Raw genomic sequence first — 72,089 nt, 5'->3', positions numbered from 1 at the left:
CGACGCACACATTCGGACGCGCGCGAACACGCAATCTCCTTCTTTTGTTGTGCGCCTGAGACGGAAGATTCGAAACGTTAAATGAACACTAATTAAACGGCCCCAAACGCAGGGAAGATTCAATTTCTACCCGGGACTAATGGGCCTAAGTGCGTTCGAATGGTTTGTGGGACGTCTGTGATTAACTGCACACAAAAGGGGACAAAAACAACTTTGCAGGTGTGACTAAAGAGCCTTGCATGGATTTTTTTGAAGAGAATTTCAAAAAGCTCTCGTGTATTGTCTTAAAATTGATATTTTTGCAGGGAAAACAAAAGAAAGAAAAAAAATCACATTTTTCCTCAATTGTTTTGTAAAAAAACGACCAATTTTAGAGGGATTTTGAAACGACAGTGTGTATTATTAGACCACTTGATATCGCTGTAGGGATTATTGCACGGGTGCCAAACAGGTGGCCAGGGAGGTGGATCAGGGCCGTCAAGGGTTTTGATCCGGCCCACAAGACAACACTGAGGGAAGGGCAAGAGAAAGATGAGCTGCAGTTTTGAATATGTCCACTTGATGCCGCCCAAGCCGGGCACCACTCGCAAAGCAACTGCAGACATATTTCAGGTAGTATTAGAGAAACAGGAAGGAGAGAAAAGAGAGAGAGAGAGAGAGGGAGGGAGAGACAGAGAGACAGAAAAGAAAACAGAGAGAAAGACAGACAAATAAACAGGCAGAAAGGAAAACAGGGAGAAAGATAGACAAACAAAGAGACAGAAAGTGAGAGAGAGGTATAGAGAGACAAAGAAAGATAAAAAGAGAGAGGGGGAGATATACATAGATGAAGATACAGAGTGAGAGCGATAGAGGCAAAGAAAGACAAAGACAGAGAGAGAAAAAGTGAGGCAGAACGAGAGAGAGACAGAGAGAAAAAGAGAGAGAGCAAAAAAGAAAGAGAAAGACAGAAGAAAGGGAGATAGGGATAGAGAGAAAGAGCATGAGAGATAGCGTGAGAGAGAGCGCGAGAGAGAGAAAAAGAGAGAGAGATAGCGAAAAAAAGACTGAGAAAACAAAGAAAGAATGACGGCAGAGACAAGGTGGGAAAGAAAGAGAAATAGAGAAACACGGGGTGGGGGGAGGAATCTAAGAAGAGAGAGAGAAAAAAGAGAGAGTGAGAAATACAGTTACAGGCGCTTTGGGAGTGGCGCCTGACTTTTGGCGACATCAAGTGAACATATTTCAACCTGCAGCTCATTTTTCTCACGTGCTTCTCTCTGCATTGTCTCGCGGGCTGGATTCAATCCCTTGGTGGGCCTGACCCGGCCCACGGGCCGTATTTTTGACACCTGGACTCTAGACAAAAGGCCCTGCGTGGCTTATTTTCAATAGAATTTCCAAAAGGTTGTCTGTTGAATATTCATACACAGACTGTAAGGAAGTACCATTTCGGGATGGTTTTTTGTGCGACCAGCTCGTGTCCCTCCCCCCCTGTGCCGGGTGGGAAAAATTGGGGTGCGTTTAAGTGTGTGTTGGGGGTTCTTTTATACTGCCGGACACACGGAGATAAAGGCCATTCCTCCACAGCTGGCCCACACAATCAAAGCCGGGGTGAAGATTCCAGCTTTAACCAGGCCTTTGTGGCCGTTAATTACATCTGAATGCAAAACTCAGGGACCCCCAAGACCCCCCCTCCTCATTTGGGCCCCACAAAAGTGCAGAATAACCCAAACAAGTCTTCAGAGATGAAGCCGAATGGACACACACACAGACGCATGCTCTTAAAAGTGCAGCCGCTTCCACACAAACACACATCAGCGGGGGTTTCATCAAAGACACGCTCACACACACAAACTCTCTCTCGTGTGGCACTCGGCATTAGATCACATCTCAGTGAGGCGCACTCGCAAGAGATGAGGAGGTCTTAGAGGACTTAAGGTTGAATGGAAAACAAACCTGAGAGCCTTTCGGACAAAAACGAAAACCCCTTCCCTATCTCCCTCTCCTGTCATCCCAATTTACACTTACTCGATGCTAGCATTTGGCTACAACTATCGGGCTGCCGCAATATCCCATGTTAAGTTTGTCTGCTGAGGTCATGAGAGCTTTCAGCCGCTCTGCCCCCCAGCTCTGGAACTCATTGCCGCCTGACCTCCGGAACTCTGCCACCCTGTCCACCTTCAAATCTGGAATCAAAACCCACCTCTTCGGTCTTGTCATTCCATTGTTACCCACCTCACACAGCGCCCCCTTTTAACTCTACTGTGTTTTTATTTACTATTTATTACTTGCTTGTTTTATACTTGCTTTATTGTTTTTTGTTACTCTGTGTACAATGACCTTGGGTGTCCTGAAAGCCGCTTTGAAGCACAATGTATTTGTACTATTTTTATTAGTATTATTACTATAACTCATATGATGTTTGTGTTTGATGGTAACATAAGGGTTCCTTTACCTTTTTAATGACAAAATTCAAGCACTTTTCCAGCACTTTTAAGGCCAATTTTTCAATGATCAGAAATCCAGCGCCGATCAAAAGAAGTGTTTTAGTATGTTGACTTTGATGACCAGAATAAAGTCGCTATCTTGCTGTTAACACATACTTTGTTCTATTTTGAGCTGTTTCTATCTATGATCTATGATCTTTTTGTGTCAATGGGCTGCTATAAACTGACATGAATTCTGCCATTCTGCTTCAACAATGTAACCACAGCTTGGCTACGTCACATTTGATTACAAACATTGAAAGGGATCAATCGATGCTGGGTAATAACTGAGTTAAATACTGAAGACAGGAAAAAAAAGAAGAAAGTAAGTAGTGCATGTATAAAAATCTGAAAAAGTGCATTCAGTCTTTTAATCTTAGAGACTGCTGATCTTTTGCATTCTGTTTGACTTATTTTAATGTCAAGAACCGGAACAGGAGGAGAACCCAAATGCGTGATGTTTCTCACACAAGCTTTTATTTGACAGGAAATGGGGCAGTTATGCACGTTAACCCAAACGCCAGTGATTCGGCGATTGTTGGCCGGAAGACGTAAGGCAGCAGTCTGGCGTGGAATGACAGGAAGCCAGAGGCCGACAAGATCAATACCAATTTCACGAGCAGATATCGGACAGAAGGGGTCGATACCAGACAGGACAGGACAGAAAGGATTGATATCAGAACTGGATTTTGACTTTAAACTGGACAAACTAGACGGGAACGATACTGGACCGGAAATACCAACAGGAAACCGGACCGAGTCAAATCCCCCGCGTCTTGCAGGCAGAGGTTCGTTGATGGACTGACAAAGGGAGAGTGAGAGCACTGAGCTTAAATAGAAGGGAAGCCAATCCGTCCTTGAGCCGCAGCTGGTGCCACACGGGCAGGACCAATTGGACGCCATGGCAACCGTGACATTTAATTTATATTTTTTGCATGTTTTTCAGACAATCCGTCTCTAAATTGGTTGAAAAACAATTGAATCGTTGTTGCACTTTATCATTTATTTATATTACTGAAGAGTTAATGTTTTTATTTCTTATTTTATTGCTTTGCATTTTCAGGATTTTTGTGTTTTTGTTCGACTCTAAATCCGTTCAGTGTGGCAAAAGACGAATTTGTTTAGAGTTTTAGAAAGAGCCGGTTTTCTAAATAGAGCTGTCCTCTTGGATGCGACCAGTAGGGGGCAGTGACGCGTCACATGACAACATCATAATGACAAGCAACCTGAGCAGGCGATGTCAGCGTCATTTTCATACACTTTAAAAAAAATGTTTTTCATTTATTGCATGGTCTCTATAGAGTCAGACTGCCAAGAAACACGGCAATGGCTAACTTTTCAAGCATTTTCAAGCAATTCAGCCAGAATTCAAGCATTTTCCTGACTTTGAAAACACCATTAAAATTCAAGCATTTTCAGGGATTTCAAGCGCCCGTACGAACCCTGTCATGTGAGTTCCAGCCCTTTCTAGAGATGTGACTCGACTTACTTAAAAGAACTGGCTTCAGATTTTTGTGTCAAACTCAAGGCCTTCGGGCCAAATGAAGCCCGCCACATCATTTTATGTGGATCACTGAAAGAAGCACAGGAGAAAAACAAGCTTTACCCTATCCAGCAATGACTTGCAGTTGTAAATGTGTCCACTGGATGTCACCAAGGCCAGGAACCACTCGCGAAGCATCCACTCTAGCTATATATACTGATTACCATTAATCAACCAGAAAACATTGATGAAACCCATTGCAATATTATTTGACTTTAATAAAAGCCGCAGACAATATGAAAAATAAAAAATAAAAAAAACACACACCAAATACGCCCAATAAGCATGGCGGACTCTGTTATCAGTGGGTGAGTGTGTGTGAATGGGTAACGTGTAAAGTACATTGTAAAGCATTTGGGAGGTTTTCTTCAGTGACTGGTTAAACCACCATATACATGCAGTCTATTTACTATACAATACTATACTATCCCCTTTATTCATTCATTCATTCATTATCTGCACTGCTTATCCTCAGTAAGGTCACAGGACTATACCCTTTATAATATTACTGTCATGATTACTGATCTGACTCAGCTGTGCCCGCTCTTTTGGCGCCAACTGCCGCGGGTTCTGATTAGCTCCCGATCAGTATTTGAACCCAATCCTGTCTGTCCCCTTTTGTCAGTCCGTCTGTGAACCTCTGTGAACACTAGGCAAGCCTTTTTCGACCATGACTCCCACCTGTCCCGTTTTTTTGCTCCCGTCTGTCCCCGGCTTTTGATCCTGACCACGTCTGCTCTCCTGTCCTGGCTTCGGACCCCTTTCTGTCCCCGACTACGTCTTCTCTCCTTTCCTTACATCTCACTTTCGACCCCGACCAAGTTTTTGCTCTCCTGTTCCGGCTACCGACCCACTTTTTCCGTCCCTGATACCGCCATCGCCCGCCACGGAAGATCCACTTCCGCGTTCGGAGAACAATCTGAGTACCAGAGCGACTTGCTTCCCGCGTCCAACGAACACCGGATCGTGGGCGCAGCCCTTTCTCTTCTTTCCAATAAAAACTTGTGAGAAACGCAACGCAAGTGGGTCCTGTCTCTTGACAATATGTTCTTTTTTATAACTTAAAAGGAGGGGTGTGGGATTTTAAACTTTGTTACTCTCTGCCGCCATCTCCTGGCTAAATCATGATTGCCTGTTCATGATGTGCGTGCAAGTACATGCATTTTAGAGATATGCCCGAATAAACTCTTCTTTTTTAATCTATTTAGGGTTTGTGTTGGCAGTTAGACTTTCCTAGAGGCAGGCCTTTTCTTACTTTCACCATTTTCATGATCCACCGACAATAGAGAGAAAAAACTACAGGGAGAGCATAACGTCTCCACTCCCCCCCAGTCTTAAGAGATAAGAAATTTAACTTACTACGTTTTAAATAATACCTCATAGGAAGGACCCCACCTTTAAGGCTAATAAAAATGCAAACTACTACAGAAAGAAACTATTTTGTGCGGCACAGTTCTAAGGTCTTGGGAACCTCCTGTGTGGGTTCAAATCCAGCTACCGGACTTCCTGTGCGGAGTTTGTATGTTCTACCCGTGCTTGCGTGGGTTTCCTCCGGGCACTCCGGTTTCCTCCCACATTCCAAAGACATGCATTTCAGGTGGATTGGCCGGTCCAAATTGTCCCTAGGTGTGACTGAGCGAGTGAGTTGTCCGTCCCCGTGTGCCCTGCGATTGGCTGGCAACCAGTTCAGGGTGTCCCCTGCCCACTGCCCGATGATTGCTGGGATGGGCTCCAGCACCCCCGCGACCCTACTGAGGATAAGCGGTGCAGCTAATGAGATGAGATGAACGTCTGAAGCGTCGTTACCAAAAAGAAGACTGATTTTGAGGGGCGGGGACTGACCCCCGATCGATTTATTAATTGATTAAGACCGACGTCCCGGTCCCTTGTGTCACAATAGGGAACCCATTCGGCACAGGGGCGTATCGACTGCCAGCGTGTCCATTGGCGAAGATGCCTGCGGATTTATCTGCCGCCGAAGCCGCGTTCCAGACTTGTGTATGGACATGTATGGAGATTTACTCGTGTTTTAACCCCGGGGTTAGCCATCAGTATTGATCGCAACAGACTTAGCCTGATTTTAATCCCCGCTCAGCCTAGGACTATCGATCCGGGGGCGCTGCGCTTTCAAGTAGGTTTAACGACTTACCTGCGCACCCGCCCCACTCGCTGACATCTTCTGACGGAGAATTTTTCAAAGCTTTAAAACCGAACCCTCCTGTGTCGAGACCAGTGTTGGGACTAACGCGTTAATAAGGATCACAATTACTTTTCTCGAGGACGTTGGCACCTCTTTGTACGAGCACCTCTAAACACAAACTCCTACTGGGCCAAAAAATAGTATTTGTTCAAAGTTATCTTTAAATTGAAGTGCTTATGAATCATCAACATTATCTTAATCTCATGTCTGTCAACCTCTGCCAACTGCTCCCATTGTTAATGATCGCAAATCCTCCTTATGAAGCAATTGTAACCTTACAAACACAACGGGGCACCTATTTACTCACAGCAAGATGTCGAATACCGCAACAATATCACGTTGTCATCTGCTACTGGTGATTGAAACAATCCGGATTTGAGCTGAAATGACCAAAATGAGATCGTTGATAGGGTCTGGCATACCTTCCACTCCCAGAGGGCCCCAACTGGGGTTTTGAACTGGGCACAGTTGTGTGTAATATTCATCCTGAACCTTTTAAAAGGACATTTTTTGAGTTTTTCTGTCATCCTCTGTGTCACCTCATTCCATAACCATGCCAGGTTTGTTTGTTTGTTACGTTGCTAATTGCAGGTTGAACGTTGTCAAGTTTGGCTTTTCTTTCGAGTTTGTTTTTTGTTTGGGCATTTTGTTTTAAACTTTGTTACTCTCTGCCGCCATCTCCTGGCTTCGTCGTGATTGCCTGTTCATGATGTGCGTGCAAGTTGACTTTAAATTTGTTGAGCGTAAACAAGATCAAATTTGTTTTGTATTTTATATTTATATTGATATTTTTTGTAGATTTATACATTTTTTGTCTCCTGTATTTTTAACTGTCGATATGAAAATTTAAAGTTTCTTCTTTTTTCTTCTTTTATCACTCTTTTCCCTGTTGTTATTGTATTTTTTTTCTTTTGTTTCCATTTTTTCTATTCCATTTATTAAACTTATTTATGTTGTTATATTGTTTACAGTTGTTTGCAGTTTATACTAAATTCGTCCAGTATTTAAAGAAAAATGATAACGATAATCGTCACACAGAGTCAGACTGTCATGATTACTGAATCACCTGTGCCCGCTCCTTTGGCGCCAACTGCCTCGGACTCTGATTGGCTCCCTGTCCCTATTTAAACCCACTCCCGTCTTTTGTCAGTCCGTCTGCGAACCTCAGTTAACACTAGGCAAGCCTTTTTCGACCCTGACTTCCACCCGTTTTTTGCTCCTGACCTTGTCTACTCTCCCGTCCCTGCTTTCGACCTTGTTTGTCCCCGACCACGTCTACTCTCCTTTCCTGGCTCACGACTCGCTTCTGACCCCAACCACGTTTTTTGCTCTCCTTTCCCAGCTACTGACCTGTTTCAACTCCCGACACCGCCATCGCTTTTCACGGAAGATCCACTTCCGCGTTCAGAGCGACGTGCTTCCCGCGTTCAGCTATCACCGGACCTTGGGCGCCACCCTTTCTCTTTCTTCCAATAGAACTTGTGAGAAACGCAACACAAGTGGGTCCTGTCTCCGTTATGGTCCTGACACAGACATTTGTTTCAGTTTCAGTTCGAATGGATCTATAGCCACTGGTGGCATTTTTAAGAGAGGTAACATTTTTGATCTACAAATTTACTCAATGTTTAGACGGTTGCAACATGTAGGATACGTACATAAATGTTTTAAATTATATATTATATCATGGGGCAGCACGGCAGCGCAGTGTTTAGCACGTGTGGGGCACAGTTCTGAGGTAATGAGAGCAAACCTTCCTGTGTGGAGTTTGCATGTTCTCCCCGTGCTTGCGTCGGTTTCCTCCGGGCACTCAAGTTTCCTCCCACATTTCAGAAACATGCATGTCAGGTTAATTGGCCGGTCCAAATTGTCCCTAGGTGTGAATGAGCGAGTGAGTTGTCTGTCTCTGTGTGCTCTGCAACCAGTTGAGGGTGTCCCCTGCCCATGTTGTGGAAAATAGACTTGCATTTGTAGAATAGAGTTGCATACATTTAGAAAGAAATGTAGAAAGACTTGCTTACAGTGTGACAGAATGTTGACATCATTTCGGGAAGGTCCTTCAAGGACTCTCTGAGCAAACTGAGGCGAACAACATGTCCTAATAAGGGTACGACAGCATCTTCCTTGTTGTTACTGAGGACTAGGGCCGCCTTTTGGGTTGTACTCAAACTGAAGCTATAAAAGCGTTGTTATGTCTGGAGTTCTCTGAGTTTCTTTGGGATGACGAAATAAAGAGCTCCCCCTCATGGCAGGCTTTGGTGTACTTTATTAAATCACGTAAGAAGACTTAAAAGATTATCGAACCTGCATTTTCTCCTACACCCACTGTCCGAAGATAGCTGGGATGGGCTCCAGCACCCCCGCGACCCTACTGAGGATAAGCGGTGCAGATAATGGATGGACGGACCGATATTATATCATGGCTGCTTCAGCGTCAGTTAGAATGGATTGCTGACCATCCGTGGCATAATCATCTTTAACAGAAAATGACTAGTGCTTTATTAAATTGTTGTCAGTGGAAATTTAATATATTTACGATAAACAGAATACTTATTTTGTTCAATTATACAATGTATTCTGCACTTCTTTAATGGTAAGCATTTCATTGATGCAAGCCATTAAAAATAACAACTTTCAGATAGGAGAAACCCTGGAAGAGGAAATACCTCATGTGCAATCCCTTTTCGGGTTTTTCCTTGCCTTCGTGAAGGTTTTAGATTAGGTGATGGTGTGAAAGGTCTGTACAGCCCTTTGTGGCTTCTTGTGATTGAGCACTATACACATAAACATAACTTGACTTGAGTATTTGTTGCACTTCAATTGTAAGATAAATCTGTTGTTGGTGAGGTGCAATAAATATGCCATCACTGCGGGCGACGAAGCGGCCTACAGGAGAGAAGTGGCGGACAAGACAAAGGAGATGATAGTGGACATAAAGAAGAGGAGGAGACCTCATCAGCCACTATTTATCCGGGAGCCTGAAGTAGTACAGGTTAGCTACTTTAGGTACTTCAGCGTGCACATCACTGAGGACCTCACATGGACCCTCAACACCACACAGCTGGTCAGGAAAGCTCATCAGCAACTGTACTTCCTGATGAGGCAAGGGAAGTTTGGAATGTCAAGCAAGATCCTCAGCAACTTCTACAGCTGCATCCTGGAGAGCATCCTGAACAGCTGCGTCACTGTTTGGTACGGCAGTATCACCGCCATGGACCACAAAGGATTCCAAAGAGTGGTTAAGTATCATGGTTGCCATGGCGCCCAATTGGCCACGCCCGTGTGGCGCCAGCTGCGGCTCGTTGACGGATTGGCTTCCCTTCTATTTAAGCTCAGTGCTCTCACTCTCCCTTTATCAGTCCATCAACCTGACAAAGAACCTCTGCACCTGCAAGACGTGGGTCTAGACTCTGTCCGGTTTTCCTGCTTGTGTTTCCTGTCCGTTATTTTTCCCGTCTGTTTTGTCCTGTTTAATATCGATCTCCAGTTTCATTCCCGTCTAGTTTGTACTGTAAAATTTCGATATCCAGTTTTGATATCAATCCTGTCTGACCCGTCCTGTCCGGTATCGATCCCATCTGTCGGATATCTACTCGTGCAATTGGTATTGATCTCGTGGGCCTCTGGATTCCTGTCATTCCACGTCAAACTGCTGCCTTACGTCTTCCGCCCAACGATCGCCAAATCACTGACGTTTGGGGTAATGTGCATGACTGCCCCATTTCCAGTCAATTTAAAGCTTGTGTGAGAAACGTCACACATTTGGGTTCTCCTCCTGTTCCGGTTCTTGACATTAAGAATGCTCAGAGGATCACCAGGACTCTACTGCTCTCTCTGCAGAATATATACCACTGCAGAGTCCACAGGAGGGCTGCTTCTATCATAAAGGACCCCAACCACCCACCCTACCCTCAGGACGGAGGTACAGGAGTGTGAAATGCAGGACAACCCGTCTAAAGAACTCTTCTTACCCCTCTGCTAGCAAAGTAACTATAATTACTTCAAAGTAAAGTATCCAACACTGGTAATCTATGGGTTAACCGAATTACTGAGTTTCTAGTAACTGTAACTAATTCCTTTTTCTCTATAACACGATCAACACTGGTCCAGACTTCTAAAATATGACTGACAGGTCCACTGTCTTTGTTTTCCTCGCCTGCGTTTGACATCATAAAGTGGAGGACGACACGTTGCGCTAGTGTCTGGAAACACTCGCCTGTGAATTATGAGCTCGTGTTCGAGAGCTGGTAAGATGTGACGCAACAGGGGACGTCTGACGGCAGGGCCCCTGGGGACCTCGGGACGGGATTTATAGACCCGCCAGAACGCAGGCCTTTCTTGATTGGTGCGATGGAGGACGCTTGTGGTTTTATGTGTGGACGCTTTGATGTTTCTCCTCCATTCGTCCTACCGGAGGTGGACCCAGGCGAAGGGGAAAATAAATCGGCCCAAGAGTAAATCAATGCTAAAGAGAAGCAAACTAACCTCAAGGTCCCCTCTCCATCCAAACTCCATTTTCATCAGTTGGGCAGGGGTTGGCAAACCAAAATAGTGACACGTGAAAAAGAAAAAAACAAATGTAGAAAATTATATTTTTATATATGTACCGTATATTTTGGACTCATCAGTTTTTTTCATAGTTTGGCTGGGATGTAATTTATACTTTAGTGAGATTCATATGTAAAATTATTAGCATATTATTACCGGGGATATCATTTCACATGTTATTTTCATACTAAACCGCAAGAGGGCGCTCTAGGCCAGTGTTGATGATTTCAACCTTGCCGTGTTGTGCCGACAAATATTCCCCGCGATCGCTACGTCTGCCTCACGCATTTCTGACGGATTGGCAAAAGCAGATGTCATTGGGTCAGTTTTTCAAGAAACATGAGGCAAAGGGGTAAATGGATATTTTATTAATTCCTTTATTCTTCTTTTTGAAAATGATGTGCCGGGAAAGGTTGTCATCCGTGATGAGCGCCAGGATGCCCGTATTATGGTGGAGGTAAAGATAATGAGCAAGACAAACTTCTTTCCAATCGTTTAAACAAAAGACCGAATTGACTTTTTCCCACTCTAATGGAAGAGTGACACAGGCACACAAAATAGATTTGACCAAAACAGGTCCGTGTATCAATTACCGATATAGCCAATCAATGCCGTTGCACCGGGAGAGGAAACAATTGTTTTCTTTGAAATCTCAAAGGATGTTTGAGTAACCTTACCACATACTTACCTTATAAATAAATCACGTAATATCTAAATATATAACATAAAGAAATTGCATTTGTTTATTAATGCATTTTGTCATTTACTGTATTTTTCTGGTTTTTGGGGTATTCATCTCGTCATTTACTTTGTTCTATATTCTGTCGTGTTGTTTGTCACAATTAAATGTTATTCAAATGAGTAGTCAGCCCAATTTCTTGATTTTTACACTTATTAGTTGAACAGTTATGGACAAAGAGGCTACTACTGTACACCGATCAACCAATAGGTGAAAAGCTGAACCAGTTTGACCCGCCCCCTGATTGAAAAACCATTTTTGAGTTTTTTTTCCATTCGACTTAAAGTCTCACTGAACCCGGATGTTGAATTGAGCATGTAAACAACATCGTTTGGTACATTTCCACTAACTTCAGAGACTATCCTTCCAAACCACGGCCTGTCTTATAAACCCTCCTCACCATTTTTCCGATGTTTTTTGTCAAGACCAGAACAGGAGGAGGACCCAGATGCGTAACGTTACTCACAAGTTTATTGAAATTTAGAGGAAAGTCAGCGCCAGCGATCCGGTGCTGGACGCGGGAAAGCAAGCCGGGATCAGAGCGTGTTCTGAATCTTACGGGGAGGGAGATCGTAGCGTATTTAGACGGAAAAACAGTTCGTTAGCCGGGACGGGAGATCAAAAGGTGATCGGGATCAAAAAACGGGTCGTTAGCCGGGACGGGAGATCAAAACGTGGCCGGGGTCAATAAACGGGGAAATCAGGAACGGACAAGTGGAAAACGGGTGACAAAACGGGACCGACGGGAATCAGAGTCAAAAATGCTTGCCTTGTGAAAACAGAGGTTTGCTGACCGACCGACAAAGGGCGAGTGGAAGCACTGAGCCTGAATAGGAGGTGGAATCAATCAGGTAACCAGCATCATTTGGTGCCAAACGAGCGGGCACAGGTGAGTGTAATGAGTTATCATGACAGTTTTTTGGTGAAAGGACACTGTCTTGTTCACAACCCGGGAATATATTTTTGGTCTTATATTGTTTTAGACGCGCTCTAAATGCAAAAACACTGTGGTGACGTCTGAAAACATGAATGACTTCAATCTATGTTTTTAACAACATAATTCACGTAATACATAACAGGAGCAAAATGTAGGGTTTGACGGTCGATATTGACTAAGTACTAACGGTGTTTCAACTTTTTCACCAGCATATCAAGTTCTCAATTTATACATCTAAATTGAACAGCAGAGGAAGGTATACAATCAAAAACGCTTCTGTTCTCTTTCCTCATATTTTGTCATGTCTCTGGAGTTTTCTTTAATCCTCCAGGAACGATGACAAGCGAGTGCAATTTGCACAGTCACTGTGGAAACCACCAACGACCACAGCACAAAAACTACATCTGTGCTGCAATCTGGCCCTATTCTAAACAGTATGTTTGCACCAGCGCTGTCGTCTAGAAATATAGGGCCCGCATTTACGTTTCATATTTATCTATATTGCACTTTCTCACAAATTGGTTCAAAGGACTGCACAGGCCACAATTAAGTCAAGTCAAGTCAAGTCAAGTCATTTTTATTTGTATAGCCCTAAATCACGAAGAGTCTCAAAGGGCTTCACAGATTATTACACTATATTACACAGACTATTTTTCAGCCGACGAGAAGAGTAGGTTATTCATATGCTATGGAGTAGAAGTGAGTTTTAGGTTTAGATTTAAACATTTCCACTGAGGTTGCAGATCGGATCTCAGGGGGAAGAGCATTCCACAGCACCGGTGCCCGGATGGAGAACGCTCTTGAACCAGCAGGACACTTCTTTGCTCTTGGGATCACCAGAAGACCGGCACTCTCAGATCGTAGGCTTCGGACCGGGACATAGGGGCAAATCAGATCTGAAAGATAAGAGGGAGCAAGTCCATGTATGATTTTGTACAATACTAAGAGAACCTTGAAGTCACATCTTAGGCTAACAGGGAGCCAATGCAGGTTAGCCAAAATTGGGGTGATGTGATCGGACTTTTTTGTCCTAGTTAAAAGCCTCGCTGCGGCATTTTGTACCAGCTGAAGTGACTTGATTCTAGACTTCGGGAGACCAGAGAGTAGTGCATTACAGTAATCCAGACGGGAGGTGAATTACACCATCCCTTGATCTGAAACCGACATGTGGGCGAGGAAAAACTCACATGAACCCTTGAGAAGGGTCCACACAAGAAGTAATGCCCCCTCCAGGGTGACCAGCCTGCAGCTTAAAAACCAGAGTGGCTTGTACTAAGACAATATAGAGTTTTTTCTTAAATTTGAGGCTGTGGCTTGTAATGAAGTACGTTCCATATTCCGGAATATACGGTATTATGTCCTCAACAGAACCGCTCTGCCCAGCTTTTGTTCCATTCCCCAGAAAGTCTCGCTGAACCCAGATGTTGAACTGAGCATGTGGAGGGAGACAAATATCCCCCCTCTTTCACTTTTTATACTATTAAAGCACAAAATGCATCCAAACAGCTTGCATCCCTTTCTCATAGTATCGCAAACACATTCCAGCAATTTGGAAAACATCATTTTGAACGGTGGGGGTTGGGCGACTCTCACTCGCCCGCTTTCCTGGACGAACCCAGCCAATTAATTTGCAGCTTGGATCACAAAGTCTCACTGGAGAGGTGCTCGGCTACATGTACCGCCGGGCTAATTTGTACGGCAGGTCGGCATTAAATATATGCGCCGGGCTAATTCGGTGAGCGGTGTAGCTTCGCACGATGCGGCCCCCATTAGCACAAGCCTCGGGAGTTTTTTTTTCCTGCTCTTTCTTGCATAAAGCAAACAAAATTAAATTTGCTTCGCTAAATCAGACTGGAAAGCCCAATGTGTGACTCCCCTCCCTCACCCACTTTTGCTAGCCGTCTCCGCACATCTCGTTGGGATAAATTACTCCAGCATCATAAAAGAGCAGAAAATTACAGAAAAATTGAAGGACAGGGTGGGGGTGTATAAAGGAGGGGAGGGATTTGACTCAAGTGGGATTCCCTTTCCTTAACAATCCCAGCATGCTTTGGCCTGTGTGTCTACAGTGCTTTGATTTTGTGCCTGTGCCTGCTTGTTTCTCCAGAAAAAAATGACTGAAAAAGAAAAAAACCCATGTTTGGCGCTGCAGGACGCGTGTTCTATTTTCTCGTTTTCATCATTTCCATTCAGCTTGTTTGCAGATAAATCAAGTGTTCTGATGTGCCTGAGCAACTAAAAAGCGTGCATGCGCATACTTCTCAATCTCCAGGGCTCCATGCCCTTACAAAATGTTGTATTTTCCCTTACAAAATACAAAACATCTTACACCATTTTTTTTTTCAAACGTGTTTATTCATGTAGTTTAACATGTTATATTGTACATGTGTTTCGTTATATCATGTATATTGTTAATTAACATTTTGTTGTGAGATACTGAGTTGCTCGACACGAATGAGATTTATTATAAAAAAAAGTTCAAAAATGAAGTCGCTTGGACGTTCATTGTAGAAGGAAAAAAAAACATGCAAATATAATTAAGAAGAATCATGTCAAGAACCAGGACGGACTCTCGGATCCAATAGCGCTTGTTTCAAAGGAGTTTTTATTGGAAAGAGTTGTTGGAGCTGGCTTGTGACGCCATCAACCTCCTTGGCCGGAATGGCAGCTCCGTGACAGGTAAGCGGAAGGTACAGTTTATCAGGTAAGTCGATGGTCAGGGCAGGAGAGCAGGTCAAAAAACATGGGACGGAAACAGGTCAAAACGGAAGGCAGGCATGAATCAGGCAAGAGGAGTCGTAAGTACTCTGTAGTCTGGAGAAACACACAGGGATACAAAAAGTACAATCCGACGTCCCTCTCTGGACGCAGACCGCTTAAGAGGAGAACGTCAGCCAATCAGGAAGTGTGCTCCAGCGCGCCCAACGATTGCCCCAGGTGATTTCACTTAGGCAATCACGACAAATATTAGATTTTCTTATTCCAATTATTAATTCATTTTCTGCATAAAATTATTGTTGGTAATATACTGATTAAAGGGATAACCACAAACCTGTCTTTTTTAATTTTCTCCTTTTATACTTCTTTTTTTTTCTTAACTTCTTTATACAACAATAATGATTGGTTGTCGTGGCGCCCAGCTGGCCCCGCCCCTTGACACCGGCTGAGACGCATTGGACTGATTGCTCTTGGAGTACCTAAGCGCGCCCCTTTTTATACTGTGCGTTGTTGCTGGAACGTTTGTTAAACCTGGTTAAACTCTGTGAGACTTCTGTTAAAACCTGTTAAATGCCTAGTTCTGTGAATCTGCCCGTATTTGATCCTGTTTTGTTTTTGGTCTGATCCGTTTGTTTGTTTTTGACAACTTGTCTTTTGTTTGGATTTCTAATCCACTCCGCGACCATCGATCCCCGGATCGAGTGTGCGCACCCTCCTCATCCTTCCCCCAATAAATTGTGAGTGTGTCTACGCGAATGGGTCCTTTTTTCCTGTTTCCCGCTCCACTTCGTGACATTCGTAATATAATGCATCAAAGCAAGTGAGCCGTTTGAGAGCCGGCTCTTTTTAATGAGTTGAGCCGACAAATCCGGTTCTCTAAAAATTGACGGACTTCATTTTATTACATAACTATCACATGAAATCCGAGGCGGCAGACGCATGCCCACAGTAGCATCAAACCGCTCGCTTCGTTTGCAACGGAAATAGTGATACCGAGATAGAGGCTACCCCAGCTAACTCGTTTGACTTGATTGATTTGCCGTTTCGTGATAGTCGGTGTATACCGGATGGTACCCATAATTGACAAATTTGCGTTTTTTCGTACAGATTTTCTTGTACGTCGTACTGTCACGAGACCGGACCAGATCGGAGGCAGGAGGCACAAAGGGTGAACTCATTCGCGTTAACGATCAGTTACTTTTATTAAGGAAATAAAAGTCGTCCAACACTCAGGGACAAAAACAAAAACAGGCCTACAGGCAAACAGGAACTCAGACTAGGAATTCTCACAAAACAGGCTTTTACTCAGAAGTACAGGTTTCCTCAAGTCAAACAGAACAGAATAATGCAAAGTATTGCAATGAACCCGCCACCGGCAATCCCCAAAACCCGCCCTTAAGAAGCACACACGCAAATTAGAAAATCTGCTACAGCGGGTGCCAAGGGGGCGGGGCCAGCCGGTCGCCACGGCGACCATGCTGGACATGACACATACACGTCTTAAAATGCATAGTAAACGTACTTCGTACGGCAAAAACGTACAGGTTGACAGGTATGTTAACAATCCCAGCATGCTTTGGCCTGTGTGTCTCCAGTGCTTTGATTTTGTGCCTGTGCCAGCATGTTTCTCCAGAAAAAAATGACTAAAAAAAAAAAAACAGTTTGGCGCTGCAGGACGCGTGTTCTATTTTCTTGTTTTCATCATTTCCATTCAGCTTGTTTGCAGCTAAATCAAGTGTTCTGATGTGCCTGAGCAACTAAAAAGCGGGCAAAGCAGAAAGTGATTTGTCAATTCCCCAATTGTCTTTATTGTGTGTGGGGGTTGAAAGGGGGAGAGTAGCATCGGGAGGAGGGGGTAAAAAGGCTGTTTCTATTGAACTTGACCCATGGGGCGGATCAATGTGTGTGTGTTAATGTGTGTTAGAAGACAGCGGTGGCGTACAACAGTGTGTCCGTGTGTATTTGTGAGCGTGTAGGTATGCACAAGCCGACTGGTGAGCGTGTGCTGCCGGATCAATGTGTCTTTGCACGCCGTGGAATGAGGGAGCACACTGATTACCCGGGAGGGGGGGTCGGTAGGGGTTGGAAGGAGGGATGAGGATGATACCGGAGGAAGGATGGAGAGAGGGAGGAGGTGATGAGATTGAGGAGAGGATGGAGCATGCAGGGGATCAGCGGGGAGAGAGAAAGTGAGAACGGGGTAAGGGGGGGGGGGCGTCGGGGATCTCAGAGGGAGTGGGGGCACTGGGCTCATTTCATTTTCATTTCCCCTTTCTGCGGCGTGTCGACACATTCCGCCAACATTCATATTCACGGACAGATGGCTGGGATCACCCAGGAAACAATGTGAGAAAAATGGCAGGGGGTGGGGGGGTCTTAGGAGGTACGGGCGGGGGTTCCATACCTGTCCTTCGTTTTTCTACATCTCCTACACTCATTTTCCCCAAGCAAAGGTGATTTGCCGCCAGAAATTATAAGATCATCTGAAAAGAAAATTCCTCACATGAGGTTGCTGATTGATTGACTTCAAATCAACATGTTACGCAGTGAAAAGCCTTTTTCAATTATGATCCCTCGTTTTTCGACCCCTGGTAGGTGAAATTGCGCTGTTTTAAAAGAATTAGTTGTCAGGATCAGAACGGAGACAGGACCCACTTGCGTTACGTTTTTTTTTAGTTTTATTAGAAGAAGGGAAAGGTTTGCACCCACGACCCGGTGATCACTGGGCACGGGAAGCAGGCTGCTCTGAACGCAGAAGTGGGACTTTTGTGGCGAGCGATGGCGGTGTCGGGAACAGAAAAAACGGGTCAGTAGCCGGGACAGGAGAGCAAAAAACGTGGTCAGGATCAAAAAACGGGTCGAAGCCAGGGAACAGACAGGAACAAAAAATGGGACGGGTGGGAGTAAGGGTCAAAAAGTGCTTGCCAAGAGTAAACTGAGGTTTGCAGACGGACTGATAACAGGTGACAGATAGACGTGGGTTTAAATAGCGACAGGGAGCCAATCAAAGTCCGAGGCCGTTGGCGCCAAAGGAGCGGGCACAGGTGCATCACATCGGTAATCATGACATTAGTATACAATAAAACGGTCTGCAATACATTAAAACCAAAGAACAAAACCTTTTTACAGGCATTCATGTATGTACATGTGTATATACCCATCAGATGTTCCTGTATACCATCCCAGTTACTCGGTTGTGTCTTTGCATGTTTGCTGATCCAGCTAGCATCTTACACCCTGCGATGATGTGAGCTATTTCAGGGTCTGGATTTAAAATTTGATCTACTCTAATAGAACCTGACAGGCCTCTATGGCTCTTGTACTGATGGCCTGCACCATGACCTCTGTGCTGTCTGTCCAGCCTGCGATTTCCAGCCACCAGTAGGATTTCACGATGTCAACACCTCTTCTATCTGATGATGGTACATTCCATGTAGTGGCTTTTCCTTTCAGATGTCTGCTCCTCTTCCTCTAAACTCTCATCAGGGTTCTGCTGCCTGAGACATTCAACCAGTAGGTCATATTTTGGGGTCTTTTGTTCAATGTGTTCTTGGATTTTCAATGTTTCATCCTGGACCGTGATATTGATGCTCTTCCCCCTCTCTCCGCTTAGCGCATAGCCTCACTGTGCTGGACTTGGGGTGGCACGCTCCGTGCATGGTGAGGAGCTTTCTTGTCTTGTCTTGTCTATCCCCACTTTTGGCCAGCCTTTGACACCATTAGGGAATGATGGCTCCAACCCAGTTTCTACTATCTAGCTGGCTTTTAGGACCTGCCTTACTCTCTGGAAATATTTGGCTGTGGTTGACTTCTTTGTGACCTCTTGTCAAGTCAAGTCGAGCCATGTTTATTTGTATAGTTCTTAATCAGGTCAGATAGAAATATCATGAAAATGTATACACTCGAACATAAAGTATCTTCATGATTCCCATTAGCCTGTGGAATAACCAGGTACTTGAAGCTGTCTCCCCTATGTTGCTGTCCGGTAGGTCAGTCCCCTCGGTCCTGATCATCTTGCCTCTCTCAGAATGAAAAGCAGCTCCTTGCTAACAAACCAGACATATTGGTGGTGGACAAAGAGCAGAGGAGGGTGGTGATGATAGACGTGACAATCCAACACCTGGAAGAAGGAACACGAGAAAATGGAGAATTAGCAATGCTTGAAAAAGAAGTTGGAAAAGATGGTGGAGGTCAGGGTCAGCGTGGTCCCCATGATAGTGGAGGCAGGTAATCTCCAAACCGGAAGAGTGATTCCAACAGATTCCAGTCGGAACATCTTTGTTTTATAACAAAAAGGGAAAAATGTTACGATGTACAAAAACTGAGAGCCTGTTTTTCTGTTTTAAACCATTTTCGTCTTTATAGCCACGGATGCCAGGTCGGGTCCATGCGGCACAAATTGTCCAGGCTGTTGGCGGCGGCCACCAATGGGTTGACTTTGCTTTCTCCTCCTCGAACTGGGCCAGGTTGTGCAAGCGAGTCTCCCTCAAGAAGATGACCTAAGATACTGTGCAGAACCATAAAATTCCCAAGCCTCTGGTAGAACACCTGGGTCTGACACAGATTCCACCCTGACATATGGGAGTAAATTCAAGTTAAAAGAATTTCTAGACGCTAGCACGAGAGACCGCTCGAGATCGCTCACTGCCAGCTTTTCAGTCACTTTATTATTATCTTATTTATCCAAGTACTGTATGTTTATGTTCAATTAATATTATGATTTGTTTTTACTGATTATGAAGATGTGTTTTACATCTGTTACGAGTAAACTTGGATGATTGTGGCAGGCCGGGAACGGATTAATTGCTTTTCAGTTATTTCGTATTGGGAAAATTTGCTCGACATATGAGAGATACGAGGTACAAGTATGACCCGGGAACAAATGAACCGTATATTTTATTTTTGAATCGCCTTTAATCTCAAAGTAAATATCTGTCACGGAATGGAAGGGGTGACCGGACCAGAACGGAGGCAGGAGGCAGGAAGGGAGAACTCAATTGCGTGACGATCCAAAACTTTTATTTACCAAAATAAAAGTTGTCCATAACTCAGGGACAAGACAGAACAAACAGGTTTTAACAAAACGTGCAAACACAGGCTTCTTCCAACAAAACAGGACAAGGCATAACAGAGCGGACAATGTGTATATAATGAGCCAGCCCCCGCAAAGCCCACAATCCAGCCTTAAATAGCAGACACGCGATTAGTTGAACTGCTTCAGCTGGTGCCCAGGGGGCGGGGCAGACCGGTCGCCAAGGCGACCATGACAATATCAATAATATTTTATTCAATGTGTGTCGACATTTTTCCTTTTCCAGTTACTCTGAATATATATTGTTTAAATACACTGGAGATCAATATCAAAATATCTGACGGATATAACTTCTAAAAGAAAAGGTTACATTTTCCACTGCGTGTGGACATAATCCGAAATCAAATGAAACACCTGGAGACAGCTCTCACGATTTACTATTTTTCAATGTGAAAATGACCGCTGTGAAGAGAATCTTCCAAATAACAGAGCTAGGGACAATACTATAAATATGTCAAGGTACTGTATATCCAGGTTTATGTGGTTAAGACATTGAAGGACCAATTCTCTGCACTGCAGGGGTTCTCCGTTTTCTAGGATCCTGGTTTTCATCTTTTTTGAGCCCCCCCCCACCGCTCGTGTATGCTTGTTTGTGTGGAGGGTTACCCAGTCTCCCACTGGAAGCTATATTTCATCTCTGATGTGCGGTGCCCAGGAGAATTGCAGCTCTCCAGTCTAGCAGTGTAAATGGTTTCTGTATGTGTGCGGGTGTGTTGAGGGGATTCCAGCAGTCTTTACGCACCACTAAAAAGCTTCCAATGCATCCCAAATGAAGATAAAACGGTAAACGCTCTGTATTTATGCGGCAATTCGCTTGTCACTCAACGTACTTTACGACACTTTTATGCCCTCGCACATTCGGGCCGGAGCTCCCGCCGGCTCATCAATAACACTTTAGTGCAGGAAACGTTTGGAAGGGGACAAACTACTTATGGATTTGTGAATGGAAATATGTGCTAAACACCCAGGGAAAATAGAATATAAAATATCAATAATGCTATTCAAACAATTATTAAGGTTTGAATTTGAACATTCTGGCGTCTTGAATCGATTCTGGTTAGCATAATCGATCGTCTTAAATAATGCACATTGATATTAGAAACTACAAAGGACTGCTCGAATATAAACTCCAACACTGGAGCCAATATTTGAGATATCGAATGAAATCCATTTCCTTTCATCTGACTTGTGTCCGGCGAATATCCGATCTCAATAGAATCAGCACGCCTCTAAATTGCGGTGAATCGAAAGTGTAAAGTAGATAATTCAATGTTTATTATTATTATTATTTTTTTGTATATTAAAAACCCCCCATATTTTGGGGTTCCTGTGATTAAAAAAAAGCAATTTTAACGATTGAAACCAATTATTCTTTACTGCAATCAATAAACGAATTTGCCTCGAGGTGTTGCTTGTGCTCCACCATAAATCTTTTTTGTTCTCTGAAGGATGCTAGAATTTCCTACACTGATAAAAATTTAAATTATGTTATTACTTTGAGATCTTTGAGTTCTAATATGAATTACTAATCCCAAGAAAATGGAATTAATGAACCAGCTTGATTGAATAACACACACAATTTATTAACACAGAGAATTGATGATAGGACAAAAAAGTGGAGGGGAAGGTGCCGGAGATTATGGGAGTTTTTGAGCCCTGAAAGTCTGGTAATTACTATCACAAAATGAAAGTTCCCCGCTATAATGCTAGTCGATTTGGAGAGATTCCTTTGTACATAAAAAAAAATGCAAACATCTCTTACTTGATGCAAAGAGATTTGGTCTTGTGCCCCTGATGGCCTCACTGAACTTAACGAGTCAGCCAGCCAGGTAAGAAAAAGGAAAAAAGCTATTGCTCAGCCAATTCTTTTTATATGGACCAGTGACGCTCGACTAGATCTTGCCCCCATGGGCGTGGTCTTAGATATCTGATTCTCGCGGTATGGGGTGACGGTGTTTGAAATTGTTAAACTTGTTAGAAAGCCAAATAAGTGAGAAATTTGGATAATTATCTGTCCTTGAAAATGTCCCTCCAATCGACATTATTACGTACAATATCAATACATTGCCTTGGATGTTTTAATTACATTCAAAACTGCATGTTATCAGATTTCATTATGGTACATGGTAAATTAGTCTGAACAGTAACTGTACAAAAGAGGACACAGTCGTTCCATCCATTCCAAAGTGAGTAATTTGAAACAAAAAAGGTGGAAGTCATTTTTGTGCTGGGCTTATTTGCTCTGCACTATACAATGCAAAACGTTGTTTAGTCATTTTTAAATATCAAAATATCAGACCGTAACAGAGGGGACGTTTCAATCGAAGCATCTGTTGAGTTTATAAATTGAAGGTTGTCCCTGAGAGATGCTGCAATGGCGCATGACCCTAAGACATACAGTGTGATATACTATACATCACACACACATGCATAAGCAAACACACGGACCCCTACCTGAGCCGTGGCCCCTTGGCCCCCTGGTCCCGTGGCTCCATCCCAAGAGGAAATCGAATTGGAGAGTTGACCCCACCTGACACAAGGCAAGCACTATTGATTTTTATGAAAACACAAACCATCAATACAGAGATTGCTTTTGTGCATTCTGCTCACGAGAGGCGCAAAGGGAGTAGGGACATTAGTGGCCCCTCGCTCTTAAAAATATCAAGCGAGAGAGGCTTCTTTGTGGGTTTAACAACATCAAGCGTGATACATAAAATTTTGTTTCAGTGAAATCTAAGCATTTTTAAGGGCTTTGACGTCATTTATACTCCAATAAAGCTCAAAACTGGCATCGATCGATTGTGTTTTAAGAAAGTTATCCAGCATGATGTTATTAAGCTATTTTAACCTGGAGCGGGAAGAATAACACACTAGCTTTAAAAAGGAGTATCGGTACACGTACTGTATAATATGTTAGGTGGTTTTGAGACATGGGTCAAAGTCAAAGGGTCTGAAGGGCCAAGTTAAAAAAATAAAATAGGGCCGGACTGGAAAGGTGGGCAGATTAATCCAAAAACGGATTTAAAAAAATTGAAAAATTGATATTATTGATACCGCCAAGTATTTGGATGGGATCGAGACTATTGTCTTGCTCGTTTCAACTAGCACCATAATAATGTTGTCAGGGGGGATGCAATCAATGTACTGCGTTGTTATCAAAGACAATAAAGACTATTATCACACAAGATCTGAGCTTCATGTTTAATGTGCATTTATGTCCAAGCAAGTGGACTCCTGGTTTTAGGAGGTTAAAGAAAATTAAAATACTTTTGCTGTAAAATCTGTGCTCATATCATTGTTGGTTTGTTGTTTTTGTATAAGACACGCCCCCTTCTCATGCAACGCCTACCATTCGCTACAACCAAATATGTGCGTATGAACTGACTTCCAGATTTTAGTATTTTATTTTATAGTTGTAAATTCGGTTTAGAAGCAAGTATGTACAGTAGGGAGAAAATCTCCATGAGGAGAAAGTCAGCGTTCTCATATTCTGTGTTGAGACATACCACCATCATTGTATTCAGTTGTAATTGCCGTTTTGTGTTCCGGGTTATTATTTATAATTGGATCATTTTTTTTGTTACAGTCGTATACTCTCAGTAAGTAAGGTGCAACGCTATCTTCACTTTTCGCGAGCGATACTGGTCCCCGTTAACCATGAAAACCGAGGGATCCCTGTACATGAATAAAATAATGACTGATAACTTCTCTAGAAGGGCGCCATAAATGTTTGCAGAAATCACCACAGGGTTCCTCTGTAACATGCTAGTACAAACACTATCAGTGAGTGTCCCCCACCACAGAGACGAACCTTCACTTCATGATGTGACGTCTCATCAGAAGCAAAGCCAATGCGCCATGATGGCATATCACGCATCATGAGCTTTTAAGAAAAAGAGAGAAAAGGCTAAAAGGTAGACTTGGCTCAAAGCTCCATGCAGAGTGCGTCTGCACTTTGATACATGAACACGACATCCGTATTTGGTCGTTCACACGTGGAGAATGTCTCGACCCTTGATGGATTGGCTGAGCTCCCACCTTGACAGACAAACGATGGATGAAGGCGGGTGCTAGAATGTCTGCATGGAGAGGGAGGAGTCGAGGGGGACGAGGGGCAGTGTTAGGACTACCGCGTTACGAAGGAATTCCATTACCATATTTATTCGGGTATAACGCAGATTTTTTTCTTTACATAAAATGAATTCAAAGTTTGGGGGTGCGTTATGCACGAGGTAGTCGGAAATTAGCACTGACCACAATTGCAAAACATTGGATGCAACGGGAATAGAATCAGGGTCCTGGTGGTGGGAGTGCAGAATCCTAACCACTAGAACACAAATGTTAAATTCATGCCCCGTAGGATAAATGTGGCCCGCTAAATGATTTTATCTGGGCCGCGAGACAATGCTGAGAGAAGCACAAGAGAGAAATGAGCTGCATCATTTCAAACAATGTTTTAAATATGTCGCCAAGCACCCACTGTAGCTGTATTTGCTGAGTGCCATTACGAAAACTCTCCAAATCGTTATTTTACTTAAAAAACAGGTTTCCATGTTCAGCTAAACACCCATCCATCCATTTTCTGCACCGATTATCCTCAGTAGGGTCGCGGGGGCGCTGGAGCCCATCCCAGCTATCTTCGGGCAATGGGCAGGGGACACCCTGAACTGGTTGTCAGCCAGTCGCAGGGGACACAGAGACAGAAAACTCGCTCATTCACACCTATAGACAATTTGGACTGGCCGATTAATCTTACATGCCTGTTTTTAGGAATGTTGGAGGAAACATATTACTTTTTCGTCTGGAATGCATCGGAATCTCAGGAACTGTACTCTCATGGTTTAGATCCTACCTGTCAGACAGGATGCAATGTGTTAATTACGGCAATCTGACCTCTAAACACTCTGACGTCCCCTGTGGCGTTCCACAGGGCTCTGTACTTGGTCCCCTTCTTTTTGGTATATATATGCTTCCGCTTGGTGATATTATCCGCAAGTACAATATTAGTTTCCATTGCTATGCAGATGACACTCAACTGTATCTGCCACTGGAGACAACTGGACAGTTAAGTTGTAGAAATCTGGAGGCTTGCCTTGACTTGAAACCGGAGTACCCGGAGGAGACCCACGCAAGCACGGGGTGAACATACAAACTCAACACAGGAAGGTTTGAGCCCATTACCCTAGAACTGTGTCGTGGACCCGCTAACCACTCAGCCGTCGTGCTGCCTCAGCTAAACATTTTGATTAAAAAATAAAAAGCAGCGATACTTTTAAATGATCAAATACATCATTTAAACTTGTGTTTGCACGCTATTTTTGTTACTTTCCAGTCTGCACGAGTTTCCCTAAAGTAAATAAATTATAGTGGGAATGTATTTGATTGTTGTTTTTTCGTTTTATTTTACAAATGTACAGTTGCTAAACATTAAACGAGATCAAATCTTAGTAGAGGAAAAAAAGGAAAAAAATCCTCAATAATCATTTAATAATCAAATCTAAAATCATGATTTAATTGTGAACCTCTGAAAAGGCCCTCAGCCCTCAACCTAAGGCACGCTTTTTATGCCATTCCTTTACTTGTCTAGACCCCGAAATCTTTTTTTGTCCTCCCATGTGTCTCCGAGCTCAAATGATTTTGACACCCCTGCACTGGAACAAGATTCATATAGATGACATACAAGAAGGCATACCATTTTATCTCATGATCACACTTTTTTTGATTAACGGTACCAGAGATGAATGTTAGAGAATGGAAAAAACAGTTCCATTGTTTTCTTTTTGGCCTGTGTAGGCAGTACCCAGTTGTTGCAGATGCTAAACGGTCGCGTTAGCCAAGTGTCAACCGTGAATTGTGTTTTCCAACCGCGAGCGTGTCGTGTGTGCAAACCGCCAATTAGATTCGCCCCCTAATTACACACTTAAAGACATAATTAGGCCCACAAAGAGATATTGCACATGGCAGCGAGGCGGTGGACGGTTCGCACATACGCATGCATCTTAATTAGTTGTTACATCTGAATCGTGTACACATATTACGGGAAAAGGGAGTTCGGGTTTAACAGATTGATAACTGCTTATATTGTCTTACCTTTACCATGGAGCAGGCCAGGTTATCTTCAGCCGAGAATGCTTCATGAACAAAAACCAGGAGCGGGAAAATAACCTGTAATAAGTGATAGAGGGGACTGATTAGGACAGGAGGTTAAAACTATTTCCCACTATGAATAATATCAAAGGAGGTGACAACTGTTTGAAAATCAGTAGTTTGTTTTCAGCTAACAACAACTAGAGTCACATTTATTTGGTTACCCCTTAACCAGAGAGAGTTTCAAAGTCTCGAATTACAACTTTCCCTGATCTGAAACCTGCATTAGAATAGTGTCTGAAATAACGTCTGCCTGGATGCCCGGGGCGTGTATCTTTTACGTCGGGCGTACAACTTTTCAAAACGTCTCCGCCCGGGTGGCAAACAACTTTTTCAAGGAAAAAAAAGAAAAAAATGAAATCAAACATTTGCTTTATTCCGATTTCGAAATCTTCGTTCGGTTTGAAAATTTCGGAATTTCGTTTGGTAATGTGCATACTCGGCAGCCAATCAGACGCCAGCATTGAATAACTTTCCCGAGCGTTATAAGGTCGTGCACTTGCATATCATTTTCCAAAGTAGACGCACAGAGAACACAAGAAAAAATGATAACTGGTTACGAATCAAGCCAAAACCTCAGACGAAGAATAAATATTCAAAGGAAGCTAACAAAATTGATGACGCTACAAAACGTTAACGTACATTAAAAGCATCGTGGAAAGAGGAGTTCACGTGGCTTGTAGCAGACGACGCAACGCAAACATCGCATGAATGAAGATGAGTAAATACAGGTACATACTGATGGCAGATGGAAAACAGCGATGTCATATATATGCAATGAATGTTATAAGTAGATTTATAATAAACTTAATTTTAAAGTGTTGTGTTATATGTTCTGATTATCAATCCTTAATACTTTGCAACGATGGTTTTTTTTTGCGTTTTTTTCATCCTATTGTGTTTCAAGTTGTGAAAAATGGGGCAGGCAACTTTCCAGAGTTGTCTGCCCTGCTGTCCGGTAACTTTTTGTCACGAGTTTCAGACACTGATTAGAACAAGAAAGAAACTACAAAACCACAGCATTAGTCAGAAACCTTGAGAAGGGGCCACACAAGAGGTAACCCTCTTTAAGGATGACCAGGCTGCAGTGGATGTTGCATGGTCACTAATAGACAAAACAGTAAACATCAACAATAAACATAAAACCTGCACAAGTCAGAGACTACAACAAAACTTCCATCAGTCAGCCTGTCAATGCAAATGATGGAATACCATAGCTCCAGGTGCTGGTCTGCTGACCAATCCAAGTCAATCCTTCCAGCATCTTCTCTTCCTGAAAGTCCTCAGGAGTATCAACATCGACAGCCAGTTAACACTGTTTCTGTCTGGGAGCTGCACGGAGGCGTACAAAAGGGGGCTGCACATAATTGCCTGCCCAATCCCCCCATATACTCTTCTCGGTGCTTCAGCAGGTTACATCCAGGTGCCCGGCTGTTTGACCTGCTGCCTTGAGTAAGGCGCTACAGGTGCATCAAGGCAAAAACAAACAGAATGAGGAACAGATCCAAGAGATGTATCATATAATTAATATATTGTTTTTTTTAACATTTTTATCCTTTTCATTTTTTACCTTTTTAGTTTTGTTTTACTTGCACGAAAAGATATATTATATATAATTTAGATATACTTGTATTATGACAATAAAAAAAAACATAGCGGCGCTGCCATGAGCGGCTGCCTTTTCCAGCAGCTCCCCTGTTATCTTTCACTTTTTGTGATTTTTTTGTTTTATTGTCTGCTTCTATCTTCGGTGTTTTTCTTCCCGTTTTGACAACTACACTATGGATTACTTCTATCCTATGGGCATGGGTTTTAGCGCACAAAAATGCGTTTATTCAAGTAATCAACTCCTTGCCCTGAAGAATTCTCATGCCGGCGTGATGAAGGGGCCTATCGTGGAGGAAGAACCGGAGCTAGCTAAGCGGCTAGCGGCGTTAAAAGTCTTTGGTACCATCCGCAATCATGGTAAATGCGAACTCACTACCAAATGAGATCAACGAGTGCTGGTGGAAAACATCGAAGCGCACAGAGAGTGCAGTTGCTGTGTTTTGCGGAAACGTGGCTCACGTTTAGCACTCCGGACGCTAACGTGTAGCCACCCGGAGCTACCCGTAGCAATCCGGCTTCAGCATCGCTATACAGAGACACAAAAGCCTACGGGAATCGGAGAGGAGACGGACTCGCTAACACGAGGTGGTGTATCCCTGGACACAAGGAAAAATATTTCCATCTGCCGCAGGGATGTCGAACTTTTGGACTGGCGTGTGACGTCATCCACTCCGCTACAAGCACCCCTAGGGCATCATGTTAATCTGTTAATGAACAACGGGGTAGACTGCTGGAAGTGTGAATTTCCCTACGGGGATGAATAAAGTATCTATCTATCTATCTATCTATCTATCTATCTATCTATCTATCTATCTATCTATCCATAAAGGCCATTTTGTCAGGACCAGAACGGAAACAGGACCCAATTGCGTTACGTTTCTCACAAGTTTTATTAAAGGAAAGAGGAAGGGCTGCCCCCACGATCCGGCGTTCGCTAGGCGCGGGAAGCAAGTCGCTCACAGTTTGTGATCCGAACACAGAAGTGGATCTTCCGTAGCGAGCGATAGCGGTGTCAAGGACGGAAAAACAGTTCATAGGTAAAGATCTTAACACTTTCACTGAGGTTACAGATCGTATCTCAGAGGGCAGATCTTTCCACAGCCCCTTGGCCTGAATGGAGATTTCTTCTTGGCTCTTGGAATCACGAGTCGACCAGCAGGAACATAGAACACGACTAAATCAGAAAAGAGAGGGCAAGACCATTAAAACAATTGTATGTCAGGAACAAAAAAAATCACAGCCAGTACAAGTCTGTTAAAAATAGGATAAAATGATCAAAATGTCTTGTCCTGCAAACAGCTGCTGAAGCCAATGCAAGTGATGTAATGTTATGTTCATCTCATCTCTCATTAGCTACACTGCTTATCCTCAGTAGGGTCGCGGGGGTGCTGGAGCCCATCCCAGCAATCATCGGGGAGTGGGCAGGGGACACCCTGAACTGGTTGCCAGCCAATCGCAGGGCATACGGGGACAGACAACTTACTCACTCATTCACACCTAGGGACAATTTGGACCGGCCAATTCACCTGAAATGCATGTCTTTGGAATGTGGGAGGAAACCGAAGTGCCCGGAGGAAACCCACGCAAGCACGGGGAGAACATACAAACTCCGCACAGGAAGTCTGGAGCTGGATTTGAACCCACGCAGAAGGTTCCTAAGACATGAACTGTGCCGCACATGCGCTAAGCACTGCGCCGCCGTGCTGCCGTAATGTTATGTTATTCATTTTTAATGTTTAATCAGATTAATATGGAGTGCTTTGGTTGTTTCCAGAGGTCCAAATTAGTGCAACACAGGTTGGATGGATATAGTAAAGCTGGTGCTAATCTATGTGTCATGAACATTTTACTTCATGTGCAGTGCCTTCTCAAGGTTTCTTATTTTCCTCATGTTGAGGTTTTTGAGTTTTTCCTTGCCCTCATGTAGGTTTTAGATCAGGGAATGGTGAAAATTATAGTCTGTGGTTTGCAATAATCTGTGGTCTGTGCAGCCCTTTGCCACTTTGTAATTGAGGGCTATAGAAATAAACAAGACTTGACTTGACAAGGAGAGACGATCACTTCCCGGGAAAAGGAACATTCCTACCGAGTTAAAAGTTATTTCATCCTTTCTTCCAGCAAACACGTCATTTTAATCGAACTTAAAGGACCTTCGCTCACTAAGCCGACTGCGCCTTGGCATCCAATTCCCGCATTACCGCTCGCTTCGCCGTCGCACACGCGCCTTCAGATTTCACGTAAAAGGTCAATAGTTGTGATCAAAGTAGTGATTCGACGCCGTGGGAAATCACACGCATGCCTGTGTGCCTTGTGAGGAGGCGTGCAAGCAAGCCCGATGAGCGCTAGCTCCACGGGCCTCGGAGGTACGCCGCTACAGGAGGAATGAGACACCGGCCTTCAGCTGAACCTTGCAATATGAGAGTTGATGTGAGTGTGTACATATGAGAGGCAGTTTGAGAATTAAATCATACTTGCTTTCACGTGTAACATCATACTCTCACACATGCACAACTATACTCTTGTATTGACACGGTCATGCCCATGCGAAGACACTCCCGTACTCTCTCACACATACTATTATACGCTCATACACACGCTGCTATACTCTCTCATACACGACACTATGCTCTCAGACACATAGTACTATCCTCTTACACACATACGAGCATACTCCCACCCTCATTTTACCATAGACTATCACACACACTATTATCCTCTCTCACAGCCTACTATACTCCCCCCACACGCTACTATACCCTCTCACATTACAATTCTTTCCTACAAACTATCAAAACTGATATTACTATAGTGAATTGATCGTTTCACCTCTCAGTGTTGTTTTAATTTGGTTACTTTTGGTAACCCACACTGATCAGTGTGTATATGTGGTATAGTTCGGAGTGACTCCTTGTACGTGTAGTATGTTTGAGAGAGAAAGTGATATATGTGAGAGAGTATAGCGTCAGGACGAGAACGGAGAAGGAACCCACTTGCGTTGCGTTTCTCACAAGTTTTATCGGAAGAAAGAGAAAGGGTTGCGCCCAAGATCCGGTGATTGCTGAACGCGGGAAGCAGGTCGCTCTGAACGCGGAAGTGGATCTTCCGTGTACTTTTTTTACTTTAGTAATTATTTGGATCACTACTTTTTCTTCTACTAGAGTCATATTATCCTGAAGTAACAGTACTTTTACTTAGGTAAATGTTTTGGCTACTCTACTTACCTCTCTGAATGATACACAAACAATTATGCGCATATAAGCTCACTCCCTTATTTCAGTATTTTATCTTTTAGTTTTAATTCTGGATGTAAGTGTATATGGTGGGGAAAATATCTCAATGGGGAGAAATTCACTGTCTTCTTACTCTGTGCTTGAGACAGCGCTGCCATAACTGTATTTAGTTGTACTTTGTAAGTAAATACGAACACCCTTATGAAACTGCTTCTAGCGGATCGAGGGTTGTATGTGATATATTTGATTTTGGGGTATTTACCAGTAAAGGGATTGTCAAGACCAGAATGGAGACAGGACCCACTTGTGTTGCGTTTCTCACAAGTTTGATTGGAAGAAAGCGAAAGGGTTGCACTCACAATCTGGTGATTGCTGGACACGGGAAGCAGGTCGCTCTGAACGCGAAAGTGGTTCTTTCGTGTCGAGCGATCGCGGTGTCGGGAACGGAAAAACGGGTCAGTAACCGTGACAGGAGAACTCGGAAGCGAGTCGTAAGCCAGGAAAGGAGAGTAGACGTGGTCGGGGACAAAAAGAGGTCGAAAGCCGGGGGACAGACAGGAGCAAAAAACAGGTGGGAGTCAGGGCCGAAAAAGGCTTGCCTCGTGTTAACTGAGGTTCCCAGACGGACTGACAAAGGGGGACAGAAAGGAGTGGGTTTAAATAGGGACAGGCAGCCAATTAAAGTCCGAGGCAGTTGGCGCCAAAGGAGCGGGCATAGGTGAATCACATCGGTAATCATGACATATACAGGGAGTGCAGAATTATTAGGCAAGTTGTATTTTTGAGGATTAATTTTATTATTGAACAACAACCATGTTCTTAATGAACCCAAAAGTCTCATTAATATCAAAGCTGAATATTTTGGAAGTTGGAGTGGGGCTTTTTTAGTTTTAGCTATTTTAGGAGGATATCTGTGTGTGCAGGTGACTATTACTGTGCATAATTATCAGGCAACTTAACAAAAAACAAATGTATACCCATTTAAATTATTTATTTTCATCAGGGAAACCAATATAACAGCTCAACATTCACAAATATACATTTCTGACATTCAAAAACAAAACAAAAACAAATCAGTGACCAATATAGCCACCTTTCTTTGCAAGGACACTCAAAAGCCTGCCATCCATGGATTCTGTCAGTGCTTTGATCTGTTCACGATCAACATTGCGTGCAGCAGCAACCACAGCCTCCCAGACACTGTTCAGAGAGGTGTACTGTTTTCCCTCCTTGTAAATCTCACATTTGATGAGGGACCACAGGTTCTCTATGGGGTTCAGATCAGGTGAACAAGGAGGCCATGTCATTAGTTTTTCTTCTTTTAGACCCTTTCTTGCCAGCCACGCTGTGGAGTACTTGGATGCGTGTGATGGAGCGTTGTCCTGCATGAAAATCATGTTTTTCTTGAAGGATGCGGACTTCTTCCTGTACCACTGCTTGAAGAAGGTGTCTTCCAGAAACTGGCAGTAGGACTGGGAGTTGAGCTTGAGTCCATCCTCAACCCGAAAAGGCCCCACAAGCTCATCTTTGATGATACCAGCCCATACCAGTACCCCACCTCCACCTTGCTGGCGTCTGAGGCGGACTGGAGCTCTCTGCCCTTTACCGATCCAGCCACGGGCCCATCCATCTGGCCCATCAAGACTCACTCTCATTTCATCAGTCCATAAAACCTTAGAAAAATCCGTCTTGAGATTTTTCTTGGCCCAGTCTTGACGTTTCAGCTTGTGTGTCTTGTTCAGTGGTGGTCGTTTTTCAGCCTTTCTTACCTTGGCCATGTCTCTGAGTATTGCACACCTTGTGCTTTTGGGCACTCCAGTGATGTTGCAGCTCTGAAATATGGCAAAACTGGTGGCAAGTGGCATCTTGGCAGCTGTACGCTTGACTTTTCTCAGTTCACGGGCAGTTATTTTGCGCCTTGGTTTTTCTACACGCTTCTTGCGACCCTGTTGACTATTTTGAATGTAACGCTTGATTGTTCGATGATCACGCTTCAGAAGCTTGGCAATTTTAAGAGTGCTGCATCCCTCTGCAAGATATCTCACTATTTTTGACTTTTCAGAGCCTGTCAAGTCCCTCTTCTGACCCATTTTGCCAAAGGAAAGGAAGTTGCCTAATAATTATGCACACCTGATATAGGGTGTTGATGTCATTAGACCACACCCCTTCTCATTACAGAGATGCACATCACCTGATATGCTTAATTGGTAGTAGGCTTTCGAGCCTATACAGCTTGGAGTAAAACATGCATAAAGAGGATGATGTGGTCAAAATACTCATTTGCCTAATAATTCTGCACTCCCTGTAGTGGTATGTGTTTAACAAACTTTTGTAATGTATTTATGAGAGTGCGGTCAATTGAGTTAGACTATAGCAGTGTGTGTATGAGAGTATAGTAATATGAGTAAGAGAGTATCAGGGGTGTGTATGAGAGTACAATAGCAGATGTGAGAGAGCATAGTAGTGTTTGTGTATGCATATGACTGTGTCTGGATGATAGTACCGTTGTGCACTTGTGAGAGTATGATTTTAAATGAATGAATGAACAAATGATTGAATGAATAAATAACAAGCCTTTATTGTCATTATACAATTCGTACGGTATTGTAGGGCTTTTCCTTTCAGTTTCTTAGGTGAGAGCAAGTATGATATACCTCTCAAGCAGCCTCTCATACACTCCCCCTGCTTAAGAATCCAGTCACATCTCTTGTTAGCAGGCAAGCAGTAAGGCGCTTTCACGCTGGCAGGTTTGCTTTGCTCTGCTCTAATTCCCCTTTCTTTCTCTGCGTGTGCGTCGAGTCCCACGTTTTCTCCAGTTTGTTTTTTGACTTTCTGTTTCCGTGCGATGTGTGAGAGTTGCCTCTCAGCAGCACCGATAAACCCACTTAGACTCTTCCCCCTGATCTGTTAGCTCTGTGCTGGCAGAATCTCTGCGTGAGTTAGCGCACATGCACTGCAGACACACAAACGCAGTTTTGTTTTTCTATGCTACTTGTGGAATTCCATTAACATTATGCATTTTCTCGCCCCTTAACCTAACTCTAACTATCACATCTCGATGCCAGACCCTACTCCAATCCTAACCCTAACCCCAACTGAAGTCCAACTCAAAAGTGATCACTAAACCCAAGTCTTAACAATAACAATGGGCCATATCCATATCAAGACCACCAAGATGTCCCCACAGTTATAATGAAATCCTAAAAACGGACGTACAATGTATCAAATATAGAGAAGATATGAGAAATTTAAGATATGAGAAGCCGTTTGAGCAAGAACCTTGCCCGACATTGTAAAGAAGATTCAAATTATGAGAATGTCTATATGCTACCAACAGAGGGCTGAGTGATCACCACCAGCATTAGCCCACCATACAGAACTTATCCTGCCCTCTTGTGTGGTCATCATTAACATTTTCTCGTGCTCCCTCACTCCCCCACCACCACGCATACACCTCTATTAGCTACTGCAGATTTATTTAATGATTATTTTTTCCGTCATAAACTTGCTTTTTATTTTGTTAAAATCATTTTTTTTATCTTAATATTGTGTTTTTATGTTGAGTGATCGGTAATGGTTACCTGTGGTGTTCCGCAGGGTTCAGTACTCGGCCCCCTTCTTTTCAGCATTTACATGCTTCCATTAGGTGATATTATTATTGGTGCCATAATAGTCTGTAGTTTGCAATAGTCTTTGATCTGTGCAGCCCTTTGACACTCTTTGTGATTAAGGGCTATGCAAATAAACATGACTTGACTTGACTTTTATAGCTATTTAGGGTTTACTTGGATAATTTTGGGGGACAAGAACAGATTAATTTATTCTTAGTTATTCTTTTGGGGAATATTAATTCGGGATACGAGAAATTCAAGATACAAGCTTGAAACGGAATTGAATCAGTTTCGTATGTTAAAGGGCCACTGTATATCCTTGTACATATTGCAACTGTCACGGTTGCTACGGCGCTCAATTGGCCCCGCCCGTGTGGCGCCAGCTGCGGCTTGTTGACGGATTGGCTTCCCTGCTATTTAAAACCAGTCCTGTCACTCTCCTTTCGTCAGTCCGTCAACAAACCTCTGCCCCACAAGACGTGGGTTTTGACTCGGTCCTGTTTCCTGTTGGTATTTCCTGTCCGGTATTGTTCCCGTTTATTTTGTCCTGTCCAATATTGGTTTCCAGTTTCATTCCCATCTAGTTTGTCCTGTTTAATTTCGATATCCTGTTTTGATATCAATCCTGTCTGTCCCGTTGTTTAATATCGGTTTCCAGTTTCATTCCCGTCTAGTTGGTCCTGTTTATTTTGGATATTCGGTTGTGATATCAATCCTGTCTTTCCCGTCCTGTCCGATATCTGCTCGGGCAATTGTTATCGATCTCGTCGGCCTCTGGCTTTCTATCATTCCACACCAGACTGCTTCCTAACGTGCCTTACTCCCCATTTCCCGTAAAATAAAAGGCTTGTGTGAGAAACGTCACGCATTTGGGTCCTGATCCTGTTCCGGTTCTTGACAGCAACCTGAGAATAACAAGGTTCTAACTAAAATGTTTGTGAAACATTTTTTTAATGATGGATATTGTTTGTGTAACAAAGTTCCATCTACTAAAATAATTTGAGGAACTTAAACCAAATAGTAATTCTGTTTACAAAATAAATACAGAGTTCTAGTTTACGCTTAAACACATATAGTCAGAATGACATTGTTAGGTTTTGCTTTGTGGAAGTTTATAAATCCACATCTAAGACATACTATTCTATAGCTTATGATTGATGCCGACCCCATACATTTCTCTTTCCGTCCTTTCAGGCTGCCTGGTTGGTGTTGAAATGAAATGATGGAGGAAAAACAAGGATGAGTCAGCAGACTAGAACCTTGACCTGAAGCATGTCATTACCTGCATCGACCAGCCGGCTGTGATGGGAAGTTGCGTCGTTGCTGTCATGGACATTTTGGACAATTTTACACATGACCTATATTTTTTTTATTGATGTTGACTACATTTTGTGTATTGTTACCCAATGCAACATCTATTGTTGCCTGGTCATCCTGAAAGGGGGAATTACCACTTGTGCGGCGCCTTCTCAAGGTTTCTTATTTTCCTCATAGTGGGGTTTTTGACTATATCCTTTTCCGCATGACGGTTTCAGATCAGGGGATGGTGTAATTGTGGCCTATACCATCCTTTGAGATATTTTGTGATTAAGGGCTATAAAAAGAAGTGTGACTTGACTTGACATGGTGACACAAGACAGGATGCTAGTGGCAGTGAAAATGCAAACTAAGCGACCACAAAACGACCCATGGTGAAGCTTCCACATCCCAGTCCCAGTGGCTGCGTTTGGTTTCCTGTCTGAGTTGTGAGGAGAAGGCTCCTCGGGCGCTCCTGGTTTCATTCCTTGGTGGCGAGGGATAAGGACTTTCAGCCGCTCTGTTCCCTTTGATGAAGCTTCCGTAAAATGTTTTCTTGTTTTTGATTACATCCAGCTCTCAGTCGCTCTGCCCCCCAGCTCTGGAACTCATTACTACCTGACCTCCGGCATTCCGCCACCCTGTTCACCCTCTAATCCGGCCTAAAAACCACCTCTTCAGACTTGTTTATTCATAAATATTTGTTTTATATCCTGTCCCCCTTTCTAAACTTTACTTTGTTTTTATCTGTTATTTATTACTTACTTGATTTATTCTTAGTTTGTTGTTATTTGGTATTCTGTGTACAGCAACCCTGAGTGTCCTGAAAGGTGCTTTGAAGTAAAATGTATTATTATTATTATTATTATTTTTATTATTACCAGTGTTCATTTTATCTCTGAAAAGTGATGGGTCCCGGGGACTCGCATGCTCAAAAATCTATGGGTCCCAACAGAGATCTATGGGTCCCCAAAATTTATTATGCTCCATGCCCTCACAAACTGTCGTATTTTCCCTTACAGAATACAAAAAAATCTCTTTTTTTTTCAAACATGTTTATTTATGTAGTTTAACATGTGATATTGTACATGTGTTTCCTTATATCATACACATTGTTAATGAACATTTTGTTGTGAGACACTAAGTTGCTCGACATGAATGAGGTTTATTATAAAAAAAAGTTCAAAAATGAAGGCGATTGGACGTTCACTGTAGAAGGAAAAAATACATGCAAACATAATTAAGTAGAATAATACATTTTCTTTTTCAAATTATGAATTCATTTTCTGCGTTAAATTACTGTTGGTAATATACTGATACTGAAGGGATCACCACAAACCTGTCTTTTTTCACTTTCTCCTTTTATACTTCCTTTTTTTTCTTAACTTCTTTATACAACATAATCATTCGTAATATAATGCATCAAAGCAAGTGAGCCGTTTGAGATCTGTCTCTTTTTAATGAGTTGAGCCGAAAAAGCCGGTTCTCTAAAAAGAAACGGACTTTCACTACAAAACTCGAACAGGAGATCGGCGTGCAGACGAAAACTCGAACCGCGAGACCAGAACAACAATGGCGGATCTGCCTCACGAGAAGTTTGGAGTGCGGTAAATCTTTGTTAAAAAATGATAATGACAATTTAGTGTCAAATTTTTTTTGTCCCGGGGACGCACGTTGATTTGACACGATACGTCCCCAGTAAAAATAATGCGCCAAAAATAATGCGCCTAGGACGCAGGGACGCGGGCAAACAAGAACACTGTATTACTATTATTATTTAATTTGGCGTTAATGTCAGGTCACTGAAATATATGCAATTCAGTTCATTTTCCACCACAAACAACCAACGACGATACAAAAAGACACTTCTGTGTTGCAATCTGGCACCATTCCCCCTAGTATGGTTGCCCTGGTGCTGTCGTCTAAAAATATAGGGCTCAATTTTTACACTATGCAGCCCTCATTTTATTGTGCACTAGTAAATATGTACTCGTTCTTGCCAACTTGAACAGTCACATAACCTGAAAACATTTGACGTAAACAAATTGGATCAGATGGGAAAACGGTTTCAGGAGTGCAGGGGTACGGCGCCGTTGGCGTTCTGCTGCCAATGCGTCGACGCCAAATTCCCTACACGGTTGGCACTAGATGTGGGCTGGGCTTAATCCTCACCCTTACCCCAACTCAAAACAGATCTGTAAAACCAAGTATTAACCCTAAGAATGGGTTCTAGCCACAATAAGACCACTACGATTTCATGAAAAAGACTGGTCGACACAATCATAAAAAAATTCTAAAAATAGGCATGAGAAAGTATCAAATCTAAGTGCATACACACGCATACACATACACAAATGCAAGCACACACAGAACAGAGCCTTTGCTAGTTGATGTGTGACGGCCTGCCACTCAAGCCCATCTCCGTTGAGACGTAGCACAAAGGAAAGGAAAGATGACTGTGAGCGGTGGGAGGAAGAGGTGCACAGAAGGATGAAAAGGTGAAAGGAGGGGTGAAGGGTATGAGTGTCTTTCTGCTGGCTGGAAGGCTGCTAGCTGTCGCTCCCTGGCTGTCTTCTTATCTCCTTACTCCTCACTCTCCCCCAAGTGGCTGCGTTTGGCAACGGAGCGCCTCCCGACCCACCACTCAACCGCCAATCTTCTATTTTGCAAAGGATGCCGCAGCTCACCCACCACCTCACATCCAGCCCCCAGGATCAGTTTCCTCGTTCCTGACCCGGTGTCACTTCCTTGAAGACTTTTCGTGCAGATGACGGGTCAAATCAAGTGAGAGAAAAACAATTGGTTTAATAGACAAGGAAAGAGGGAGGCAGAACGTTGATGCTTAGCAAGTCAGTTGTAAAGATTTGACTACAGATTGCTGCTAAAATTGATATCTGTCAGTAGAAATTTGCAGATAGCAAGGTAGGAGATAATTCTTACCAAAAATAAACACAAGGTTATGTATTAACACGATTTTTCCATTAGCTTAGTGCAAATAATGCAAAATGTCTTACATTAGCCAACAAATAGCAATGACAAAACAGTCAAGTCATGTTTATCTCTCCGCATCTGACTGAGACAGCATTGGACGAATTTTAGCAATGTTGCGAAGATGGAAGAAAGCTGTTCTAATATTATTCTTCACATGTGTTTGAAGGGACAGATCTGGGTCAAATATGACACCTACATTTTTGACTGAGTCACTCTGGGTGATATTACATTTGTCAATGTTCAGAGCAGTTTTTGAGAACAAAGCCCGGCATTTAGATGGGCCAATAACTAACATTTCGGTCTTTTCAGAGTTAAGGCGCAAGAAGTTGAGTGACATCCATTCTTTTATCTCAGTGAGGCAGGCCTCCAAATTTCCATTGTCTAGTGTGGCAGATTTCTCCAAGATAGTTGAGTGTCAACTGCATAACAATGGAAACTGATATTGTACTTGCGAATAATATCACCTAATGGAAGCATGTAAATGCTGAAAAGAAGGGGGCCAAGTACTGAACCCTTCGGAACACCACAGGTAACACGCAAGGGCTCAGATGTCATTTCATCATATTTAACACAGTGCGTCCTATCTGAGAGGTAGGATCTGAACCATAAGAGGACGATTCCTTAGAGACCAATCCATTTTTCCAACCGTTCTAGTAAGATATTATGGTCCACAGTGTCAAAGGCGCACAGTAAAAATAGATATATTCTGGACTTGTTCATGAGAGCATATCTACCAAAAAAGCATTGAGAAACTCGCGGGACAGTATTTTATAAAACGTGGCAGTAGTTTAAAAGAAAAGTCTTTGTGCGTAGTGGAAGTTTACCAAATTGAACTTTTTTTTTCAACCATGGGAAGGATGAGCTGACTCATTTGACTTTGAGACGGTTCTGGCAGAGGTCCAGACACAAAGTTTAAATTAATGCTTCACTCAAATACATAGATAATCATGAAGTGTATTTACTACAACCCGATAAATAATGTGATTATGTCACGACCAGAACGGAATCAGGACCCAAATGCGTAGCGTTAACCACAAGTTTATTGATAGAAAGAGGAAGGCCAGCTCCCGCGATCCAGTGCTCCCTGGACACGGGAAACAAGCCGCTCATGAAATCAGATCGTGATCCGAATACTGAAGTGGATCTTTCGTAGCGGGAGATGGCGGTGTCAAGGAAGGAAAAACAGGTTGATAGCCGGGACAGAAGTGCAAAAACGTGGTCGGGATCAAAAACGGGTGGTAAGCCGTCACAGGAGAGCAAACGTGGTCAGAGCTGGAGACAAACAGGGAGATCATGAACGGACGGGTGGAAAAAACGGGTGCAAAAATGGGACAGTCGGGAGTCAGGGTCAAAATGCTTGCCGTGTAACAACAGATGTTCACTGACGGACTGACAACCGGAGAGTGGCAGGACTGGGCTTAAAAAGGGACAGGGAACCAATCAGGTAGCCTGCAGCAGCTGGCGCCAAATGAGCGGGCACAGGTGATGCTAATCAGTAATCATGACGGATTATTTAAATAGTCGAATGGATATAACTGGAAAACTAAACAGTAAGCAGAGTGTCTTACTTCTCATACTTTTCACATCTTCTAAGAAAGGAGATTATCATCGTGTCAAAGGTAAAATGCAGTGAGTATGGAAAGTATTCTGATTCCTTTTTTTTTACTCTGTGTCAATACAGCCAAAAAAGTCATTTTAAATCTTATGAATGTATTGCAAGCACACCATCTTGACAGAAAAAAACAAATGTAGACATATTCGTATATTAACTAAAAAAGAACAATAGAATTACATCACTTGGTCATAAGCATTCAGACATAGTATCAGTAGAATCACCCTTTTGAGTGAGCACAGTCTTCTTGGGAATGATGCAAGACGTGTTTCACACCTGGATTTGAGGATCCCCTGCTGTTCTCCCTTGCAGATTTTCTCCACTTATTTCAGGTTGAAAGGGAAACGTTGTTGGAGAGCCAGTTTCAAGTCTTTCCATAGATGCTCAATTGAGTTTAAGTCAGGGGTCTGGCTGGGCCAGTCAAGCACGGTCGCAGAGATGTTCTGAAGCTCCTTCTCTAGTATTTAACTATTTGTGTTATGGCCCCACAATTTCATTTTCCCAGACACTTAGCCGTGTAATTTTGGTTTGCTTATGTATTTTTGAGCATCTGCCTTGCCATAGTCAGCAGGAAATGGTATAAAAGCACATGGTAAACAGACAATACTTGTAGCAACAGGCTCGAAGCCTAATTTAAACAGTGATGACATGGAAGATCTAAACATGAACAGTCATCCATTATCTGCACCGCTTATCCTCAGTAGGGTCGCGGGGGGTGCTGGAGCCCATCCCAGCTATCTTCGGGCAGTGGGCAGGGGACACCCTCAACTGGTCGCAGGGCATACAGAGACAGACAACTCACTCGCTCATTCACTCATAGGGACGATTTGGACCGGCCAACCAACCTGACATTCATGTTTTTGAAATGTGTGAGAAAACCAGAGTGCCCAGAGGAAACCCACGCAAGTATGGGGAGAACATGTAAACTCAGCATCACCACATCCCTGGCGTTTGTGGTCACGTGCATGACTGCCCCATTTCCGTAAACTAAAGCTTGTGTGAAAACATTACGCATCTGTGTCTTCCGTCTGTTCGGGATCTGACAGCTATTTGCTTCCAATGCTCCTACCTGGCCTCATGCGGCTGGAATTGCACTGACATTATAAAAAAATACAGTTATTATCCGACGGGCGTTCCACTCTTTGGCTTATTTCAAGATGACATCGCAGTCATGGAAAAAACTGCAAGTCACTCCTAAAATGTAGAATTCTTTTCAGTCAGGGTTCAGTTTTATTTCTTCTTGTGTAGCATGCTTTACATACCTATCTATAACTTAAGGGGCTGTAGTGAATTCATAATCCCCAAGGTGAGAACCACCAGGAAAAGTATGTGTGTGTCTGTGTGTGGAGTCAAGCTTTTGAACGGTTTGCAAGACAAGATCAAACGGTGTCCAACTATTCACTTGTTCAGGTTGAGATACAAAGAAACATTCCTGGCGGAATACAGAGATGAGGAGGGTGGGGTATGAGTGGTGCGAGAGATTGGGAATAGTGCGTCTAGTTAACTTTGCGTTGTTGTTGCTATTCTTATATCATAACTGTTATTATTAATATAATTACAATTGTTGTTATATCATTGGTATATTTGGTGGGGAAGATGAATGGGAAAGTAATATAAGCATTTGCTTCTTACTACCCCTTTTCGAACATATTATGTAACGTTATTGTTCTTGTTCTGTTTTTATTTTGGTGTTCGAATAAAGTCATTCATTAATTACTGGGGTTTCAGAGTTTTTTCCACAAAAGTAAAGCTGATTGAAACGTCGGCCCCTTGATTGAAACGTGATCACACCGAGAGGTACAGAGTACAGCGTGGTCATCCGAGTTCAATTCATCAAGCGACGAGACTAATGACTTCCTGAGAACGTTAACCGAAATGATGTGTGTGATGATTCACTGTCAAATTATCATTCTTTGGTGAATCAATCTTCCCAGAAGCAGTCATGTGGAAAGAGCATCAGTGCAGCATCCACAGCCCATCACCCAATTGGTGCTTCCACCTTGTGGTCAAAGCTGTCCCTAGAGAAGGACACCGAGGAACAAGACAATAAGAGTGTGTCTGCCTTATTCAGCGATGGATTTAAAGCCAGAGGTTATCAAAGACAAAGATTTTTTCATCAGTGCACCAGCAGATACCGCTGATTCATCACTACGGCCAGACGCAATAAAAATATCTCATGCTTCCTCATCCCGGCTGACACTCATCGTCCTCATAGTTATGCCAGCAGTAGAGTAATGGGTCCAAAGAAAAGGCCCTGGAGTCACTTTGCCACTGACAGGGACATTGTGTATCATTTAGCGCCTTCTAGTGGTATAACACACTCCATTTATTAAAAAACACAAAAAAATGTAAATTTTTAGTTATAAACAAAAAGGTTAGAAAAAAGATCAGCCTAGAAGATTGTGGAAATCAAAGAACAGCAACCTAAGTGGCCCAAAGTGACAATGATTTAAACAGTGCATAGTAGTCAAAATAACAATGAACAATAAGAATTCATAGTAAAAATAATAAACAACCCCGCCATCTTATGCAATCTCCTTTGTAAGTGTCCAAGAGTAAAACCATAACCACATTCTTCATTGGAAGCAAACAGAAAACAAATACTAACATTAAATTATTTACTTGTCATGAACCAGAACGGGATCGGGACCCAGATGCGTGATGTTTCTCACAAAAAACATTTATTTTACGGGAAATGGGGAGTCATGCAAGTTAGGCAGCAGTCTGGCGCCAAATGATCGAAAGCCAGAGGCCGACGAGATCGATACCAATTGCCCGAGCGGATATCGTATGGATGGGGTTGATACCGGACAGGACGGGACAGACAGGATTGATACCAAAACAGGGTATCGAAAATAAACAGGACAAACCAGAAGGGAATGAAACTGCAAACCGATATTAAAAAATGGGAAAAAATAAACGGGAACCATACCGGACAGGATATAGCAACAGGAAACAGGGCCGAGTCAAAACCCACGTCTTACGGGGCAGAGGTTCGTTGACGGACTGACACAGGAAGAGTGAGAGCACTGAGCTTAAATAGACGGAAAGCCAATCTGTCAACGAGCCGCAGCTGGCGCCCCACGGGCGGGGCAACTGTGACAAGTAGTGCATTTGACATTGAATTTACTGTCATTTCTGGTCTATAAAGTTCGCTGGGTTACATGGCGGACTTTCTAATTTCTGGCAAATTTAGGGGGTTTAGCTGCACTTTCTAGTCCAGTAACTACGGTACGTTTTTTAAGGTAAGCTAAGTTGACTCCTACTTTTTGACCTTAGATTGATTAATTGATTAATTGTTTCCGAATACTTTTTGATTGGACGTTTCACTCCAGCTCCACATTCAAATGAATAAACTCATCATGAATTTCGTCTTCCAGAAGCCAATTGGGAAAAGCTTGGAGTTATGGGCTTCTCTCCAATTCGCCGACTGCTCATCTGCCCCTTGGCAAGGCCCGAATTAACTATGTGCATATGAATGAATTTTAAAAAAAATCTCCTTTTCGTTCTCGTTTCCCTGTTTCCAGCGTCTCTTTTGCACCTTTTAATTAAAGTGAAGCAGGGGGGGTCTGCTAAAAAACAGCTACTAATTACACAGCGACTGCCCCTCACACACATTTCTCGCTTCTGTCTTCTGTTTGCTTATTTGCGCTCTCTTCTCTGGCAACTTCTCGCTTCAGGTTAGCTCTGGAGTCTAGCCAGTAGCCACCAGCACCGCCGCGGGCATTATTAACATCTGCTGGCATGGACAAAATGGCATGCAGGGAGAACATACAACGCACACAAAAAGCACGTGTCTGGCGTCCTGTGACACAAAAGTGCAGTGGTTCTCAACTGGTCTGACTTGAGGATCCACCATTCCACTTTTTCTGATTTTTGGTATATTGATTGTTGTCAAGCACGGCGGCGCAGTGGTTAGCGCTTGTGCGGCACAGTTCATGTCATGGGAACCTGTCGTGGGTTCAAATCCAGCTCCAGACTTCCTGTGCGGAGTTTGTATGTTCTCCCTGTGCTTGCGTGGGTTTCCTCCGGGCACTCCGGTTTCCTCCCACATTCCAAAAACATGCATTTCAGGTGGATTGGCCGGTCCAAATTGTCCCTAGGTGTGAATGAGCGAATGAGTTGTCTGTCCCTGTGTGCCCTGCAATTGGCTGGTAACCAGTTCAGGGTGTCCCCTGCCCATTGTCCGGAGATGGCTGGGATGGGCTCCAGCCCCCCCGCGACCCTAATGAGGATAAGCGGTACGGATGATGAGATGAGATGAGATGAGATGATTGTTGTCATTCATATGGTTGGGGCAGATATCACACGTTTTGTCCCAATTTATTATCCAATATTGCAATCAAAGAGTAAATTTTTATTAGTAAACGGTATTTTTTAAATAAGTATAATATAAGCAAAGGGAAAAGACTGGATATGATTCCCTGCAAGAATAACACTAAATGCAACAGCGTCACCCTCTGGATGGACATGTTAACTTCAGCCTTTACTAACTGGGACCTAATTTCTCAAACTATACCTTTCTAGATCTCTGTCAAACTCAAGAGGAATGAGGGAAAGAGACAAATCGGTTACTAATGATGAAGTGCACAAATATTCCAAAGGTTATTTTCATGTGGTGTCATAAAACAAGAGAGGGCAACCAAATACTACAACAATTACCTTTTGGACTAAGTTTTGATATACTTTTTTTATAAGTTGCATATTCACTGGTTGTCAAACTCTGGTGTGCTTATTCTTGTGTGTACTTAAAGGCACTTCAAGGTGTTCATCCGATTTAAAAATGAGATTACAGTTTTATTTTGATTCATTTTGAGGAAAAAGAGTGAACAATTAGCTATTTCCATTTACTGATTACAACCAAGAACGAGTAGCATCAATCCAAAGTCACAGTGCTCATTTGCTTCCTAGAACTGCAATCAAAAACACAAATTTAGAAAAATGGTGTCCCATTTTGCTTGTTTAAGTATTTTCCTACCTGACATTATTTTGTTTTGTCCTGTTTATTTGGAATGCAAGCAAAATGTATTTGAAATAAGAAACACATGTGCCTTGCCTATTTAAGGATTATTTATCAGATTTTATTATATATTTGAATCATCTTTTTCTAAAATTCTCTGACATATTTGACAATTTTGCTTGCTACTAGATACAAAATGTCATGAACCAGAGAAAGATCAGGACCCAAATGCGTCACGTTACTCACACAAGCCTTTTATTTTACGGGAAATGGGGAGTCATGCACGTTAGGCAGCAGTCTGGCGTGAAATGATAAAAGGCCAGAGGCCGACGAGATTGATACCAATTGCCCAAGCAGATATCGTACAGATGGGGTTGATACCGGACAGGATGGGACAGACAGGATAAAAAATGAAACACGATATCTAAAAATAAACAGGACAAAAGTAGAAGAGAACAAAACTGGAAACCGATATTAAACAGGACAAAAATAAACGGGAACAATACCGGACAGGGAATCCCAACAGGAAACAGGACCAAGTCAAAACCCATGTCTTGCGGGGCAGAGGTTCGTTGACGGACTGACAAAGGAAAAATGAGAGCACTGAGCTTAAATAGACGGAAAGACAATCTGTCAACGAGCCGCAGCCGGCGCCACACGGGCGGGGCCAATTGGGCGCCATGGCAACTGTGACACAAAAAGGGGGTGGCGGGCAGAAACACAATCTTGATCTGTATGAGAATAAGTTGGTCATATTAAGATCTATTTTTCTTATATTTCTTTTTTTTAGCATATTTATTTGGTAAATGATTGTAATGTAATGTAACATCTGTTTATATAGTTGAATAAGAATTATCCTTACATTGATTTGATACGACAGATAAATTGTCTCAGATATATTTGCTCATTTTTAGATTTTGCTTAGAGAATTACATATTTTTGGCTAGAGTAATATGCCTGTACATTTGGGTTTACCTTGGTAGATGAGAGGGTAGGCTCTCTCTGCCTTTAGGTGGGGGAATGGTTCGTGACTTTTTATGCTTACGCACCAAAGAGCAGTTCAGAGTGCCCACCATTTTTGGAGTCCTTTTAGGGTGTCCTTGAGAGTGCTCCCCATAAGAACTCCCTCAACCTACTTGGGACCTCCACAATCACATAGACATTGACAGTGAAACCCGAATGAACGTGATTTAGGCGGTACATCGGGGATAGTACCTTTTGGATTAGCAGACTGTGGTGGTCCCCTTAATCAAATTAGCTCCAATGGTGGGTATAGATGGAATTAAAGCCTGTAAGTGTTGTGAGGGTCTGTTAGGAATGTCTAGTAAAATATCCCACCAAAAAGAGTTTAAATTCCTACTTCCAGTAGCACTGTGCCACGTCCATGGCGAGGTAGTTGGTATTGAGTCAGATTGGACCATGTTCCCTGGCTCCATTTTGTAGGCGGCTGATCGAAGCCGTGGCCATAAGGTGGTAGGTGCCTGCTGTGGCAGCAACCCCTAGACACATTGGTAGACACCAGCGGTATCCATTACTGTTTCTTTGGCTTGTGGGACTCTTGAAGCAGCTGACAGTTATCAACTATCCAAGCGATGACATTTTTGGAGATGGGAAGAGTTTGGTGAGGCCTTGGATGGTGACATCAGTACGGCTTTAAGGAAATACTGGTCCCCGGCGTCTCAGTGGAATAAAACAGTGCACCATTAACACTGTGTATGATGAGGATAGGGCACTGCTGACTTTGACTAGGGGCGTTGTGACAAGATGGATTCCACCTCATGAATTCCACAGGCACGACTTCTCTCAAAAAGAGCAGAATCTGGGAAGTCCGAAAGGGGGCTCTCCTATCTTTGGGGTTGAAACCCCTGAGGCGGTGAAAAATCTCTTCAATGGCATGGTTAATAAGCCTTTGCAGCATTGCATCGACATCAGGAACTGCATTATCAGATTGTGGTGGTGGTCCTTCGCTTTAAAAGAGTATACCAGAAAGTGTGTACTAAGGATAAAGGAATTACTCTTCTTGGTCTCCCAGGAGAGGATGGTCCGGAATTAAGTTATAGTTAGTGACCAGGTTAACACAACATCTCGCTAGTCATATTTGTAGGCCCAAAGAGCCAGGAAAGTCGTGTTGCGTTTAATGAAATAAGAAGCTAGGAAATAGCAGACCAGAGATGAGCACATTTTGCATGTTGTCCAAACACCATTTTTTAAGGAAAAATGTTGAAGGGATTTAAAATACACAATCAAAATGGTGCATATGTAACTCTCCATTTTAGTGAATAAAACGTAAATCCATCTTTACTGTTCATCCACCGATCTGCACTGACTATCACCGTTTTCCCTGCCTGCTCCCTAAGTGGCGGTGATTGGCAGGTGGGCTATATCCCCGCAATATCACTCGGCACACGTTTTTATTCCCTCTTGGAGGCTTCATCCGCCGGTCAAATTAACCTTCGGCGCCGGGGGGAGAGGAGCGATACCGAGGGTGTACGGGAGTGATGCCGAGGGAGGGAGGGCCCTGCGTGGGCCAATCAGCAGGTGATTAGGCCAGGGGCGGGTGAGGTGAAGGGTTACCCCAATGGGGCTATCGCAATCCTGATTGGTTTCAATCAGTGACAGTTCGGGAGGACAGCTGGGATCTGAGCCACACCGTGCACTAATCAACGTGTCCTGCAGTAAGGCATGGACACGCACGCACACCGGTGTGCACACAACCGCAACATGAACATCAGTGTGAGTACACATTGACATGGGACAAACTCACAGCAGGCAGAAATGAACAGTCCATGAGGAAAGCTATAAACAGCCAATAATGGCAACCTAGAGGGTGAAAGACTGCACAACCGCAGCATTTTACAGTAAATTGAATGACTAATTGCATTGGCTTCATTTCTCTGACCATCTGATCTGCACCCGTGACATTGCTTAGCGATGGTTCCGCCTACACAAATCTCTACACATATCCCCAATTGAGTTGGAACCGACAGCATAAAGATGCAGTACACATCCCTGCTCAAATTTTGGCCCATGACCGATAGCAAGTAACAACCATTTTATGTTTTGCTGGGTTTCTTCAAGCACGGCTTGATGTTGTTTAACAAACAGTCACATGAGATGGATTGTGTTCTTAACATGTCACGAATGCATCAAAAAGGAAATGGTTAATGCATTGGAGCCAACAGGTCTTGGATATAACACTATGTAAATTCACTTCTTTGTACACCGTGACGGCTTTCACTCCTCTGGCACGCAAGTTCTAATGTGCAGCATTGCTATAGGCGCCAAGGGACCTATGTTTCAGTAAGGAGACGTGGTCCATTGAGTAAGACCTGTGTTGGGACTAACGCGTTACAGAGTAACGCATTACTAGAACGCAAATACTTTTGTCGTAATGAGTAAGTACTATAAAGTGTTAGTAATAAAATTTTGTATCTCAACTGTCGTTACTACCTGATGCGTTATTCTTTTTAAAAGCAGATCATTAATTACAGTATCTCTGTCATGATTACCGATGTGAGTCACCTGTGCCCTCTCCTTTGGTGCCAACTGCGTCAGACTCTGATTGGCTCCCTGTCCCTATTTAAACCCACTCCTTTCTGTCCCCCTTTGTCAGTCGGTCTGCGAACCGCAGTTAACACTAAACAAGCCTTTTTAGACCCTGACTCCCACCTGTTTTTTGCTCCTGTCTGTCCCCCGGCTTCGACCCGTTCTTGATCCTGACCACGTCTACTCTCCCGTCCCGGCTTTTGACCTCTTCTTGTCCACGACCACATCTACTCTCCTTTCCTGGCTTACAACTCGCTTCCAACCCCGACCACGTTTTTGCTCTCCTGTCCCGGCTACTAACCCGTTTTTCCGTTTTCTACACCGCCATCGCTCGCTACGGAAGATCCACTTCCGCGTTCAGAGTGACCTGCTTCCCGTGTCCAGCAATCACCGGATCGTGGGCGCAACCCTTTCTCTTTCTTCCAATGAAACTTGTGAGAAACGCAACGCAAATGGGTCCTGTCTGGTCCTGACAATCCCTTTACTGGTAAATACCCCAAAATCAAATATCATATCACATACAACCCTCGATCTGCTAGCAGCAGTTTCATAAGGGTGTTTCATCCCTATTGGTGTGTGTGTGAATGGGTAAGTGTGAAGCACATTGTAAAGCACTTTTGGAGGTCTTCATTGACTTGAAAAGCGCGATAGAAATGCATTTACATTACATTACATTACATTTATATTTACTTACAAAGTACAACTAAATACAGTTATGGCAGCGCTGTCTCAAACACACAGTAAAAAGTCAGTGAATTTCTTCTAATGGAGATATTTTCCCAACCATTGACACTTACATTCAAGCAGAATTTACACTAAAAGATAAAATACTGAAATTAGGGAGTAAGCTTATATGCGCATAATTGTTTTTGTATCATTAGGAGAGGTAAGTAGAGTAGCCAAAACATTTACCTGAGTAAAAGTACTGTTACTTCAGGATAATATGTCTCAAGTAGAAGAAAAAATAGTGATCCAAACAATTACTAAAGTAAAAAAGTACTTGGTGAAAAAACGACTCAAGTATTGAGTAACTGTAGCACCAGCTATTTTTTTTTTTTTAAAAACAACCATTCAATCAGATCATCAAATCATCGTAATCCATCCATTCAACAATAAATTACATTTAATTAACAAATAGATTTGAATGATCAAGTTTAATTCAAGTACTCTAATAAACAATAAAATAATAATGGTATAAGTCAAAGACATATATTATGCAAAAGTAACACATTTAACAGCACTAGTTATTTTTTTAACATGCTCTGCAGGCAGATAGCCGAGGGGTCGGAACCCCAAAATGTTGAAGAGCCATATTGAAGCAAGTTACTTAGTAGCGGCTTCAATGTAGCCTAATGTAGCGGAGAAAGAGTACTGTTTCTTCTTCACAAATCTATTCAAGTAAAAAAAAGTATCAGGATTTAAAAAAATACTCCCAGAAATACAAAATGTCCCCAAAACTTACTCAAATAAATGTAATGGAGTATATGTAAACCATTACTACCCACCTCTGGTCACCAGTAGCGAATGGTAGAGAACACATGAGGAAGGTGTCTGGCTTATATACGAACATGAAATCAACAGGAAATCAATGGGACTAACATGAGCACAGAATTTACAGTAAAAGTGTGCTGAACTTATGTCTTTTTATTTTTTTAAAACTATTTTTGCAATACATTATAACAGGAGAACAAAAGAAAACGTCTTGAACATAACCCAGGATTGGAGAAGGAGATCTTTAACTGGTTTGAAGCCCAGAGACAAAATGGATATGGGATGTCTCGTTTGCAAGCTCTCATGATTGCAAAAGCCAAGAAATATCAAGGCTTCATTGCCTCCACAGGTTGGTATACACATTATCTTCCATATCTTGTGGCTATTTTAAAGTAATTTTAGGGCAGTCAGCTTCTATCCAAGTAAATATATGGTAATTTGTGACTTGATAGTTACTTTCAGAGTAACCAGCTACTTTTTGGTGTCAGTAATCTGGGGGGTAACTGTACTACTTTTAAAATTAAGTAAATGGTCAGTGGGGTGCCGTCAGGGCCTGCAAGACCTTTTCTGCTAGCCTAGAAAATATCAAAATCATGTGATGTCATTTTATTCGTAAATTCCGAGCTCATGAAATCAACTTACTGATTGCCACAAGCATTATTGAAGAAGGTGTGGATATTCCGAAGTGTAACTTGGTCGTGCGATTTGACTTGCCAAAACAAACGCATCAAAGGTGAAGAGAACTTTTCACTCTTTGTGTCGCTGACGTCGTTCCCTCGGGGCGGCATTTTAGGGTAAACGCTAACAGGTTTACCTATTTTGTGCAAAAGTGGTGGGAAATAGAATGAGAGGGAAGGCCCAAATAGGGTTGGATGGGTGGGGTGAAACGTACTCTGGACGTGAGCTCGGTTCAATTAATGGATAATAGGGATAAACGAGAATGGCGAAGGATTATCAAGAATGACTGTTATGGACGCATATGATGCGGAGGGGGTAACCCAACATATTGTTTGTCAGCTTTCTTTCATTATTTTCTCCCTGGTTGCACTGCTTCAAGATGTTTGCGATTACAATCAAGCATTTGACAAATCACATTTTAGCCATTACTTGTCACCAGGGTCAGAAATCTGCAGTAGGCCTTCACAAGGAAATCCGCAGTCCATTGTGACCATAAAACTGTTCAGCCAATCAGACTTCGAGTTTGCGACATCAAGGCCAGCTAGGGGCCATTAATGCATCAAAGTAAGGGTGATTTTTTTTGCCTTCTTCGACAACCAACAGCCCGGCGCCAAAGTGTGCACTCCCCACGAATCAAAGGTGAAAATATGGATTTTTTTTCAGGCTCTGTTTTTAAAATTAAGTTAATCTATAGGGCTCGGCTTGCTTCAAGCTTTTATACCTTCGGCCCGGGTCGGGTCGGATGTTTCAGGAAAATTTAGGCCCTCTCTTACCTCTATTTCTTTCATTGCCTTCCAATGTGAAGTGAAACAATACATACTATCCAGAAAGCTTTCCCTGAACCAGATGACTATTAAAATCAATAGTATTTTCAAACATTTTGGCACTACCTTTGTTTCCTCGTGTTTTTTTTTGTTGTTGTCGTTTTTTTAAAATTTCTGGTTTGTTGAACAGTTTGAGTGTGCTGTGCTGCTAACGCAACATTGTCATAATATTTTTGTATGGTAAAATATCTGCTTTTGTGGAATAAAACATCAAAAATAAATAGATCGATAAATAAATGAATATTTTAAAAAAGGGGGTTCCAAATCCACGTGACATTTCCGCGGTTCCATCTGTCAACAGTTTGCGCATGCGCAGAACGCTGCAGCTGCGAAGGGACATTCTCATAGTTGACGTCTTCCACGGCTTTAAGAAGTTTACTTTGCCGCCCAGCGACGGCCATAAACAAGAAAACGGCCAGGGTGGCAGAAAAGCGGACGAACAGGGCGTGTAACAAACGCTTATGTCGACTTAGTAAGCCACCCGAACACGCCACGCGTCTCATATTCGAGCAGGCTGCTCAAGTTTGTGGATGGCGGATGTTGACACAAGTGACTTGTCAGTAAGGTAAGAAAACTCCGATATTTGTCTCCCGGGTTCCGTATTTCTATTTTAGTCGACTTTGGTAACTTTTCCCCAACTACTATAACTATTTTTGTCGCTGTCGTTTTCAATTGTTAACAAAAAAAGAAATGAGAAAAAGAAAGAAAATGGAGTAAAATGGCGGACACGACCATGGTTTTGATTTATGAGTCCGCTTGAAGACGAACCCCAGATGTTAGACTAAAGTGTGTAATGTCTAACCCGTGACTTTCGGCGTGGTGAGTTCAGTCGGGACGTCAAGTGGGACATTTGTTGATTTCACGTGCAAGACACGCGCGGACCGACGCGAAACTCTTCAACGTTCGTGAGCGTGGAAAGCTGAAAGTAAAAAAAACAAAACTTTTACTGCTAATTGGAAAAAAACGATCCCTGCTGCTAAATAGACTGAGTTGAATGATGAATTATCTGACTTGCTATGAAATAGAAAGTAAACATGTAGAATTAAATGTACAATAAAAAATCCCCACAAATATATGCCATATAAATAGATTAATACTAAAATAAATCACGACATACCCACATGGTTGGTTGGATCCCTTAACCACGAGGATCTAAGGTCAGCATTTAATGTGGTGTGTCTTGGGCAAGTACAGCCTGGTGGTGTCCATATCGCCAGGACAACATATGACATACATGTTTTTTCTTAATTTCTTACTTCATTTTGTCTTTTGTTTAGTACAAGATTTATATTGTGATGGCCTTGTGTTTTGTTACATCAAAATGTTTTTCAAATGACAAGGAGGCACAGTTGCCTGAGGTTTTCACCTTTTGGTTGATCGATGATCAACGGTTGGCACTTCCTCTATAGACAGAGGATCAACCAATAGGATCAGTGATCAACTGTCGTCACTTCCTCGATGGAAAGAAGATCAACAAATTCGATCAGTGATCAACGGTCGTCACTTCCTCGATGGACAGAAGATCATTCAATAGGATCAGTGTTCAACTGTCATCACTGCCTCTATGGAGGGAAGATCAACCAATAGGATCAGTGATCAATTGTCGTCACTTTCTCTATGGACGTAAGATCAACCAATCGGTGAAAAGCTCAGACAGTTTGACACGACGGAACACTCGACAAAATTTATAAATATATTAATATATTGCATTTATATAATCTTTTTTGCTATTGTGTGATTTATTTATGTGTTCATTTATGTATATGACATATATGTGTAAGTATTTATTAACATATTTATTGTCTCTTGTTATGGGATTGGTCCTCCCATAAGTAATGTTGATTTATTTTCTTTTGTTTGTTTATTTACCTGTTCCATTTGCAAACAGACAAAAACTGCCGGCTCCCCTGCAGTGATGTCATCTTGGTGGTGGGAGCAGTGGTCTCTAGGGGGCTCAAATGGCACTATTGGTTCTAGCGGCCCCAAAGACCAGACCTGCTTCAACGGAACGCAGAATACAGTCTTGAATGGAGTCCACTTTGGGGGCGTGCCTGTTGTGCTGCTACTCAACTTTAGCTTCTTTTTGGTAGGAGCTACAATTTTTTAGTAATTTAAATCGGGGGTTTTGAAAACTTTTGATACGTTTATAGTTTAGGTTGCTGTTTCAAATTCAGCTTGAAGGACCAGATGATAAATTTATAGTTCAATAGACTCTCAAAATAAGAATTAAAGACATCAATGAAATTTGAGGTCACAGGTGGGGGCCTCAAACTTGTGTCCCGTGGGCCCCTATTGCCCCACAGACTGCCTGTTTGAGACGACTGATTTACATAGTTAGGATTGTGTAAAATGGTTCGTCTGTCCTATTTTTGTCCTACAGATATTGCTGATCCTGTTCTCTGTTATACGGAGAAAATTCTGGGACTATGGACGTTTGGCTCTGGTTGCGGACAATGAAAGGTTGGTTTTGGGTTTTGACCTAGAAATGCCAAACGACATATTTTCATACTATTTACCATCCGAACATTTTTGTTTTAGGGTCACAGGAACGGGGCGCCCCCAATACAAACCCACCTCGTCCTGTGTTTCCAATTGTGATGACCTCGAGTACGAAATGGTTTGTTAAATCAAATTATGTATGATAAAAGCCCCAAGTGATTTCATGCTATCTGAACATCTGTTTTGTGTCTGTTTTTAAGGGCTTCTGTTCTTGGCTCCCTTTCATCCTCAGAATGGAGTGAGTGTCATTTGTCGCTATATAAATGCAGCTCAAGCGTGTCTCCTTTTTAAACTACATTTCTTTTCCAGTGATGAAAAAATAAAAGCTAGATGCGGCCAAGACGCCATCCACTACCTGTCCTTCCAGCGGCATCTGGTCATCCTACTGCTGGTCATTACTGTCACTTCCCTCTCAATCATTCTGCCTGTCAACCTGTCGGGTAACCTGCTGGGTAAGCTTTAGTGCTTAGTGATTTTAACAGACTGCATTTCTAGTATATACCATGTTATATAAAGATAAAAAGAATTAACCCATTTCCTCTTAACATAACTGTGAATTAATATGTGAAAGTGGAAGGAAACATTTCTTAACTGCTAGTTCTCCTTTTTGTCAAAAAGACTAATGCCATTTTTTATGTAAACACACCTCAATAATACCCATAATTTACTATTTTAATGGGATGAAGTGAAGCAAGAAAAAAAGTTAATTACTCTGTTTTTAAAAACTTTCTATACTAATTGTCTTTCAGGCAATGAGCCGCAGAATTTTGGAAGGACAACTATTGGGAATCTTCAAAAGGGGTAATGAACAACAACATGAAAACCGAACAATATGCAATTGAGCCCTCAGTAGACTTACACAAGCTTTGTTGTTTTTGACCGTTTGGACGGCAACAGGTCAAGTGACATTCATTACATCTATTTGTGTAGCTCTTAATCAGAGAGGCCCGCAGTCATGGTCTGGTGCAAGGGTTGAGAAAGAATCTGCTCCACTTTACACATTGAATTTATAATAATTATGTGGTGGGACACGCTTTACAATCGGCCTGGCCATTAACATTTTAAACTAAATGAACTATTTTGCACAATACAAGAAACACATGCTAAATTAATATAATATTCACTGTTTTTCCTTAGTGTTTTATATTTGCAATATGTTTGCGAAACAAATGCAGTATTCATAATCTGGTTAGTGATGGCATTAAATCAATATTCGTGCAATTCCTATGTGATCTTGTGATGCTCTCACTGAAACACTGGAAAGTTTTGGCTTGGTTGATGCAAGGGCATTTGGTTGAGTTTTTTTGTCAAGCCTTTTAGACTTAATTCCCGCATCTTATTTAAAGTATTTTATGGATTCTTTGAGCAACAGATTTTAAATGTAGTCGATTGCTCTCTTCAGGCAGGCGTTTTCCCTGCCACCTTTAAAATGGCAGTGGTGAGACACCATCTGAAGAACAACATTTTAGACCCGAGCATTTTTAATGATTACCGTCCAGTGTTCAACTTAATGTTTTTAAGCAAAGTTTTAGAACATTTGTTTTTATCCAGCTGTATTCTTTTCCAAGAAAACAGCATTTTAGAAAATTTTCAGTCTGGTTTTAGGATTAACCACAGGAAAGAGACCGCCCTTTTAAAGATTTTAAATTATATCTGGTATAGTATGGATTTTGATAAACTAACAGTGTTGTTGGATCTCGGTGGTGCTTTTGACATAATAAATCACCACATTTTGTTTAATAGACTCAGAAACCTTGTGGGCATCTCTCGTAGTGTTATAAACTAGATTTATTCCTATCTCACAGACTGACATTTCTTAGTAAGTATAGATGAATGCTACTCCAGAACCCAGGAAGGTAAATGTGGGGTTCCCAAGGTTTAGTTTTTAGGCCTGGTACTTTTTAATCTGTACTGTATATGCTTCCTCTTACGTATGTCATCAGGAGAAACAGAGGCAATTTCCATAGTTACAGTGACGACACCCAGCTGTACATTGCTGTGTCCCTTCATGACACAAGTCCTATAAATACCCTTTTAAAATGCACTTTAGATATTAAGTCACGGATGGACAAAACTGAAGCCTTAGTTATCACTTCTGAAAGTCAGAGAAAGAAACTTTTACCAAAACTACAAGGTTTTAAAACTTCAGATTGCGTTAAAAAGGACAGTGTTATTTTTGTACTCGGAGCTCAACTTTAAAATATAACTAAAATTGTGTTTCATCATCTTGAGAATCTAGCCATTTCTCATTCAGGCAAAGGGGGTGCCGATGCATGCTTTTATATTCTCTCGTTTTGATTTTTGTAATGCCCTGCTCTCTGGTATTCCCAAAAAGAAAATGGCCAACTTGCAGCTACTACAAAACTCGGCAGCAAGTGTGCTTACGGGAGCCAGGTAGAGGAATCACATTATCTCAGTTTTACCTGCATTGGCTCCCCGTGCGTTTCAGGATCCATTTATTTTTTTTAAGAAGATGCTTTTACTAGTTTTACAAGTTTTTAAATGTGTTAATGGTCTTGAGGCCATCTGCTACTATCCCTATCAGTGTGGTAAGCCTCCCTTTCCTCAAATGGTTAGTCTGTGCCTTGCCATAATCTTATTTTATTTTTATTACAATTATTATATTTTTATTGTATTCCAACCATTGTGTCTGGCTGTGTTTTACGTGTTCTGGGTTGTTGGATGGGGATAAAGGAGGGGATTTTATTGTACACTAATTGTGTGTATGTGTATGTATGAATGTATATATATATATATATATATATATATACACACAGCACTATGAGTAGTAATTTATTGCCTGACTGTGCTTTACAAATATATTTTGATTTGATTTGAAGTGCTGATTTCTAGACACATATTGCAGAAGCAAAACTGTATGTTTTAATGGCAGTGTTGGTGTGAATTAGACCCCAATGTTAGTGTTTTACAAGGATATCCACTGAGTAGTGTCAGGGCTTTGATTAATGCATTTGTTTTTGTTTTCAGAAACGACTGGTTTTGGCTTCACACGGTATTTGCCGTCCTCTATCTCGCCCTCACTGTTGTTTTGCTGCGACACCACACATCGAAAATAAAAGGCATGGGTCCAGATACAGTAAGTTTCTGTTTAAAAAAAAAATAAATAATAATTTACGCTTAAAGGGCACTTATCCTTAAAGTTAACCTGCCATGTTTATAGGCCAGAAAGACCTTGTTTGTGACCTCGGTTCCTAAAATGGCAACAGAGGAAGATGTAGAGACTCATTTTATGTGAGTGGATTTTGTGTCAAGAGTGTTGTTTGCTCCTTGCGCTGTCCCTTATATTTGTGTTTGCTTTTGAAAAGAGAGGCGTATCCATCTTGCCAAGTGTCTGCAGTCAACCTTGCCTATGATGTGGCCAAGCTCATGCACCTTGATAAAGAAAGGTAAAAGGTTTTGTTTGAAATCACAACCAAACTGACTTGCCAGACAAATGTGAACCAAGCGGTTTATTTAGGCATTTTGAAGACAATACAATGCAAGGTGTTACAAATATTTGAAATAGTTATTCACTCCAGGGTTCGAGCTGGAAAAAACCTGCGTTATTATGAGCGCGTCCTGGAGAAGACCGGTCTGCGGGAAAAGATCCATCCCAGACTGTGTGGATGTCTCTGTTGCTGTGCACACTGTGACAAGGTAAAAATAGCTGACCAGGTTTTGGAATTCGTACCATTTCAAAGAATAAGCTTCAAGCTGATTTTCAGTTTCTTTATCCTAGGGATAAATCAATCATGTGCATCCTCTTTCAGGTAGACGCCATAGAATACTACAACACCAAAGAAAAAGATCTGCTGGAGGAGGTGAGGCAGCAGGTAGAAGTAGTTCCACAACGCCCTCTAGGGCTTGCCTTTGTCACCCTTCAGACGGAGTCAATGGCCAAGTAGTGAGTAGTCATTTATTATTTTTTCCGCTCAGGCCAAAAATTCAAGTCCAAACACTGTCATTACTTTTAAGCAGAGTTGGCTGTAATCTACGCTATGATATATTCAGTCTAGGGGCAAACATTGACTACCCTGTTTTTCTGGCTAAACAAGGAAACCTCGATTCTTGCCTTTGTTGAAAAAAATGTATCATTCCTGTCACTAATGCCTGTTGTGCACCTTTATTAGCATTCTGAAAGACTTCAACGCGCTCGAATGTGGTGGTACGAGTTGGTGTGGCCAACAGCCTCAGCCTTCGAGCAAAAGTGCGAGTATCAAAGTGAGGAAATGGAGGGTCAGTTTTGCGCCACATCCTAAAAACCTTTACTGGTAAGGAAACAAAGAACAGGAAGTCAGGTAGAGTTGATTTCATCTAACAATAGGTTTACATGCAGGGTATAGTTTGTAAATCTCTTAATGTTCCGACGGCCTGTTTAAGGTTTCAGACTTGATAAGTCACTGAAATTTGTCATGCCTCATGTAATTGGAAAGTTTAAACTCTTAGGATTTAAGATATTGTGATAATTATAAAATATTCTTAGCATATAAACCTCATAATCATTCTGAAACGAGATAGCCGGATTTTATAAAGCTGGTACATCTCACCCAAAGGTTTTGTAATATTTCACTTGTAAAATGATTCCCCGCAAATATGGTGTGGTTACATTCACGAAAGTCCAGTGAATCCAACTATGAAAAGTGCTTACTCCAAAACACAAAATGATGACAACAGAAAAAAAAATCCATCTAAAAGCATTCCTGCATTGTTTGAAGATCTTCGCAGTGATTCGTCTGTTTGGCTCCATACCTTCTCTTTAAAAATAAACAGACTCGTCAGATGACTTCCAGTATAGCCAATAGCTTCTGACATTTTGATTGACGCCACTGTTTGCGAATTCCAAGCTTCTTTTCACGGTCCTTTGCCTGTGACAACCTATGAGGACCTATATTGACCGATTCAAATGTGGAATGACACATTGGTTAGCCAATGAATTTCCCAATGTAATTGTATGAGCTGTGTTGATAGAGAACCGAACAAAACATGCTCAAATGTAAACTGGGATCTATTAGTAGCAAAAGAGCACCATTTTACATTCATGTAATCCCCTTGAGCTTATGATGTCTTATGCACATGCCAAGTTCTTCTTGCTTTACTAGCTAAGTCGCTAAATAAGCCTCAGGTGAAATAGTTTAATTCGCTGTCACATTCCCCAATCTGACAGTTCCATTCATGTAAACATACCCAAAGGCTTGATTTAAAGTAATTGCTTGTTTATTTATGCTTCCTGTCCAGGGACCATCTGTCTGTGCAGGGCTTTCCCTGGTACATGCGCTACATGATGCTCAACTTCTTGCTTTTTTTCCTGCTCTCCTTCCTTACAACGCCCACCATCATCATCAACACTATGGACAAGTTCAACGTCACCAAGCCTATCTACTATCTAAATGTATGCCCCCGAGGTGTGCTCACCCGGGCCTAAGATCTGACCTTTCTGCTTCTCGTCACTAGAGCCCAATCATTAGTCAGTTCTTTCCAACGTTCCTTCTGTGGAGCTTCTCTGCACTACTGCCCACCATCGTCTACTACTCCACGCTGGGGGAGGCTCACTGGAGCAGGTGTGGGGCATTCAGATTTGTCGGTGAGGTCAGATTGGACTATAACTTAAATTGTTCCGTCGTGGGCTCTTTCAGGTCAAGTGAGCAGCTGAGCATGATGCACAAGCTTTACTTCTTCCTACTCTTTATGGTGCTCATCCTTCCTTCGCTTGGACTCACCAGGTAATTTTGATTGATGATGCTTATATCTACTGTCAACTGCTACCTGTGCGCATGGTGTCTTTCTTAGAAAGCAGCTAGCTAAAAAGTAAAAATGTTTAGGGTACATTTTTGGAGTCAAAATATTTTTCAGACTGAAGGCCAATATTTTGAGCCACATCCACCTTACATACAAAAACTCATATTGGCCACACATTAACTTTATACCACTGGTATTGTAAAATTGCTAAACTTCCTGGAGATGTATATATTTCCTACTTGTACAGCTCCTCCATGGCATCATCTAAGAAACAGAGAAATAATACCACAAATGTTTGTTAGTGTGTATCATGCCTCATTGTTCTTTGATTGCAACAAAAACTGTAATCGTTCTCTTCACGTTGAATACTTGTGGCTTAAATTGTCTTCTAAGGCGAAATCCAGTCTTTTCTTATTCTACGCCATAAACTAGCACAGTCTTTTGTTATTCGATGTACTCTATTAAAGGAGTTGAATGGAATCATCATTGCAGCCTCTGTTACCTGATTTATCATGCACATTATTTATTTTTTCTGTCATTTTTGCTTAATGCCATTGGTGTGTTCACCAAAAGTAATAATGCAAGTTTAACCTCAGTGCTGGGATATGTGTTTTGGGGTAGTCCTTACAGCAATTGACTATTTGGGGAAACCTGTTATTTTTCTCTAAATAGTTGTTGTTTTTTTACTGCTTTTTTTAAAGCTTTTACAATTACTTGATGGTAGCGGGCAACTGCTAAACTGAACACAACTGCCAATGTTTCTGTGATAGCGAACAACTTTGTATTGTACGTTTTATTTTGTAGTGTAATAATAATAATGATAATAATAATAGTAATAATGTTCCAAAATGCCTTACCATTTAAATGGTAAATGGTCTGCATTTATATAGCGCTTTTCAAGTCACTGAAGTCCTCCCAAAGCGCTTTACAACGTGCTTCCACAGTAATACTACAAAAATACTACAGATAAGATACAAAAATGATGCCATGGTAAAAAAATAGGATAAATACTACTTTAGAAATACTAAAAAATACAAGTACAGCCTCATCTCATCTCATTAGCTGCACCGCTTATCCTCAGTAGGGTCGCGGGGGTGCGGGAGCCCATCCCAGCAATCATCGGGCAGTGGGCAACTGGTTGCTGGCCAATCGCAGGGACAGACAACTCACTCGCTCATTCACACTTAGGGACAATTTGGACCAGCCAATCCACCTGAAATGCATGTCTTTGGAATGTGGGAGGAAACCGGAGTGCCCGGAGGAAACCCACGCAAGCACGGGGAGAACATACAAACTCCGCACAGTAAGTCCGGCAGCTGGATTTGAACCCACACATGAGGTTCCCAAGACCTTAGAACTGTGCCGCACACGCGCTAACCGCTGCGCCGCCGTGCTGCCCACAAGTACAGCCGTACTCTAAAATATTGGAAAAATACTACAAAAATACAACTAGAGTAATGCTACAAAACACAAGTATAGTGATACTATGAAAATACCACAAATAATGCAAAATGAAATGTCCCTTACTATGTATGTTTTATTTGAAGAAAAATCCAAATTATTTAAATTGAATGAATATTTTTAAACCCAAGCTTCTTTAATCAAGATGCATAAAACATAAGACTGGACAGCTACATACTTTAAGCAAATGTATAGCATATGAATAGAATAGAATATACCTTTATTGTCATTGTTACAACATGGAATATATTGTGACAACGAAATTGGACGTGGCACTCCAGGTCCACATTTTACAGTGAGGATAAGGAAAACAAAGAGATAAAGGAACAAAGAAGATGTTTGTACCGTCCTTGTTGCATAGGCTTTGTTTTCCTCCGGAGTATTGAATGAATTTGGGAAGTACAGTCCTTAAGCATGCCCGATTAAAGTCGCCGGTGACTATAAGCTTTATTGACAGCAGCGGGCAGGAGATTTAGCGCTATGCTACCGTTAGCATCCGGTGGAACGTAAACAGCAGCCACAATGACCACAGTTAGCTCTCTCGGTAGAAGGGTCTACACGATACTGCTAGAAACTATATCGAGTGAGCAGTGTGTGTCAATGATTCGGCTGTTATTGTAGCACATAGTCCCCCACCATCATACACTAAGAATAGAAACAAAAAAAACACAGGGACAAGCATGACATCATTCTCCTACTCTTCCCGTCCCATCATTCCACCTACTTAATGTTTTCCACCATGAACGTCTTTGCTAAAAGTAAGATAAAAGCAGTTAGGCCTGGTGGAAAAGAATCATGAGAGCTCTTTAAACTCAGTTGAGCATTGTTGATACATCATCAATTTAACTTGCAACTTGTTTTAAGGATGCCTCAAACGATGCACCCCACCTTCAATGTACCCCTAACACTCAGTGCTAGAAACATTTAGTAAGCATAATAATCATATTTCCAGATGAAGTCTTCATGTTCCTCTGGCAGATCATTTTGTTTTACAGTTTTATTTCAAGAATTATTTTTGTTAAAATATCATATAATAATTAAAAAGTATTTTTGTGAGAAAACATGTTTATCACATCAGAATTTTTAAATTTTAAGTATTTTATAGAAATATATAGTATAATTTGGCAACATATAGCTTAAAAAAATGTTTTTTCTTTCTCGTAGCCTCGCCTTGTTTTTCCGCTGGCTGTTTGACAAAGAATTTCTGACTGACGGGAAGCTGAGGTTTGAGTAAGTCCTCCTGGTTGCACAAATCTTTTCCCTCTCACCTCTGGACGAGAAATGTACCAAAAAGAGGGGTGGGTATTGCCAACAACCTATCTGTAACCTTATTCAAGACGTGTCACAATACATACGATACATGCCTGCCAAAGTTCTATTCGATAGCATATGAATAACCTATATTTTATGTTGACAATATCTGTGTATTATTTGCCCTCATGTAGGTTTGAGATCAGGGGATGGTGTCATAATAGTCTGTGGTTTGCAATAATCTGTGGTCTGTGCAGCCCTTTGAGACTCTGTGATCAAGGGCGTCACAAATAAACGTGACTTGACCATAAACATATCAGATTGGAATAAAACAACAAAAGTACAATGTGCCAGGTTGCAGTTTGCCATCAGGATCTTGGTTGACGTTTTGGCACTGTGCAGCTAGGAGCACAAACGTGTTATATCATTATATGTATTGTAATGAGGTTTGTAATTATATATTCCCGTACAAATTAACCCTAATCACATGATCACCATATTTTGATTTGATAATTTTGACATTGAAGGTAAGATTTTAAGCCCAAGCCAGACCTGAAGTAGTCTGCATCAGTCACCCCTTTTACTCTCGAGTCCTCACAAATACAATATGAAAATTTAGATATGCTTCCGGCTAGGACCTTTAAATCTTGTTTATTGCTCGGGCTACGGCTGGGTTGACTTTAATCGCTGTGGGCCCTGGTCGGATCAGGACGGATTTTTTTTATGCCCGATCTTACCTCTAGTTGACATCGTTTTGGTATTGTTTGCGCTCCTCTAGATGTGTGTTCTTACCTGATCAAGGGGCCTTCTTTGTCAACTACGTGATTGCTGCGGGCCTTGTGGGCTCTGCTATGGATCTGATGCGGTTACCCGGTCTTCTTCTTTACACCATCCGACTAGTGTTTGCCCGCTCGGCTGCTGAAAGAAAATACGTCAAACAGGTTGGTAAATGTTATTAACTGGAGTGTCAAACTCATTTTATCTCAAAAGCCACATCGTTGAGACAAACATGGGCCCGGCTAGTAAAAGAACGGCATCAAAACTGTGCCATAACTGGGGATCTTTCAGAGGCTCACAGTTAAATTACAATCATGATTCTGGGGTGCAAGATTCGTATATAAAACGATGAAGAGGGTTTTTTTCCCTCAATATATTTTCCCTTTCACGGATCCCTTAACCGCATAGGTCCTCGGAGCACCAATGAGGACCAAACTCTGGGCTTTTTTCTCCGCTGTTGATGGTCCCTGGCCTGTTGTCCCATTACTAAGATTTAATCTCTTGCCGTGATTATTTATTGTGCATTTGTAAAAAAAACAATTGAATTCATTTCCACCAACCTCATACAAACTGAAGGTGGCATGAAATTCACATACACACTAAGTGAAAATTATTTATATAATTGATTTGATTTTTTTCTTTTAATTTATTTTTTTAATGAACATGTTTACTTGAATTTAGGAAGTTTGGCCTTCAATTTCAAATATATTAAAGGATAGAGTTAAATTTCAATAAAGACACAGAGGTGCGATTTTTCATCTGTGTATTTCTTATACCGAATGGTAACTGCTAATATGTTTGAACCCTAGGGAGAAAAAGCGTAGTTTAGATAGATAGATAGATACTTTGTTCATCCCCGAAGGGAAATTCACATTTCCAGCAGCATCCCTGAGCTGAGAACAATCGAGAACAAAACAAATGTAGCGGTTAAGAAAGACATCCAAACACTACTCTTAAAGGCAATTGTATTTCCATAAACTGTGCATCTGTGACTTATATTTTAAATAGAATGGCATTTGGATAGGTGTTTCCTTAAATATTCTTTGGTTGGTAAATGGTAGTCAGTAAAAGCAACTACAGTGGGTGAATTGGAGTGGCTTTGGCGACATCTAGTGGATATATTTAGAACTGCAGGTATTTGACGCAAAGCGGCTCGTCGGCTGTGCCTTGTGGGCCGGTGTTGTACCGAGAAATGCATCCCTGCCGAGATTTGCATCCCCTCGCTACTATAACCACTTTTACTTCGTTTTATCTCACTTTTATATCATTTTTCGAGAATGTGATGGCGAAGATATAACAAAAGCCACTTCGACTTGCATTTGTTGGGAATGTATACAATTTAAACCATTCTGTCTTTGTATTTGTTGTGAATGTAATCGAACGGTAATGCACACCATATATAAATCACTTTTGAGAACTGTTATGCACTCTACCATAAAGCTTATTATCCTGAAATAAGATTTATGGTAGAGTGCATAACAGTTTCAATACGAGCGATTTGAATAGAAAAGGGCAAAATAAACATGTTACCTGCTCAAAAGTGATTTATATACGGTGTGCATTACCGTTCGATTACATTCACAACAAAGACTGAACGGTTTAAGTTGTATTACATTCCCAACAAATGCAAGACAAAGTGGTTTTAGTTATATGTCCGCTATTGCATTCCTGAAAAGTGATATAAAAGTGAGATAAAACCAGGTCAAAGTGGTTATAGTAGCCAGGGGATGCAAATCTTGACAGGGATGCATTTCTCGGCACAACACCGGATTAAATTTGTTGGTGGGTCTGATCCTTCCCGCTGACTTTATCTTTGACACCCTTGTTTCAGATGATTTATCATCAACGTGACACTGACTGAAAAAAAAGCAAACTCTTAAGATGTATTTTTGAATGGCAGAAATATTGATATGTTTGATCTTCTAATCATGCAGCTATACACATAGTTAAAGCGTTATTAGGGACTCTAGACCAAATAGATTCAACACAATTCTGTAGAACCCTAATTTTTCTATGTTCTTACATTCTTTTTTTTATTCAAAGAATCAAGCCTATGAGTTTGAATATGGTGCCATGTACGGGTGGATCCTGTGTGTCTTTACTGTCATCATGGCATACAGTGTCATCTGTCCCATTATTGTGCCTTTTGGTAAGTGCTACAACATACCTTTGCACTTGTGATGTTCATCAAAATATCGTGTTCCTAATGGTGACGTGTCCCCACCAGGTCTCTTATATATGACGCTGAAGCACCTGGTAGACAAGCACAACTTGTACTTTGCCTACCTGCCAACACGTCTTGACCGCCAAGTTCACTTAAAAGCTGTCAATCAAGCTTTAGCCGCACCCATCATCTGCCTCATATGGCTTTATTTCTTTTCCGTCCTCAGAACAGGTCAGTGACATGCAAAGGGTTTCACGGTGATTGTTGTCTGAAACGTTTTTAGCGACATTTTAGGAACCTCTGTGATGTTCCAGGTTTTTGGACACCCACTTCTCTGTTTACATTGGTGGTGCTTATTGTCACCATCCTCATCTGCATCAGCCACACCTGTTTTGGCCATTTCCAGTATCTCAGTCCACACAATTACGTGGTGAGTTTCATGTCACGTTTGCCGAGTTTACACTTCATCTGGTGACTCGATGGGTGATACTTGAAATCTGATCCAAGTGAATACATAGTGGTATTGAAAATGTTTTATATTATGAATGAAATAACTACAATGCAAAAATATAAAAACAACTGTTTCAGAACAAAAGAATGAGTTAAACTCAAAAAAATCGTCAATTTAACAATACAACTACTGTAGCATGGCGGCGCAGTGGTTAGCGCGTGTGCGGCACAGTTCTGAGGTCATGAGATCAAACCTCCTGTGTGGAGTTTGCATGTTCTCCGCGTTCTTGCGTGGGTTTCCTCCGGGCACTCGGGTTTCCTCCCACATTCCAAAAACATGCATTTCAGGTTAATTGGGCAATCCAAATTGTCCCTAGGTGTGAATGGGCGAGTGGTCTGTCTCTGTGTGTCCTGCGATTAGCTGGCAACCAGTTCAGGGTGTCACTTGCTCACTGCCCGAAGGCAGCTGTGATTGGCTCCAGCACCCCCGCGACCCTACTGAGGATAAGCGGTGCAGAATGGTGACGTTTCCAATGGATGGATGGACAACTAAAGCATAACAATGTCAACAAGTTATCTAAAGTACTTTTCACTTAGAAGTAAGATCAGGCTTAAAAAAAATCCAGCCCGACTCAACCTGCCTTGATTTAAGGGGCCGAGCCTGAAGTAAACCCAAAGGGTGATGAAGTGCGTGCTTCGGCGCCGAGCAGTGTGTATGCTGTGCCGATCCTCCACAAAGAAAAAGAAACCTAGAACACATGACGAATGGATAGTTAAAAGAAAAAAAGCAAGAGAGAATGATTGACATTTTATTCCCGAACCCGGCCCAAAATTCTGGCCTGGGCCTAAGATCTTGTCTCTACTTCCATTACATCATATTTTGAAAATAAAGCCACTTATGCGGATAAATTGTTTCTCATTGCCCTGTTGCCATAGTGATAAGTGACAACAAATTTTTGTTCATAAACATTAACACGTTTATATTTTTGGTTGCAGCCCGCTGCTGGGTGAGCTTTTTTCATGTGTCTGTCAATTTGTGGTGTTGCCACAGTAGCAAATCACTTAACCACTCAAATTACATGTGATATTGTCCTTTTTTCTAGTAGAAAACAGTCCACAACGCGTTCAGCCTCTGTTATTTTTACCTTCTGGTAGTGGGAAGCTCATAGATTTGGCCGTCTCTTCTCCATGGCTGGCACGGCAGGAGACTACTTAGCGATGGGTCCTTAATGTGTGTCTGTCAGTCACGACTCTGGTGTTAACTTGGCCGGTGGCCGAGGGCGCTGGGTGAGAGAGAAAAAGGCTGTGCTATCTACATAGAAAAGCGGTGCTTTGAGTGAATTGGATATCGATCCCAAGGCAATAGTATCAATCCGATCTAAGTACTTGATTAGTATCCATAATATCGATATTTGGATCGATCCGCCCACGTCTACCGGTGACATTTCTCGTTTTCCCCTCCAGGTGAGAGACGACGATGAGGACACGCCTGAGGGAGAGGAGGAAAACGCCTCGGTAATAGCAACTGTTCTCTTAAACAAATTCATATCTTATCGACTCCGTGTATGACTTCATTCACAGGTTTACCTACCCAGAGTGCTGAATCCTAAATCGTCCGCGGAGCCCCCGAAAGCAGCTCAGGCCGGACAGTTTTACGGTTCCACTGATGGCAGCCTGTCACGTAGCTCCAGTCCTATAGAGGACGGCAGTACAAAAAAAGATTTTTATGCTACCTAGTCTTCACTACGGTAGGGGAAGAAGGCCACTTTTTGAGCGTTAAAGAGCCATGTTTACAAGAAGGAGGTACACTTTTGCACTTCTGCGATTGGTTACTAAAACGAATCCTGCACAGCTTTGTATAAGAACTTAAAGAAATTTAAAAAATGATGTACATGCCAACAAAATAAGCATTACTGATGCCAAAGATGTAATTGAGCAGTTTCTGATTCAAACAGATTCAAAAGTATTTCATTGTATTGCACTTTTAAGCCATTAACCTGTTTCATGTCCACTGAAGATTTTGCAACCAAAATGTTCAAAACAAATACAAAAATATGACAAAAGTCCAAACTTTGCTTTTTTTAAATAATCCATAAAAAGATAGTTAAAAAATGTTTAATTTAAAATCTACTTTTTGCACATTACTAAGAATCAACACTTTTTTAAATTTTCCACTTCATTTTTAAGACTGCATGGCCTGTTCAGTCACATTCGGGTGTATTTTGGAGGGAAAAATTGGCGCACTTTTTCCCGTTATTTCCACTTTACCAAAAATTCTGGTGTCATTTTCCCTTTTTTACATCGCAGATTTTTTTTACAACAATTTTTTTTCTGCACTGTTAAAAATCCATTCTTGATCAGTAATCCCCAACCTTTTGTGTATTAAAGACAGGTTTAATGTCTGACAATATTCTCACAGCCTGGCCCAATAATAACATGAGTAATAATAACAATAATAAAATCCTCTATCACTAGTTGTATAGGTGACATAGGAAGAGGCATTAGGTTTTATCTCTACCACCATACCGTCCTGAAAAATATAAATGCAAAAAAGCAACCTTTTTGGTGTACGATAACGATGGTGTATGAACCTGACTTCAAAGATCATTAAAAAAAATTCATTGTCAATTCTCATTTTGGTATTTTGTCAATAGTACACGTCAATAAATGATTTTAATCATGGCACCGTGTATTCAACAACGTAGTACCGTTAGTAAAAATGGTGTGATGATGAGGTATAAAGAAAAAGCTTGTCTACTTGTGATCCCAAGAGCCAAGAAGAAATCTGCATGTTCAAGAGCATTCTCCATCCAGGCTTCGGTGCTTCCTTCTTACGATTAAGGTCCATGCAAATAAACCTGACTTGACCGGACCTGATTTGAAACGGTTCCTGCGGGGTCTTAAAATGTGAAAAAAAAATCTTAAAGTCCAAAATCCCAAACGGGGGTTGCTAACATTTTGGGATACTGATTACAAAAAGTTTGAAAGGCATTTCTAAAATGACATGTTATTACTATGCTATTTCCAGGTTTGAATTATTCGAGGTGGAAATATGCTCAACCACTAAACATTATGCCCGGTTAGAAATGACATTTTCTAGAAAATCACAATGACTTATAATATCATTTCAAATCCGCCAATGAGCTACTTAGGTGGCTCTACCTGGTGGCTGTGGGGTCCCACGTTGGAGACCCATGTTATCCCTAGTAGACTAGTGGTTCAAATTTAGGATTCTCACCTATGTGATTTGGGTTTGATCCTTGTTGCATCCAATGTTCAAATATGGTCAGTGATCTTTTTTGACTGATAAATCAATAATGGTAAGACTGCACTGCTCCACGGTATGCTTCACACTTCCCCATTCATACACACCTCACACACCAATAGCGACGTCAGCCATGCAAGGCACCTACCTGATTATCGGGGACATTAGGGGTTCAGTGTCTTGCCCAAGGACACTTTGACATTTCACTCTGAAGAGCCGGGAATCGAACGTGCGACCTCACGGTCCCAAGACGATTGCACTGCCTCCTGAGCTACCAGAATCTCATTAAACAATCTAGGTTTACTGTTGAGACACTCTATGATGAAAAGCCACAGAACAAACTTTAACTGGAAACTTTTTTACCCAAATGCCCTGGCAAAGCACCTAGAGCAATTCGATTGGGTGAGCAGTAGGTGTGGGCAGAGCTATACACAGGGCAGGGTTTCCGCGGATCCTTAAAGTCTTAAAAGGCATTGAATGCATTATTCTAAAAAATGTCTTTAATTTATTTCCAAAGTTCTTAAAATGTGAACACATTAAAAATGTTTATATTTGTTTGAATAAAAACGATTTGGTAGGATTTATCAATTGTCTTTTTTAATATTTCACTGATTTACTTTCGTGGTAACAGCGCATGACCACACTATCAAAACGGTGATGTGGTTTCAGTTGGGCCTTTCAGAGCAGACCCATGTCTCAGGTCTACCCACAATGCATGACGGATACGTTAACTTTTAACCGTGGGGTCTAATGAGAAGTGGCTGTTTGACAAATGTTCTTCGCCATGGCTAAAAGCCGTGCCAGGTAATGTGTACGGGGCACGATGTATTTCGTGCAAAAAATATTTCTGTTCTTTTTGTTTCAATGTTTGTCTTTTGTCGACTTGGTCTCAAAAGGTATTGCAAACATCTTGAATTTAACTTCCCTTAAGCTGTAGGAACCCTGCAGGGCACACAAACTCTCTCCTTGCCCAGCACCGTCTGCACTGAAGGTAAAAACGTTGGCATTTTCGTGCAGTATTTTGTGTCATTTTTACAACAGAACTTTGCTCGCACCTTGTTTTGAAACCAATGACCTTTGTCTGGAGAGCAGGTTTGTTGAATTGTGTCTAAAATATATGATTTGACTATCTCTAATACAACAAAACATCTTTGGGTCAAAAACCCCTGTGTTGGCTTTTGTGCTGTAAATACTAACGTTTGAAGTCATGAACACAATTTTCCGTAGGAGGGCGCTGTTTATCTTTATCAGAGAAGCCTTCGAGCTCCTGCAAATCAAGGGAGCTTTATTTGGTATGTGGCCCGTTCCGGGACAATGGCGCATGTAGCTCCACCTCCTCACCCGATCTCTCACCACCACTTTTGTGTTACTTCAATCCCTCCCTATCTCTCCCTTCCGCCCTTTCCCGTCTCACTCTTCCCAGGCTGGCCGACTGAGGCCTCCGCCGACCCGTTCTCATGTAAAGACTTTGTGCTGGGCCTGATGAAGCGACTGTTACGCTTGGGCGGTGGAGTGCTGCCTGAACAATATCCATATGTAGGTTAGTAGGTGACATGCATAGACCCACTCTTACCCGTTCTTCCCAAAGAGTAATTTCATATGCTTGTGTAAATGTGTGGTGTTGCCATCATAGCAGTCCACTTTACCACACTTGGAACAGATCCGCTGAAACGAGTCGTCCAAGCACAGTCGTTAACAGCATAGATTGCATCACATATGTACTGTTCAGCAGAGATGAGTAGAGCGGCCGAGTAAAAGTACTTCAGAGTAATATGACTCAAGTAGTCAGTAAAAAGCAGTCATTCAGAGGTACTCGGTGGAAAAAAATGACTCAAGTACTGAGTCACTGTAGTGATCACATACGATAGCTTTCAAATCAATATTTTTTTCGTTACTTTTCCCTAGAAAATATAAGACTTCAAAATGTTTTCCAAAAAACAATTATTGTCAGCCATTTTGCATATGGTTGACTAATTGATTTTATTTCATCTCTATTTCTACTCACAGGTCTATGTTATGGGGCATTATGGGAAATAGTTCAGCCAGTACCGCAAGTAAAAATAGTGTCGTGATGAGGTAAAATCTAATGCAGGGGTCGGCAAGGTTTTTGACCCTTAGAGATATAAAAGCAAAAACAATTTGGTTTTCTTTTTGAGGGAGAGCCACATTGTATATTTGAAAACCAAATTCAACAAAACCACTAAACCCGCCCAGACAAAAGCTTATTCTTCAGCACATTTTATTTGCACT

The 72,089-nt window shown here is 42.0% G+C and overlaps 1 protein-coding gene and 2 long non-coding RNA genes across 3 annotated transcripts; 1 reads left to right on the top strand and 2 right to left on the bottom strand.

The window, feature by feature from the left end:
* Positions 1 to 19,052: 19,052 nt before the first annotated feature.
* LOC148346150 (uncharacterized) lies at positions 19,053 to 26,408 on the bottom strand. Its single transcript, XR_015848256.1, has 3 exons — positions 26,333 to 26,408; positions 22,697 to 22,772; positions 19,053 to 19,270 (listed from the first exon to the last, which is right to left on the bottom strand). It is a non-coding gene; the product is annotated as an uncharacterized LOC148346150 (long non-coding RNA).
* Positions 26,409 to 52,528: 26,120 nt separating this feature from the next.
* Positions 52,529 to 68,607, top strand: tmem63a (transmembrane protein 63A). Its single transcript, XM_088324953.1, has 23 exons — positions 52,529 to 52,801; positions 54,125 to 54,322; positions 54,617 to 54,696; positions 54,775 to 54,853; positions 54,936 to 54,973; positions 55,045 to 55,187; positions 55,485 to 55,536; positions 57,724 to 57,832; positions 57,917 to 57,987; positions 58,062 to 58,142; positions 58,275 to 58,392; positions 58,506 to 58,639; positions 58,866 to 59,006; positions 59,971 to 60,124; positions 60,187 to 60,293; positions 60,369 to 60,455; positions 63,097 to 63,162; positions 63,962 to 64,124; positions 66,004 to 66,109; positions 66,188 to 66,355; positions 66,439 to 66,554; positions 68,039 to 68,089; positions 68,156 to 68,607. The coding sequence occupies exons 2-23, from the start codon at positions 54,152 to 54,154 to the stop codon at positions 68,309 to 68,311; spliced, it is 2,391 nt and encodes a 796-aa protein (XP_088181079.1). The 5' UTR covers positions 52,529 to 52,801; positions 54,125 to 54,151; the 3' UTR covers positions 68,312 to 68,607.
* Positions 66,747 to 68,064, bottom strand: LOC148346149 (uncharacterized). The gene is made up of 3 exons (XR_015848269.1): positions 67,961 to 68,064; positions 67,720 to 67,857; positions 66,747 to 67,323 (listed from the first exon to the last, which is right to left on the bottom strand). It is a non-coding gene; the product is annotated as an uncharacterized LOC148346149 (long non-coding RNA).
* Positions 68,608 to 72,089: the final 3,482 nt, after the last annotated feature.

Source organism: Urocampus carinirostris, chromosome 20, assembly GCF_059441175.1.
Source record: "Urocampus carinirostris isolate Australia breed hairy pipefish chromosome 20, RoL_Ucar_1.0, whole genome shotgun sequence".
NCBI lineage: Eukaryota > Metazoa > Chordata > Actinopteri > Syngnathiformes > Syngnathidae > Urocampus > Urocampus carinirostris.
Note: the sequence above shows the minus strand (reverse complement) of the source record. Positions and strands in the feature narration are given on the sequence as shown.

Coding starts and splice junctions, on each gene's coding strand:
- tmem63a (XM_088324953.1), top strand. CDS start 54,152: ATGTCATCTTGGTGGTGGGAGCAGTGGTCTCTAGGGGGCTCAAATGGC. Junction 54,974..55,044: donor CCTTTCATCCTCAGAATGGA/GTGAGTGTCATT, acceptor TTTCTTTTCCAG/TGATGAAAAAATAAAAGCTA. Junction 66,356..66,438: donor CTTTTCCGTCCTCAGAACAG/GTCAGTGACATG, acceptor GTGATGTTCCAG/GTTTTTGGACACCCACTTCT.